The sequence below is a fragment of the Brassica napus genome, chromosome A1, assembly GCF_020379485.1.
Source record: "Brassica napus cultivar Da-Ae chromosome A1, Da-Ae, whole genome shotgun sequence".
In the NCBI taxonomy this organism is placed as follows: Eukaryota; Viridiplantae; Streptophyta; class Magnoliopsida; order Brassicales; family Brassicaceae; genus Brassica; species Brassica napus.
In genome coordinates, this window is record NC_063434.1 from 14,858,591 (window position 1) to 14,927,248 (window position 68,658).

The 68,658-nt window shown below is 37.7% G+C and overlaps 11 protein-coding genes and 1 pseudogene across 23 annotated transcripts; 9 read left to right on the plus strand and 3 right to left on the minus strand.

Moving 5' to 3' along the window:
* Positions 1 to 1,466: 1,466 nt before the first annotated feature.
* On the plus strand, positions 1,467 to 3,491 carry LOC106413125 (AAA-ATPase ASD, mitochondrial-like). The gene has a single exon (XM_013853955.3). It carries the CDS (start codon positions 1,842 to 1,844, stop codon positions 3,348 to 3,350), a length of 1,509 nt encoding a protein of 502 aa, XP_013709409.2. The 5' UTR covers positions 1,467 to 1,841; the 3' UTR covers positions 3,351 to 3,491.
* Positions 3,492 to 12,094: 8,603 nt separating this feature from the next.
* LOC106415329 (protein TOC75-3, chloroplastic-like) lies at positions 12,095 to 15,238 on the plus strand. Its single transcript, XM_048765532.1, has 6 exons — positions 12,095 to 13,347; positions 13,451 to 13,672; positions 13,768 to 13,875; positions 13,967 to 14,158; positions 14,241 to 14,744; positions 14,824 to 15,238. Exons 1-6 carry the CDS (start codon positions 12,181 to 12,183, stop codon positions 15,061 to 15,063), a joined length of 2,433 nt encoding a protein of 810 aa, XP_048621489.1. The 5' UTR covers positions 12,095 to 12,180; the 3' UTR covers positions 15,064 to 15,238.
* Positions 15,239 to 15,467: 229 nt separating this feature from the next.
* On the plus strand, positions 15,468 to 17,890 carry LOC106415330 (annotated as a pseudogene).
* A 1,676-nt stretch (positions 17,891 to 19,566) lies between these two features.
* Positions 19,567 to 24,516, plus strand: LOC106414213 (putative disease resistance RPP13-like protein 3). The gene is made up of 2 exons (XM_013854903.3): positions 19,567 to 24,259; positions 24,364 to 24,516. Exon 1 carries the CDS (start codon positions 20,834 to 20,836, stop codon positions 23,411 to 23,413), a length of 2,580 nt encoding a protein of 859 aa, XP_013710357.2. The 5' UTR covers positions 19,567 to 20,833; the 3' UTR covers positions 23,414 to 24,259; positions 24,364 to 24,516.
* Positions 24,517 to 30,708: 6,192 nt separating this feature from the next.
* LOC106413127 (transcription factor LUX-like) lies at positions 30,709 to 32,994 on the minus strand. Its single transcript, XM_048739922.1, has one exon. The coding sequence runs from the start codon at positions 31,186 to 31,188 to the stop codon at positions 30,709 to 30,711; it is 480 nt and encodes a 159-aa protein (XP_048595879.1). The 5' UTR covers positions 31,189 to 32,994.
* A 2,022-nt stretch (positions 32,995 to 35,016) lies between these two features.
* Positions 35,017 to 39,070, plus strand: LOC106415450 (UDP-glycosyltransferase 76E4). The gene is made up of 3 exons (XM_013856165.3): positions 35,017 to 36,440; positions 36,517 to 37,037; positions 38,376 to 39,070. Exons 1-3 carry the CDS (start codon positions 35,963 to 35,965, stop codon positions 38,727 to 38,729), a joined length of 1,353 nt encoding a protein of 450 aa, XP_013711619.2. The 5' UTR covers positions 35,017 to 35,962; the 3' UTR covers positions 38,730 to 39,070.
* Positions 37,336 to 42,964, minus strand: LOC106415449 (transcription factor LUX). Of its 2 annotated transcripts, XR_001282999.3 has the most exons (4): positions 41,968 to 42,964; positions 41,250 to 41,415; positions 37,899 to 37,943; positions 37,336 to 37,764 (listed from the first exon to the last, which is right to left on the minus strand). XR_001282999.3 is itself a non-coding variant. In XM_013856162.3 (2 exons), the coding sequence occupies exon 1, from the start codon at positions 42,840 to 42,842 to the stop codon at positions 41,982 to 41,984; it is 861 nt and encodes a 286-aa protein (XP_013711616.1). In that variant the 5' UTR covers positions 42,843 to 42,964; the 3' UTR covers positions 41,076 to 41,415; positions 41,968 to 41,981. The 2 variants fall into 2 exon arrangements, 1 of the variants encoding a protein (XP_013711616.1); XM_013856162.3 differs by lacking the exons at positions 37,336 to 37,764; positions 37,899 to 37,943 and having other exon boundaries at positions 41,076 to 41,415.
* Positions 39,131 to 40,756, plus strand: LOC106415448 (UDP-glycosyltransferase 76E11). The gene is made up of 2 exons (XM_013856161.3): positions 39,131 to 39,660; positions 39,742 to 40,756. The coding sequence occupies exons 1-2, from the start codon at positions 39,183 to 39,185 to the stop codon at positions 40,623 to 40,625; spliced, it is 1,362 nt and encodes a 453-aa protein (XP_013711615.2). The 5' UTR covers positions 39,131 to 39,182; the 3' UTR covers positions 40,626 to 40,756.
* A 131-nt stretch (positions 42,965 to 43,095) lies between the features above and the next one.
* Positions 43,096 to 45,851, plus strand: LOC111200395. 2 transcript variants are annotated; one of them, XM_022691421.2, is made up of 3 exons: positions 43,096 to 43,732; positions 44,007 to 44,857; positions 44,935 to 45,851. In XM_022691421.2, the coding sequence occupies exons 2-3, from the start codon at positions 44,009 to 44,011 to the stop codon at positions 45,652 to 45,654; spliced, it is 1,569 nt and encodes a 522-aa protein (XP_022547142.1). In that variant the 5' UTR covers positions 43,096 to 43,732; positions 44,007 to 44,008; the 3' UTR covers positions 45,655 to 45,851. The 2 variants fall into 2 exon arrangements, with proteins under 2 accessions (XP_022547142.1, XP_048601796.1); XM_048745839.1 differs by having other exon boundaries at positions 43,096 to 44,857.
* Positions 45,797 to 47,127, plus strand: LOC106413129. The gene is made up of 4 exons (XM_022693275.2): positions 45,797 to 45,820; positions 45,890 to 46,230; positions 46,297 to 46,378; positions 46,444 to 47,127. The coding sequence occupies exons 1-4, from the start codon at positions 45,797 to 45,799 to the stop codon at positions 47,125 to 47,127; spliced, it is 1,131 nt and encodes a 376-aa protein (XP_022548996.1).
* Positions 47,128 to 47,820: 693 nt separating this feature from the next.
* On the plus strand, positions 47,821 to 48,254 carry LOC106413130 (uncharacterized protein At4g04775-like). Its single transcript, XM_013853961.1, has 2 exons — positions 47,821 to 47,940; positions 48,030 to 48,254. Exons 1-2 carry the CDS (start codon positions 47,821 to 47,823, stop codon positions 48,252 to 48,254), a joined length of 345 nt encoding a protein of 114 aa, XP_013709415.1.
* Positions 48,255 to 48,456: 202 nt separating this feature from the next.
* LOC106415833 lies at positions 48,457 to 58,803 on the minus strand. 11 transcript variants are annotated; one of them, XM_048745789.1, is made up of 9 exons: positions 57,493 to 58,803; positions 56,971 to 57,231; positions 56,762 to 56,820; positions 56,639 to 56,665; positions 56,356 to 56,550; positions 56,202 to 56,267; positions 55,713 to 56,109; positions 55,462 to 55,518; positions 48,457 to 55,367 (listed from the first exon to the last, which is right to left on the minus strand). In XM_048745789.1, exon 9 carries the CDS (start codon positions 50,724 to 50,726, stop codon positions 48,501 to 48,503), a length of 2,226 nt encoding a protein of 741 aa, XP_048601746.1. In that variant the 5' UTR covers positions 50,727 to 55,367; positions 55,462 to 55,518; positions 55,713 to 56,109; positions 56,202 to 56,267; positions 56,356 to 56,550; positions 56,639 to 56,665; positions 56,762 to 56,820; positions 56,971 to 57,231; positions 57,493 to 58,803; the 3' UTR covers positions 48,457 to 48,500. The 11 variants fall into 11 exon arrangements, with proteins under 11 accessions (XP_048601746.1, XP_048601694.1, XP_048601632.1 ...); XM_048745737.1 differs by having other exon boundaries at positions 56,356 to 56,556; positions 56,762 to 56,775; positions 57,493 to 58,800; XM_048745675.1 differs by having other exon boundaries at positions 56,356 to 56,556; positions 57,493 to 58,799.
* Between the last annotated feature and the right edge of the window lie 9,855 nt (positions 58,804 to 68,658).

The following is a 68,658-nucleotide window of genomic DNA, read 5'->3' on the forward strand; positions in this document are numbered from 1 at the left end:
GCTAGACGGAAATAATTTTTTGAAAAATTACAACTTTGAGAAATTTCTCATGTGTTTTTAATAGGGTTTCTAACTTTTTCTGGCATCGAATTTTTTTAGTTCCACAAACAAATTATCACAAATCATTGTTTTAAAGAAATTTCAAGATTCCGAACATGATGTTCTTAGGATATTATAACTAAAAACGTTTAACAAATATTTTTCTAAGTTTAATATTGTCAATTTTATTTATTTATACATTAATAAGACAATTTTTTTTTTAAGTACTGGATGCCATAATTAATGGTTGGGTGGCTGGCTATTCCTCTGGGGGCGGCTCTAACTAATCTTACATGTGTCATGGTAGTCTTCGTGTCTAAGATTTTATTTCATCATTCTTCTGTTTTCTTAGTTGATAAGTTTATATTTTAAAAATTATTTTTATCATCTACCAAGTGTTCTCAAATGGTCATCCAACAGGTCATCACATATGTAATGGACGGGGATAGACATTTTGACAATTTCATGGTAGTTTCTTAATGGAAATTTGCAATAGATGTCAAAATTATGGAAGGTAATTGGATATATGGTAAAGAGACTGTGTAATTTGTGGTAATACCTAAAGTGTCCTTATTACTCAACACGTTTACAGGTAAATCTGAATCTCCACCGTCCGATAATACATTCATCTTCCTCTTTCTTCTACTTGCTACCACCACATTCTCAGATCTCAGACAAAGAAAAAAAAAACTCTTTCTAACCAAAATGGTGGAAGCTCAATCATGGACGACGCGGCGGATGAGCAATCCGAAATTCAACGCCGCCGCCACCACCACACCAACAGTCATCGACATCCCCGGAAAACCTCCACACTCCTCCGCCTCCTCCAATGGAAAACCCTTCTTCCTCTCCTCCCCCACGGTATCTCCCTCCGTTCTCACGGCGGCGTCGCCGCCTGGTTCGGTTCCAACATAGGAGTCCTTCTCCTGAACAAGTACCTCCTCTTCTACTACGGCTTCCGCTACCCGATCTTCTTGACCATGACGCACACGCTCTCCTGCGCCCCTACAGCTCCGCCGTGATCAACATCGCCGGAATCGGACCCCATCAGCACATCCTCTCCCGCCGTCAGTTTTTGAAGATTCTTGCACTCTCGGCGATCTTCTGCCTCTCCGTCGTGTGCGGCAACACTTCGCTCTGTAACATTCCTGTTTTTTTTAATCAAGCGATCGGCCTAACAATTTGTAAAATATCTCACAACTCTTCTCTCTTCAATTATTTAGAGTTACATCCGGTTGCAATATTTTATATCATAATTTTAAATGAATGTATCCGGTTTTACAACGTGTATTGCGTTTACAATAAAAATTAATTTTTTTGCCAGCAGCGGTTTCGCCAAGTGTATTGCATTTTGAATACAAATTATATTATTTTCGAGCAACCCCGGTAGCAGGTAACGAGGAAGGTGTGGATAAAGGAGAGAATTGGCAACTCATGTTAAAATTGATATGGTTCACCAATTATTAAAAAGTTTGCATAGATCTGCAATTACCACGATGAATTTTGATTTCTAGCTAAATAGGCCTTTCTTAATTATATTTTATCAGAATTGTGTGGTACATACATATCTAAAAACCCTCTCTCTTTCTATATACATAAAAGTCAAGAGTTGTGGTGAATCAAACTCAATTAAGTTTTTCAGTAAGCTCACCATTTCCTCTCTGATATAGAGGTTCACGACAAATCCAGCTTTGAAACCTTTCTTGCCTCCCAAGAAACCTTTCTTGCCTCCCAAGAAACCTTTCTTGGTTCCCAAGAAACCTAAATCAAAATCATTTTTTTCTGAAACAGAGCTGCAAAAAATGGCAATAATGGGTGAAGTATGGACTAACATAGGGTCTGCTGTCGCAAGCCTCGTGTTCATATACACGATCTTCGAAAGATTCTTCCCTTATCATCTCCGTGAAAATCTCGAGCCCTTAGTGCAAAGGTTCATCAATCTTTTCTACCCGTACATACAGATAAAGTTCTTTGAATATAGCGGCGAACGGTTCGAGCGAAACGATGATTATGCAACGATCCAGAACTATCTCAGTAAAGACTCTTCTTCTCGAGCAAAGAAACTAAGGGCCAACACAAGCAAAGGAAGTAAATCTATTGTCCTTAGCATGGACGACCATGAAGAGATCACTGATGAGTTTAAAGGAGTCAAGGTTTGGTGGCAATCAAAGAAGCACCAAACCGATAGCCGGTCTATTTCCTATTTCCCTAAAACCGAGGAATCGAGATTCTACATCCTCAAGTTCCATGTACGTGACAGGCACGTAATTACAAACAGGTATCTTGATCATATTAGAAAAGAAGGGAAGAAGATGGAGGTGAAGAACAGAGAGAGGAAGCTTTATTCGAACAATCCAAGCCAGAACTGGTCTGGCTATAATCAGACGAAATGGAGCCATGTCACTTTCGAGCATCCCGCGACTTTTGATACTCTTGCTATGGAAAATGAGAAGAAAGAAGAGATCAAGAACGATCTTACGAAGTTTAGTAATAGCCAAGATTACTACAAGAGAATTGGGAAAGCTTGGAAGAGAGGATATCTCTTGCACGGTCCACCGGGAACTGGAAAATCAACTATGGTAGCTGCAATGGCCAATTTCTTGGATTATGATGTCTATGATCTTGAATTGACAACGGTTAAGGATAACACAGAGCTAAGGAGGCTATTGATTGAGACTTCAGGGAAGTCGATAATTGTTATCGAAGATATTGATTGTTCTCTTGATCTAGCTGGTCAGAGAAAGCAGAAGAAGGAGGAGGAGGAGGAAGACGACGAAGATGAGATTAGCCCAATTGAGAAGCAAATGAAGAAAGAAAAAGGTGAGAATACAGGAAGCAAAGTGACATTATCAGGGTTATTGAATTTCATAGATGGGTTATGGTCAGCTTGTGGTGGTGAGAGGATCATTGTGTTCACTACTAATTTCATAGATAAATTAGATCCGGCTTTGATTCGAAAAGGAAGAATGGATAAGCATATAGAAATGTCTTATTGTGGGTTTGAAGCGTTTAAAGTGTTGGCAAGGAATTATTTGTATGCTGAGGAAGAAGGTGAGCTGTTTCAAGAGATTAAGAGGTTGCTTGAGGTAGAAAAAATCAAGATGACTCCAGCCGATGTGGGAGAGAATCTGTTGATGAAAACAGAACATGAAGCTAAAGAGACTTGTCTGAAGCGATTGATCGTGGCGTTGAAGGAAGAGAAAGAAGAAGCAAAGAAGAGGGTTGAGGAAGAGGAGAAGAAGAAAGAAAAAGAGAAGGATATTAAGAGGAAGAGGAGAGATGATCAGAGGGAAAAGAAAGAAGATATATGAATTGCATATCCAGTGTTTTTGGGGTGTGTAACTTTGAATATGCACAGTTCTTACGTCCTCTGTCTTAAATTATAATTCTATGTATTTAAGTGATCACTTGATTAATAATGATCTTTCGACTTTCTGATTCAATTTGTAATTAATCATATGGAAAGTAGTCCCTGATCAGTCCTTAACATCCTTACTTCCTTAGTTATCCCCTGTTTCAGTATTCTTCTGTTTTGTTTCTTAACACTTGACGCTATTTACTTTTGTGATTTAACTTAAAACTGTGATGAGCAAATATATAGATTACTTCTACGACTAGGAACATAACTATAGCTACATATAGGTGAATCATCTTAAAATATATTTGCTAGACCAAGAGGGCAATGAAGAAGTTAAGATGAATCATCTTAAGATAAATTATTGAATAATCTGGAAGTTGGAAGATTTCTCCTCACGATCTTTCCAGCCACTAAGGGTTTGACTAGTTTTTTCTCTAACATCCGCAAACGAATTTTTCACAGACGGTAACAGTTATTGGTGTTTTAAAACAATAAAAAAACACTATAAATCGTTTCAAATCTCTCTAAACTTTTTAAAATTATTTTTTTCTCCAGTAATGTTTATGGTTGTGAAAGGCTGCGGATAGAGAAATAAATGTAAAAATTCCGTTCACAACATGTTATCAGCACGATATTTCTCTTTTTACATTTATTTCTCAAATAAGTTTGATTCAATAAGTTTCGCTATACATCTTAGATATGACACTTATTCAATGTTCACAGTTATTTGAGAAGTCCGATAAACAATATTTTCAAAGTGAAATATATTTTATAACAATATGCAATTTATTCAGTTCTCACAATTGAGAGAATTTGCACTAAATAACTATAGAAAGAAATAATGATGATACCACAACAAGTTCGGGCCAGCAATAATGATGTAAACCAAGTCTTAAGCTTGGGTAATATCTGCTTGCTAGATGGATCTTGGACAGCTTCTGATCGTTTTAGTGGATGTGGATGGGTCTGGATGGATAGTAGGGAGGACATACAACTTATGGAAACACGAAACTTCACTCGATGTGAATCAGCGTTGCATTCGGAGGTAGAAGCGCTGCGATGGGCGATGGAGAACATGCTTCAACACTCGCCGTGCCAGAGCTTTGGAACGGACTGCAAAGAGCTGATCGCAATGATAAATGAACCCCAGAAGTTGCCAAGATTTGCGACAGAGCTGGAGAAGATAGAGACGCTGCAGATTTGTTTTCCGGACTTCAAAATCACCCATGTACCACGTCTACGCAATCAGTTTCCTGACTTTTTAGCTAAGACTGCTAGGAGCTTTCATAGGGAGTTACTTTTCATTGGTTGTTCTATTCCGGTCTGGTTACCCAGGCCACCTCAAGCTTGAGTAATAGAATGGCCGTTTGACGTCAAAAAAAAAAAAACTATAGAAAGAAATTTAATTAGGTATATGGAAAAGCACAGAGCCATGTATCTCTTTCACTCTTTTTTTTTTCTATTTCTCTTTCTTTGGTCTCTCTTCTTGATCGTGGAATTCTCTACCTCTTCCATTGATAAATAACTATTATTTATTTCTTTTTTCCTCGTCTCTTTTCTTCATCATTGGTCATGCATGTTTCTTGGATAAATAATTATTTTTTTCTAGAGATCTCATTCAATTTACCCTAACTTTTTCAATTGGCATTCAAAGTACAAATATAAAAAAAAAAATTACTAGAATGTATAAGAAAAGTTGGTTTATTACTAGAATCAGAATGTTATACATCTTTTAAAAATTATTAGAATGTTTGGATATCCCTAGTAAATGATAATAATGGCCTTTGGTTAGTTTTTTTAATTGAAATTATTTTTAAACATTAAATCCACATCACTAATTAAGTATCCACATCAGTAATAGAGAACAATCAACCATCTGTTTAATTACATAACGTTAAAAAAAAACATAACAACACAGCACAACTTCGTCGAAGAACTAAATGAACCCTAACCGCCTCTTCCCTGAAATCGTCATCAACATTGTGTTTACTTCGTCTTCCTCGAACTAACTTTCTGTCTTGTCTTCTCCGATATCGTCTTCCCCGAAATCGTCGTCTCCAATCATTTTTATGAAATATTTTTCACTGTAATCTCCCGAAATCATCTTCTCTGCTGCATTTTTCGAGTTTGTGGCTGAGTTTTAATTTATGTTGTGGCTGAGTTACTTTTCTTTTACGGTTGGTTTATATATGCAGTTTTGTTTATATATGCAGTTGTGGCTGAGTTACTTTTCGCCAATCTCCGAAAACCAAGCTATAAGAAGTGTGCATTCCGAGGAGAAAAGACAAATACATTCCCAAAAACACCCAGATCGACAATTGTGGGATGTATTTAATTAAGTTTGTTTGTGCTTTCATACCCATATTTGGATAATCTATTTTTTTTTCAGATCTGAGTGAAAGAGAAAATTAAACAAAAAGAAAATGAAGGAGATGAAAAGAAGCGACAGATTCTGCAGAGACGACACAGAAGAGTTCATTGAAGCTTGGATACATGGACGAATACCGGAATGGTGCAGAAAACCTGTATTTTTGATTTTATGTGTAAAAAACATAACTCACCCATGTATTGTGTGTTTGATTTATGCTATGTTTACACTACTCAGCCGTGTCGTTTATATATCTCAGCCGTATCGTTTACATAACTCAGTCATACCTCAAACATACCTTAAGATCAAAAAATGTTTAGATAACTCCGACGTATCGTTTGGATAACTCAGCCGTATCGTTTAGATAACTCAGCCGTATCGTTTATATAAATCAACAATACCTCAAACATATCCTAAAATCGGAAAACTAAATTCAAGTACTTTAAGAAGTTATATTGTAGATATCAATATCAAGTGAATATAAATCAACTGAATGTGTATAGTTTCTTAAACTTCAAGTTGAGACTTCAACTTGATCTTGAGATATATGTTCTCTTACAATCACTTATACAATTCTTGCTTACAAGACTCTAATTTTAATCTTTCTTAAATATAAACCTCAAATCATAAACTTTAGAATTATAAAGTTATATTAAATTAAAGTTTATCTTTGAACATTAAATCCAATATTTTTATTATTATTTAAAGTTTAAGGTTTAGGTTTAAAGTGTACGTTTATAGTTTAGAGTTAAACTCAAATTTTAATCATTTAAAAAAATAGTATTTAATTTAAAGTTCCATTTTAAATTTTGATTTAAACTCGTAGCTACATTTTTTTAAATTTAAGAAATTTTTTAAAAAAAATTGAAAAAAACTAAAATTACAAATTATATTGCTTTTTTTCATGACCATTGATTGATTTTAGTCTAAGGGTTCAATATTTTCAATATAGAATTATAATATTTTATAATGTTTTAAAATTTAAACTACAAATATTAAATAAGATTATTATGTTAAATATTTTCAAAACATTATCTCAAACCATATCTATTTCGAACCTTTAACCCTAAACCCTGAACCACATACTTTGACCTATACCATAAAACATTAAATTTTAAACTTTTTAAAAAAATTAATTAATCATCTATCATAAATTCTAACTACAAATATTAAAACTCTAATATTTTTGTTATTTAAAAATATAATCTTAAATATTAAATCGAAACCCAAAACACTATATACCAAACCCTAAACTCACTCAGTTATATACCCTAAACTTTAAACTTCATATTTAAACCATACATCAAAAAATCAACATATAATCATAAAATCCAAGTTTTAAAATTTAAAGCTTTATCAAAAAATACACTTTAATATAAAATATAATTTTAACCATCAAAATTAAAACATTAACCATTGACTGTTTTAATCTAAAGGCTACAAATCCATCTAGTGGTTATCTTCTAACTTCTTTCTCATTGGTTAGATTTTTTAGTACAAGGATTACAATTCCTGACCATTGATTAGTTTTGATCTAATGGTTTAAAATGCATTTTTTTCTTCACTTTCTCTCTTCTATTTGACATCTCCTTCTCCTCTTCTCTTTCCTTCAGGAGTTCTTTACAGTTCCAGATCTTCTTCATCTCTCTCACTTTCTGCCTTGTAAACAAGAGAGATTCATACATTATCAATCATTTCTTATGCCTTAGTATATTTGGTTTGTAAATCTTAGAAGTGAGAGAAGAAGAAATGTCAAAGAAGAAAAGAAGATTGTCGGAGAAAAAGAAAAAGTGTCGAAGAAGACTGGGCTTCGCCGTTGTCACGGATATTGAGCTCGTCGCCATCTATACTTGCCGACGTCATCCTTGTTTCTGTTTCTCAGATCCATTTTTGCCGGTCTCCATCTTCACCGTAGTCGCCACTACCACCGCTTATCACCACACTGGTCACCTCTCTCTCTTTCAATCTCACTGCGGTGGCAAAGGAAGAAGACAATAATGACCTCCCGGCTCTTGTGATATGGAAGAAACCTGCGGTGGTTTAGTTAGGTTTAGATTTTGTCGACACGGCTGCAAGCTTTTTTTTGTTTCTAGGTTGTAGATTAGGGTTGGTTTATAATTAAACTCAGCCGTAACGTATGCATAACTTAGCTGTAAGTGTGCATAATTCAGCCGTAACGTATATGAATGGTATAAACCAGTCATAACGTTCCTATAACTGAGCCGTTAAGTGTAATATGTTTCGCGACGTTTCGTATTTTGGGCGGGAAAAAATATTTTGGACGGGAAGAAATCTTTCTTTTAACTCTGAACACAATATTAAAACTTTAATATTTTCTTAAATTTAAACTTCAAACCCTAAACTATAGAACTATAAAGTTAGAAAAATTATAAAGTTTATCTTTTGAACACAATATTAAAACTTTAATATTTTCTTAAATTTGAACCTCAAACCCAAAACTATATAACTATAAAGTTATAAAAATTATTAACTCAGTCGTAATGTATGCATAACTCAGGTATAATTTGATTATAACTTAGCCGTAACGTATGCATAACTCAGTTGTAAAATATGCATAACTCAGCCGTAACGTATCTGAATGGTATAAGCCAGCCGTTCTATAACTCAGCCGTCAAGTGTAATTTGTCTCGCGACGTTTCACATTTTGGGCAGGAACAAACTCATTCCTTCAACTCTACAATATTAAAACTTTAATATTTTCTTAAATTTGAACCTCAAACTCTAAACTATAGAATTATAAAGTTATAAAAATTATATAGTTAATCATTTGAAAACAATATTAAAACTTTAATCTTTTCTTAAATTTGAACTTCAAACCCTAAAACTATAAAGTTATAAAAATTATAAACTCAACCGTAACGTATGCATAACTCAGCCGTAACATAAGCATAATTCAGCCATAACATATGTGTCGGAGACTTAATGTATGAACTAAAGTTATCATATTCAGATGACGCACCATCTGAGTCATCAAACATATAAATTCAGCTTTCAAATTCATCATTTTCTTCGTCTTCTCTCATTTTCTTTTTTTTGTTCAACTCTTTTCTTTTCTTACAATTTACGGGACTTAGCTTCTTCATCTCTCTTTGAGTCTTTTTCTTCTGCAAGACGACGAATCCAATGAGAGAGGGAGCAGCAGGATATAGGACCGCCATACATGAAACTGGAGGAGAGGAAGCTTCTTCTTTAACCGATCATCATCGAAAACGACGACGATTGTAGTAGATCTGTCTCAGATTTCCAATTTTAAAAAATCTATGTTTTCAGACCCAGTTGCAGAAACAATAATTACCAGAACCAAAAGATCTAAGAGAAAAATAAAGAATAAGTTGAAGAAGATAGATAAAGAAGATGAAGAATAACATAGACCCTTATTTTATTGTTGTAACATTATTGATGACATGACAAATCTGAATTGATGACATGGCGGATGACATGGAAAATCGGTTAGTCAGCCGCCAAATGAATATATAACGCAGCCTAAATAAATCAGCCCTCATGTACAATATAAGTCAGCCGAAACGTGGATACTATTTCAGTAATTAATCTTTCGCTAATAAATCAGTTGTAATTAGGATGACAAATCTTAAGTCAGCCATATCGTCAAATAAATTAGCCGTCAAACAAATGATATTCTAGTAATTAATCTTTTGCTAATAAGTCAGCCGTAAATAAGCTGAGTTTACTATTAATCCATCCAATGACGGCTGATTAAATATAACTCAGCCGTAACAACATCTCATAAGTCGGCCGTAAATTCAATAACTCAGCCAGTCGATGTTCATTTACTCCGCCGTGGAAACATAACTCAACCGTATCTTAACTACAACTCATCCAAATTTTACAGAAATCAAATCGCCGATGTATAAGTCAGCCGTAACTTGTGTACGTAAGTCAACCGTTATCCCATAAATCAGCCAGATTTCTGTAAATCAGCCGTAACTAACGGCTGATTTATGTTCTTAAGTCAGCCATTTTCTCTTAACTCAGCCGTGTTGTTTAATTCAGCCGCAACATAGCAATAACTCAGCCGTAACGACGTATATAACTCTTTACGACCAACTTAATGAAAACACATAACCGAATTTCTACGTGGCGCCGGGTTTTTGATTACGTGGCAATAAAAAGTAATGACATTCTTGTAAATATGTTTTTTCTCATAACTTAAAAAAAAGGGCACGCTTGGTATTTAGAAAATGTCAGTAATAAAAAAAATGTATGGTTCTAGTCAATTGTCCTAAAATATTGTATATTTGAGTAAATTTCCCATATAAAATTAAACTTAAGTGGATTTTATTATCACAAGCCAGATTAGCTATGTTTCGAGACCCAACTTGTGATAGTTTTGTTTTTATTTTTCTGCTGATAAAAGATATTTTCCTGAATTGTTTTCATCGTGAAAATCAGGAAAATCTGAACAATAAAAAAAAATTGCAATTCATATACATCATCTTCCTCATCGTATTTTCACCTTCTTTTCATTATGGGAAATTAGGTAACATATACATAACAATTATGAAATTAACTATATAACCATAGCAATCTTTAGGCTATGATATTTATGTATTATTTTCTATATTGTCCTTTTTCACTTTCACCTTTTCTTTTTTATATAACTTTATAAGTTTAAAAAATACCTATTTGAATTTTTTAAATACCTATTAAAAACATAGATTTTTTTTTGTATATGAAATGTTTTGGATTTTGTAAAACTAACATATATTTATAAATTGAATATATATAGTTATAATAAGATTTTTTTCTATTCTATTTACGAAACATAGAATAGATTGCACTTATACAATCTCTCTTTGTGCAATCTCTCCTTCTATCTATCTTCTCTATCACCATCTTTGTCTCTCTCCATCTTTTCAACTCTGTATGTATCTCTTTTTTTCTTTCATTTTCTCTTTTATTTCTTTCTCCAATATATAATGTTCAAATAATGTGTTGTTATATTCTATACTATTTACAAAATATGGAACAGAATTCTAAATATACTCTCTCTCTTTCTCTCTCTCTCTCTCTCTCTCTCTCTCTCTCTCTCTCTCTCTCTCTCTCTCTCTCTCTCTCTCTCTCTCTCTCTCTCTCTCTCTCTCTCTCTCTCCCTCCCTCCTCCTCCTCCTTCCTCCTCTTCCTTCCTTGCTGCTCCTCCTCCTCCTCTACAAATGCATGCTACTTTTGAATATTTTTGTGTATTTTTCTATACTATTTACTTAATATACATAGTACGGTATAATATGTTTATTATGTTAGATGTACGTGACACACGCTCTTAAGGAGAATAAAATCAAAAATGTGCCAAATTGTCCCATCAAATAGTGATTACTGTAGTATGGCTATATTCTTTAGTTTATGTTCTCTTATGTATATACACCAAATTCTCCCTTTCATTATTACCTTCTATGTTGTAGTGGAGTTTTATGTAATTTTACATATCCTCCTTGCATGATTCTGCAAATATTTTTGAAAAACAACCATCTACCTAATTACCACTCTATCTATGTGTAAACACCCAAATGACTCTACAATTTATTCAATACTCATAGTTATTTGTTTTCAAACAATTTTTTTCTTTTTGCTTAGAATTTTCAAACAATATTTCAATTTATCCAGTGCTTACAATTGCCTTACAATTTCAAACAACAATTTATTCAGTGCTCACAGTATTTGTTTGAACAGAAAACCAGAAGCAATCATTTATCGGATTTCTCAAATAAGTTTTGTTATCCATTCATTTTTTTTTTTGTTAAAGGATCCTTTAGAACTTTTGTCTTGTTTTAAGAGTGACTTTAATTTACAAAAATGAAAATTGTAAAATAATTGTAACAAATATAATATAATATATTTTATTATTTTCTTAAATGCAAAGAAAAGTATTTAAAGTGGTTAATATAAGGTATGAGCTTTGATTTTTTTTAAATAAGAAAATGCTAATAATAATAATAATTTATTGTAAAAATAGTAATATGAAATATAAACGTTGTAAAATGATGTTCGAATAAGACACATAACAAATACTGTTATACAATTATACGATATATATAACATCAAATATCCAGAAAATGACAAAAATCCGTATCAGTCAAATTCAAGTTTACCTTTATTATGCCCTTTTACAAAAACAAGTTTTACCTTAATGGTTCCTAACTCTAAACACACGAGCGAAATGCGTCGATCACACATGCACAAACGTGTCTCTCAGCGGCTTTGTATCATCTTGGTGAACATGCGTGCTATTTCCATGCACGAAAAACGTCACGATGTTTGTCTGTAAATACCAAAAGGAAAATGACGTGTAAAGAAACTTGCGCAAAACCCAAACATAGCTTTTGCCGAAACCTCGGCATCTTCTCTCTGAAACCTTATCTTCGCTCTCCTCTTTCACGCCATGGCCGCCTTCTCCGTCAACGGCCAGCTTATCCCGGGCACCTCAAGCTCCACTTCTATCTGTACCCGTCGGAAGCTCTTATCTCTCCCCTCTTCTGGCCTCCCCCGTATCTCCTCGCCGTCTCCTCGCGTCCCATCCATAAAATGCAGTAGTAGCCGAGATACAGAAGCCCCTCCAAAGGACCTCCTCCTTAAAAACCTAGCGAAGTCTCTCGCCGTAGCCTCTGTCTCCTCCGCTGCGTCCTTCTTCCTTTTCGGAATCTCGAATCTTCCGTCGTCGTTTCTAAGCAGCGGCGGAGGAGGAGGAGGAGGCAATGGAAATTTCGGCGGGGGAGGCGGCGGCGGTGGAGACGGTGGATTTTGGGGGAAATTGTTATCTCCAGCGCCTGCTGTTGCCGACGAGGAACAGTCACCGGATTGGGATTCTCACGGCTTACCGGCGAACATCGTAGTTCAATTAAACAAGCTAAGCGGGTTCAAGAAGTACAAGGTCTCCGACATTGTCTTCTTTGATCGGAGGAGACAATCCACGATCGGCACTGAGGACTCCTTCTTCGAGATGGTATCGATCCGGCCAGGTGGAGTCTACACCAAAGCTCAATTGCAGAAGGAGCTCGAAACCCTTGCTACTTGCGGTATGTTCGAGAAAGTCGACTTGGAAGGGAAGACCAAGCCCGACGGAACCTTAGGAGTCACCATCTCCTTCGCGGAGAGCACGTGGCAGTCCGCAGATAGGTTCAGGTGTATCAACGTGGGTCTAATGGTGCAGTCAAAGCCAATTGAGATGGATGCAGACATGACGGATAAAGAGAAGCTTGAGTATTACAGGAGCTTGGAGAAGGATTACAAGCGGAGGATGGATAGGGCCAGGCCGTGTTTGTTGCCTGCGCCTGTGCATGGCGAGGTGATGCAGATGTTGAGGGATCAAGGGAAAGTCAGTGCGAGGTTGTTGCAGAAGATTAGGGACCGTGTTCAGAAGTGGTACCAGGATGAAGGGTATGCTTGCGCTCAGGTTGTGAATTTCGGGAATTTGAACACTAAGGAGGTTGTCTGTGAAGTTGTGGAAGGAGACATCACTCAGGTGGTTATTCAGTTTCAAGACAAGCTTGGTAATGTCGTTGAAGGTAACACTCAGGTTCCTATCGTGCGCAGGGAGTTGCCCAAGCAGGTATCTGTCTCAACTCTCACAAAGCTTCCCATTTTGAGACATGTTATGGTTGATCTCATTTGTTATGTTAGTGTTGGTGATGGTATCTATGTTTTGTTGATAGCTTCGCCAAGGCTATGTTTTCAACATTGAAGATGGGAGACAAGCTCTGAGGAACATCAACTCGCTAGGGTTGTTCTCTAACATTGAAGTGAATCCACGCCAAGATGAGAAAAACGAAGGGGGCATTATCGTTGAGATCAAACTGAAAGAGCTCGAACAGAAGTCAGCTGAAGTCAGTACTGAATGGAGTATAGTTCCTGGACCTGGAGGCGCTCCCACTCTGGTATGAATCCTTCCTTACTGGAATAAGTACAGATTTGATTGGTTTTAATAAAACATTGTAATTGATTTTACTTTGTTATTGTTTATATGCATCAGGCCTCATTCCAGCCAGGTGGGTCTGTTACTTTCGAACATCGAAACATCCAGGGTCTTAACAGGTCTCTCATGGGGTCAGTGACCACTAGCAACTTCTTGAATCCTCAGGTACATTTTGGCATGCTTACATATTTTACTAATATCTTCCTTAGCTTTTTTTCTTGACACCATATCTATCACTGCTTCTGCGTGCCTGCAGGATGATCTTTCCTTTAAGCTCGATTATGTACATCCATATCTGGACGGTGTTTACAATCCTCGTAACCGTACATTCAAAACGAGCTGCTTCAACAGCCGCAAACTTAGCCCTGTGTTCACTGGAGGACCAGGTGTTGACGAAGTACCACCAATTTGGGTTGATCGAGCTGGAGTGAAAGCTAACATAACTGAGGTAAGCTTGCCAATACTCTGTGGCGTAGTCCTCGTGTTCTGTCCTACAGAATATTTTAAATCAAACATATTCTTTCTTGCAGAACTTCACCCGTCAGAGCAAGTTTACATATGGGCTTGTGATGGAGGAGATAACAACTCGAGATGAAAGCAGCCACATCGCTGCAAATGGTCAGAGACTACTACCTAGTGGAGGAATCAGTGCTGATGGACCTCCGACAACTCTCAGCGGTACCGGTATTGACCGGATGGCCTTTCTACAAGCCAACATCACCCGTGACAACACCAAGTTTGTCAACGGGGCTGTTGTTGGGGAGAGGAACGTGTTCCAGGTGGATCAAGGATTGGGTATTGGAAGCAAATTCCCCTTCTTCAACCGTCACCAATTGACGTTGACAAGATTCATTCAGCTTCAGCAGGTGGAAGAAGGCGCTGGGAAGCCACCGCCACCGGTTCTAGTCCTTCATGGACACTATGGTGGTTGTGTTGGCGATCTTCCAGGCTACGAAGCCTTTGTTCTTGGAGGTCCTTATTCTGTCCGTGGCTACAACATGGGGGAGCTCGGTGCGGCCAGAAACATCCTCGAGGTAAAACAGCAAACACCACGAAACTAAAACACTCGACAAAAACATAAGTCTCTGATTTTGTTTGTTTCATGGATTGCAGCTTGGTGCTGAGATTAGAGTACCTGTGAAGAACACGCATGTGTATGCATTTGCTGAGCATGGGAACGATTTGGGAAGCTCCAAGGACGTGAAAGGGAACCCAACAGCAGTGTATAGGAGAATGGGACAAGGTTCATCATACGGTGTAGGAGTGAAGTTAGGTCTGGTACGAGCTGAGTATGCTGTAGATCACAACAATGGAACTGGTGCTTTGTTTTTCCGGTTTGGAGAGAGGTATTAAGGTAACGAGAAGTAAGTTCGTGTAACTCACTTTAGGCTTTGCCATTTTTCTCTTTTAGGATTTGTTCAAGCCCTTGTGCATTTTTTTTCTCTTTCTTTTGCGGATTCTAAATCTCCTTTTGTTGGTTCCCTTTCAAATAATTGTTTAATGTTAAGAGTTTTACTTGTGTTGTTAAGTTATGCTGAGAAGTTTCTTCATCCTTATTGTTTAAGGTTTGAAGTGCAAGTGAGGGAATACGTTGAGCTTCTTAATACTAATTTTTGAGAAGAAAATTTTATAATTTGATTATAAGTTTAATCCGCGCTTTACTTTTCTAGTAGTTGACAAATGAGAATCTATATGGGTACTATATCACGTCTGCTTGGCTTTATCATATAAAATTACCAGCAGGAGATGGTGGGTCATAGAATAGTAGGAGGCAACAAAATTTGATCAAGTGTCAATACAAACATCCACAAAGTCGGCTTCATGGCTAGCAAGGTTGACCACAAAAGAAACAAAGAATATCTTATTTGGAGATCTTTCAATTCGATTTGAGATGGTTGATGCGATCACTGGATTCATTGTCGGAAAGATGGGCGACTATCTCATCAAAGAAGCGTCGATGTTGATGACAGTCAAAGATGATCAGGAAGAGCCTGTCGTTGGTTTTGAAGATGATTTTAAGCTTCGTTTGGCAAAGCTTCTTGATGATGAGGGTGATGGGGGCAAGCGATATATTATCTCGATATTTGGCATGGGAGGTATCGGGAATACTGCTCTTGCTAGGAAGCTCTACAACTTGGGGGATATAAAGAGAAGATTTGAGTATCGCGTCTGGACCTATGTCTCTCAAGATTATAATACACGAGATATGCTTTTAAGAATCATAAGATCTCTAGGAGTTGCTTCTGGGGAAGAGCTTGAAAGGATCAAGATGTTTACAGAGGAGGAGGAGCTAGAAGCTTACCTTCATGATCTTCTAGACGGAAGAAGGTACTTGGTGGTGGTAGATGATATATGGAAGCAGGACGCGTGGGAGAGCCTTACCGTGCAATCATGGATGGGAGAGTCCATGTTCATAAGTTAAGGTTTTTGACGTTTGAAGAAAGCTGGAAACTGTTTGATCTGAAAGCATTCATGAATATGCAATGGGTCGTCGATGAGGATCTGCATAGAATTGGCAAAGAAATGGTTCAAAAATGCGATGGTTTACCTCTTGCTATTGTCGTTCTTGTTGGGCTATTGTCTAAGAAGAGGCCAAACGAGGGGCATGAGGTGTATGCCAGTGTCTGGCGATTCCTAAAGGATGACTATATTCACATATCCACTGTATTTTATTTAAGTTTCAACGAGCTGCATCATGAGTTGAAACTCTGCTTTCTTTATCTTAGCGTCTTCCCTGAGGACTATGAGATTGATGTGGAGAAATTAATACATTTACTTGTCGCTGAAGGGTTTATACAAGAGGATGGAGAAATGATGATGGAAGACGTGGCTCGGCATTACATGGAAGAGCTGATAGACAGAAGGTTAGTGGAAGCTGTGAGGAGAGCAAGAGGAAAAGTGGTGTTTTGTAGAATCCATTATCTTCTTAGAGACGTGGCTATCAAGAAAGCAAAAGAGATCAACTTTGTAAATGTTGTTTATAACGAGCATCATTCTTCAACTACTTGCAGAAGAGAAGTGGTTCACCATCTTATGGACAACAACTACTTGTGTGACAGACGTGTGAACAAACGGATGCGGTCTTTCTTGTTCATTGGAGAGCAGAAGCGAATGCTGGGAAGTTATGTTAAGACCACAAACTTGAAACTGAAGCTACTTAGAGTGCTTAATCTCAGAGGGCTTCTGTTTGATTGTGAAGGATACATCCCATTTATGAGTTTACCAGATGTGATATGCGAGTTAATACACTTGAGGTATCTTGGTGTAGCTGATACTGGTCTTAGACATTTACCATCTTTGATCTCCAACTTACAGTTTCTACAGACACTAGATGCATCAGGCAACCGGTTTGAGGGAATGACTGATCTACGTAGGCTCACGTCACTAAGGCACCTCATGGGAAGATTACTAATAGGAGATGCGGTTAACCTTCAGACTTTAAGGTGTATCTCCTCCTATAGCTCGAGTAAACTACAACATAAGTCATTCAAAAACCTTCGAGACTTGGAGATATATGATTCCGGGTATGTAGAGCTGAGAAGAGTTCGTTTGGACTTGAGTTCCTTCTCTATACTGAAAAATCTTCCTGCCTTAACTCTTGAGAGTACCGACCTTCAGAATATCATCAGAAGCAGTTGTGTTCCACATGGATGTGTTCTTTCCCAGTCTTGAGTCTGTAACATTTTCCGGAACAAATCTCGAGGAAGACCCAATGCCTGCTTTGCAGAAAACTGCCCAGACTGGAAGATTGTGATTGCTCGGGAGTAAAGATGAGCATCAGTGCACAAGGTTTTGCTCGGCTGAGGAAGCTTGCATTGTTCAGGGTAAGATTAGATGCATTGTGGATAGAAGAAGCAGCCATGCCTAGTTTGGTCCATCTGAATCTGATCAACAGATTAGGACCAAGAACAAAGCTGATGATTCCAGATCGATTCTTGGCACTTGTTCGAGGCTACTAGATTATAAGCTTATGATTCCATATCTAACTTTTGGGCCCTGCTACATAATTTCAAGAATGTGATAAGCTTTTGGAAGAAGAAAAAACTACTCATGGGGTTGAATCACTGCCACGCACACACACGTCATGTCATCACACTAGGCTAGAATATCATGGTTTCTTCTTAAAAGAAAATGTAATTACAAGAGCTTTTCTGAAGAAAAATTGCACTGTAACCATCAATAATTGCTTAATGTTATTGTTCTGCTTGGGTTGTTTGAGTTGTGCTGAGAATCGGGAAAGAGTTTTCTTCTTTGAGATCCCCTAAACTTTTTGTTTTATTTTTTAAATAACAAAAATGTGAGCCAAAAGTTTGATACGTATTTTATTGGGAAATTGGGTTGTATAACCATCAAACAGATTATAATTCAATGGCTAACCAAAAAACCTACATCACCTATACACTTTCCTTCTTATACATAATATTACCATATTACCCTCAGATACAACCGGTTGAAACCTGCAAGAAAAAATAAAGAAAAGTTAATAATAATAATAATACTCAAATGTAACGTGTGGCCCTTGAAAATCACACATTCTCTCACATGTGCTTTATTTTGGTAACTTTACAGTAGATGAAATTCTTCTTCCCAGATTTTTTCTTGAATTGATTTCTTCTCACGAGAAGAACAATCAACTGTGGTAAAAAAGAGGCAACGATGAAGGCGTTGACGGTGAGAACACACACACCAACTCTTTAATTTTTTCTCCCATCTCTTAACTCACTGATTCTTACAATCATGCTTTTGTTTTCATATTGTTTACGTTTTTAAATCTTGCAAATGCGATGGGATTATCGCATCAGAGTTAGATCCATGATAGATATCCACTGATGAAGAATAATGACGGCAGATCTGTAAAGTGTTGCTGTGTCAGAAAAAAAGGAGTAGATGAAGACGATCTCTATATGGTAGTAAAGAATAATGAAAGTGAGCCAATGAATGCGTATCAGTATGTCTAAGAATGAAGAATTGAATAGTATAGTATATATTCTTTAGGGTAGCTATTTGTGTAAAGATACCATACTATTTGAGACGAAATGCTATACTATTCCTTAAAATGTAATAATATGCCATGTTTTCAATTTCGATAGTTATTTTCACTGTCATTTTTTGTGATTGATTGTAATATGAAATTCATTTTTAAATGTTACACAAATTTAATTATTTGGAATCTTCACTATTACCAATTCTAGTTTAGAAATCTAAATTCTATTATTTAGAGGAATGGTGGTGAAGTTGAGATTTGCATTAGATTTTGAGATTTGGGTTTACAGTTTAGGGTTTTGGGTTTATATTTAGGTTTAGGATTTAGTAATTAGTGTTTAGGATTTAGTAATTTCGTTCTTAAACTTGGTCATTTGGAAAATGTAAATGGAGTAGACCAGTACATCTATACTATTGATATGTGTTCCATACTATATCGTCTACATTGAGAAAATTGACAACATATTATATAGATTTTGTTTGGGTTTATATTTTAATTATTTGGGTTTAGATTTAGTAACTAGGGGTTTGTCTAGGGTTTTAGTTTTTAGGGTTTATATTTGGGTTTAGGGTTTAGTGATTAGGGTTTAGGGTTTATATTTGGGTTTAGGGTTTAGTGAATAGGGTTTAAGGTTTATATTTGGGTTTAGGGTTTCGCGATTAGGGTTTAGGGTTTAGTGATTAGTGTTTAGGGTTTATATCTATGTTTAGGGTTTAGTGATTAGGGTTTAGGGTTTATATTTGGGTTTAGGGTTTAGTGATTAGGATTTAGGGTTTAGTGATTAGTGTTTAGGGTCTATTTCTAGATTTAGGGTTTAGTGATTAGTGTTTAGGGTCTATTTCTGGATTTAGGGTTTAGTGATTAGGGTTTATATTTGAGTTTATGGTTTAGTGATTAGGGTTTAGGGTTTGGTAATTTTCTTTTCAAACTAGAGTTTAGGGTTTAGGGTTTATATGTATTGTCTTCAAATTTGATATTTCTCTTTTATGCCATTTTGTATGATTGCTCGTAATATTAAAGTAGTTTCATTCAAATGTTTGACAATGTTAAGGTCATGTCTAGTTCAAGAACGTCTTTTTCATCAACAAGTACTTTTATTTCTTCTTCTACTATTTTACATATGATTCCCAACTAACATAAATAGAACAAATATTTGTATATTATTTAATACAATGTTCCATACTATGTATGTATAGTACTTGAAAATATTATAAAATATTATATATTTCGGATTTTGAATTTCTTTTAAATATATATTATAGCTTAGATTTGAGTTTAAGATTTAATGGCCATGATTTAGAGTTTAGTATTTAGGGGTTGGGTTTAGAGTTTAGTATGATATTTTCCATCTTTATATACTATAGTTTAATATCACAAAATATTATATATATTTTCAGATTTTAATTTTATTTAAAATTATAAATATATAATATAGTTTACATTTGAGTTTGGGTTTAGTGGTCCATTTAGGCTTTAATATTTAAAAGTTGGAGTTAATGAAATGTTTGTGGTGATATGAAGTAAAATTAATGAAATGTTTGTGGTTATGTATATGTGATGTGGCTATGTTATATTCCTTTTGTTGGTGACAGTTTGCATTAATTATTGGCCACACTTAGATTTTGTCAAAGTCATCTCCACATCTTGAAGCCACCGGCAACTTGTATGAATCAAGGGTAAAACCGGTGGAAATAAAACACAATTGATAGATACTCTGCACTTAATTTCTTTTCCAAACTTGGTCATTTCACAAATTCACCCAATTTTATTTGACACAACATTTTTATAATTGTCAAAAAGAATTTTTTTTGGTAAACTTCTAATTGTCAAACTTTGGGGATTAAATACGACATTTCAGAATATATACGACTAGTTCCAACATATATTGCAAAACTGAAACTTTCAAAAATCGTAAGAAAGGTTGACTTATGTGAATTTATATTGGTCTCACGTCTACTTCTAACTTTAATATATATATTTACAAACAGGGCATAATAATGCCTCTAAAAGATTACGAGGGGATTAAATTTGATCAAGTACTAAAAACAAACAACAGCAAAGTCAAGTGTCACAAGAGATTAAACATATCTTCATCAATCTTGTTTATATTTTCCTTGGATTCAACTCCATCTTGTTGAGATGGTAGATGCCATAACAGGTTTTGTGGTGGGAAAGATGGGTAACTATCTCATCGAAGAAGCGTCCATTTTGATGGGAATCAAAGACGAACTAGAGGAGCTGAAGGCGGAGTTGACCTGCATCCGAGGCTATCTAAAAGATGTTGAAGCTCGAGAAAGAGAAGATGAAGTTTCAAAAGAATGGACAAAACTGGTTTTAGACATAGCTTATGATGTCGAAGATGTTCTGGACAGCTATAACCTGAAAGTAGAACAAAGATCACAAAGGCAAGGCTTGATGAGATTGACCAACAAAATAGGAGAGAAGATTGATGCGTACAATATAGTTAGTGATATCAAAACCCTGAAGATAAGAGTCTTGGATGTTACTCGCAAGAGGGAGACTTATGGGATAGGCAACTTCAATGAGTCTCGAACAGGAGAAGGTACTTCAACTTTTCTCACCATGAGGCAGCTTCGACGTGCTCGATCCGTTGATCAGGAAGAGATTGTCGTTGGTTTGGAAGATGATTTTAAGTTTCTCTTGGCAAAGCTTCTTGAAGATAATGGGGATCAGAATAGATATATGATCTCCATATTTGGCATGGGAGGTCTTGGAAAGACTGCTCTAGCCAGAAAGCTTTACAACGCTGACAATGTGAAGACAAGGTTTGCTTACCGCGCGTGGACCTCTGTTTCCCAAGTATATAAGACTAGAGAGATGCTTCTGAGAATCATAAGATCTTTAGGAGTGGCTTCTAGTGAAGAGATGGAAAGGATCAAGATTCTTGCGGAGGAGGAGTTAGAAGTTTACCTTCACGGTCTTCTACAAGGGAAAAGATATCTGGTGGTAGTAGATGATATTTGGGAGAGAGAAGCGTGGGAGAGCCTGAAGAGAGCGCTACCTAGCAACCATAAAGGAAATAGAGTTATCATTACCACGCGTATCAGAGCTGTTGCTGAAGGCGTGGACCAGAGAGTCTATGCCCATGAGCTAAGATTCTTGACATTTAATGAAAGCTGGGAATTGTTTGAGCAGAAAGCATTCAGGAATATGCAACGGGTCGATGAAGATCTTCAGAAAGTCGGAAAACAAATGATTAAGAAATGCCACGGATTACCACTTGCTATAGTTGTTCTTGCTGGCCTTATGTCTAGGAAGAGGCCAAACGAGTGGAATGATGTGTGTGCCAGTTTCTGGAGACGCCTAAAGGATGACTCCATCCGCGTCTCCACTGTGTTTGACCTAAGTTTCAAGGAGCTGCGACACGAGTTGAAACTCTGCTTTCTTTACCTTAGCGTCTTCCCAGAGGACTATGAGATCGATGTAGAGAAGTTGATACACTTACTTGTAGCAGAAGGGTTTGTACAAGAGGATGGAGAGATGATGATGGAAGATGTGGCTCGGTATTGTATCGAAGAGCTGATAGACAGAAGCCTAGTGGAGGCAGTAAGAACAGAAAGAGGAAAAGTGAAGTCTTGTAGAATCCATGATCTTCTGAGAGACGTGGCTATCAAGAAAGCCAATGAGGTCAACTTTGTACATATTTATAACGACCAACTGTTGTCTACTACTTGTAGAAGGGAAGTCGTTCACCATCATATGGACTCTTACTCGTGCGAGAGACGTGTGAACAAAAGGATGCGATCCTTCTTGTTCTTCGGAGAAAGAAACAGAACACTATGGGGTTCTGTCAAACCCATTACCTTGAAACTAGAGCTACTTCGAGTGCTTCATCTCGAAGGGCTTCATTTACCAGATGTTATCGGAGAGTTAATCCACTTGAGATACCTTGGGATCGCTGACACTTTTATCAGGAAATTACCAGCTTTTATCTCCAACTTGCGGTTTCTACAAACTCTTGATGCATCGGGAAATGACTCCTTCAGGAAAGTCACTGATCTCCGTAGGCTCACATCACTGAGGCATCTCATGGGAAGATTCGTTGGAGATTTGCTAATAGGCGATGCAGTTAACCTTCAGACATTGAGGTCTATCTCTTCCTACAGCTGGATCAAACTGAAACAAGAGTTGCTCACAAATCTTCGGGAGTTGGAGATCTACGACTCCGTGTGGGTGGATCAGATAAGAGTTCCTTTGGACTTGTCTGCCTTCTCTAAATTAACAAAACTTCGTGTCTTAACGCTGAAGGTACCCACCTTCAAGTTATCGTCTGAATCAGAGGAAGCAGTTCGGATCAAAACACTAGTTAAGCTGACACTGCGTTGCCACATAAGGAGACTTCCCGAAGACATGGATTTTATATTTCCTAGTCTTGAGTCTCTGAAGCTTGTCGGTTTACATCTCGAGGAAGACCCAATGCCTGCGCTAAAGAAATTGCAGAGACTGGAAGATGTTATCTTGGATTCTTGTTATTTCTCAGGCGAAAAGATGAGGATCAGCGAACAAGGTTTTGGTCGGCTAAGGAAACTTGTGTTTTACATTGACGGATTAGATGAGTTACAGATAGATGACGAGGCTATGCCCAGTTTAATGGAGCTGAAACTAAGAACCAGAGGACGGCAGATGAAGCTGATGATCCCAGATCGCTTGCGGGCAGTTCTTGATCCTCCGTACATCAAATTATCCCCGAGTGTATAGATGCCAAGATGTTGTGATTGATTAATTGATCCATTTGCAAAATGAAAGATGGACTATAGAATATGGAGCAACGAGTTTTATCTTTGAACGGTATGTGTGTCATTCTAAAGTGTGTGTTTATGTATGAGAAGAGGAGTCTTGATCATTTGACATCCCAAAATATCAAAAAATAAATAAATAACAAACTCATTTCTTTCTCTTCTATAAATATTTTTGGCTTATTTTTGTAGAGAAATTTACTAATGAGAAGCTGGTTAGTAAATTTGTATCAGTTTCTTAGTGGGTGTTATTGAATTAGTGCATTCAATGGAAATTAATAGAATTCAAATCTTAAGGGAAATCCACTGTTATTGGATTGAGTACTTGTTAGAGAGAATTCAAATCACCTGTTATTCAATCTTCATGAGATTTTATTGGAATTTAGTTTTAATGGAATTGAATGTAAAATTGTATGAAAGATAAGAGTAAACAAAATCCGACACTTATTGCTTGGATTTTGAGTTTCATCACGTTCAACTTGGCAAAGTAATTAGAAAGCAAACCTGTTTGGGTTAGGTTTTAATCTGACCCAAATAAATGAAGATGCAGACAAATTCTGAACGGCGAAATCAGTTCTCCGGTAATCCTCAGACTGATGTCTCTCGTCTCGCTTCTTCTGCCCTAAATTCAACCTCAAAGCCATTTTCAAGCTAATCCTCAAACTGATGTTCTCTCCGAGTAACATCATCATTGTGCAAGCTGTGGCAAAGCTTGGGATTTTCGCTTGTGGATTTGAAGCCAGAGTTCAAGCCATTCTCGACGCTACCTTTATCTGCTTCGTCTCCTTACTAATTCTAACGAAAAGATGTATGAACTTTGAATTACGGATGAAAAGTTTCACCTTTGATTTAAAGCATTGGCCTTTATGTACTTTTGTTGTTCTCATATGCTCTGTTGTAAATGCTCTTTAGGTAGTAGATGGGGGAATCGTTCACTTAGATGTTTGGTGAAACGTCCTGCACTCAAATTCAAATGAACATGACGTCTCTTTTCTCTAGATTAGATTAAAATATCATGTTATGCTTCCTTTGGTTCAGTTATTATATGATCCATCTTCCTCTGTCCAGGTACTCCGTTGCGTTAACTTGTCTTATTTCTTTGTTTTAGTACCCAATGTGATTTTGTCTTCAGGTCGAGTGCAAGTGATATGCATTGTAATTGTAATGAAAGATTGTCAATGCAAGGACTAAGTGTTCGATACGACCTGTCTGCTCTCTCTCTTGAAGAAAATGAGATCACAATTATGTTGTAACTATAATAATGTCAACAGTTCAAAGAAGTCAGATGTAACTAAACATGTTCAATATTTTCAACTTGCTTTTTCCTTTTGTTCTATTTGGTATACAAACAAAAGTAAACTAATGTGACCGGCAGTAAAGTTTAGCTTCCTTGAATGCTTGAGCTTATTTTAGGAGGTCAAATGCAGACTACACGAAGCCATGCAAGCGAGCTATATAGAGATGCTATTTTGTAATCTTGTAACCGATAACTGAAGATTCACAGGGGATATGGTGTTGTTTATTTGGATACAGATGGAAGAAAAATTCAGGGAGGCTGTTGGATCAAGCAACTAAATCTTGCAGAGAAAAATAAAAAAAAACGGTTGAACTTAAAACGTTTGAAACTGAATTTATTTTCCATTTGACTTACGATAAACTCCACTAAAATTCATCTTTATCTTGTAAAGAATCCAATCAAATCCACTGAAAGACTCCTAATTACAGTTACATTGAATTCTATTGAATTCTTGCATGTATTAGTGTTCGATGAAATTCCCTAGTGACAATAGACCAGTGGATCGTCATAATTGGAGAATGATATGTGTTTCTCAGTGCAGTGTTATAAAACGCCACTTAGGGGACCGTTTAGATGACGCCGGGGTATTATAGAGTGGTGAGACACTATTTTTATACTATGCGGTAATTTAGGTAGTTCGTATAAATGCGGGAGCCTACACCTTTTAAGCTGTAACTTAACGCACTATGTATTTGGTACAGTTTTGGATCTTAACTCTTAAGAAAACTTATTTCCTAGAGCTTGCCACGAAGACGTATATTCTGTAGCACTTCATGAAATACTACAGTAGGTAATACATGCATGTGTCATGAAGAAGGATTCGGTTGGAGTTCGTGTTGTGTGATGTATGTGAGCTTGTTAAGCTTGGAGAAGAATATTTATTGGGAGATTTACTTTAAATGTAAAAGATATTATTTGAAGAGAAATATGCAAGAGAGTTATTCCTTAGAAATAAAGAAAAGTTGCTTAAGTTGCTTTTGGAAAAACTTGAGAAGCAAGTTATGGTTATGTATACATGGAGGACGTGCCTCTATGAAGAGAGTTGTCTCTGTAAAAAGAAGAAAAGTCGAGAGCCTTTGGTGCCACTGCTCTTCGTTAGGTACTAACGTAGTTGGTGAAGTACTTGTTGGAAGATTAATGTCTAGATTAGGGGGAGTTTAGCTTGGGATTAGGTAATCCTCATAAATAAAAATCTAGATTCTAGGATGAGTTTTAGCTTACGATTGGAATAATCCTAAAGGATTCTTGTAATAGAAAAGATTGGTGTAAAACTTTCTTTTTTTAGTGAATTCGAAAAGAGAATATCGTGTGTCTTTTTCATTTCTGCATTTTACTCTGATCTCACTACATTAACATGCCATGGGAAAAGTAAGGAACACATAACAACATCAAATCAGACTCCAGCCAGAGGCGAAGCCAGACTTTATTTTCCATGGGTGCATACAATAATACAAGTTAAAATAACTAATAAATATAGTGAATGACAAGGGCATCGAAACTCAGGTTCTTGGAAGATGAGGGTGCACTTTAACCAAATAGGCTATATGAACCTTAAATGTCGAATGTAAAATCTTGTAAAATCAAAATAATAGGGGGTGCACGTGCACCCTTACTCTTCCACCTAGGTTCACCCCTGACTCCAGCTTGATAGTGGGCCATTTTGTCAAGCTACTGTGGTTAGAACTGATCCAAGCGAACAACATATTTGTTTTCATGCGAAAATAGGACTTAAATGGAGCTTGTCAGAGTCGTTTAACAACCACCAACACAGATTACAATTTTGAGGATCTACAAAAAGCGAACCAGAGTTGTCGAAAGGATAAGTGCTCGTACGTACTCAGCCACGGTATATCTTAGTTTTCAATGATTTACCTTATGGTGTTGGTGATGGATTTCAAATCCACTAAAACAATAATGGTTACAGTTTACACTAACGTCTCAAAGAAGTAACTTGTAAAAGAATATACATATATTGATGATTTTGGTATGAAAATGTGTATGTTATTGATCTTATGAGTTTATACAACTGTGTTGAATAAAAGGTATAAGCATACAATTGAGATTGAGAGTAATTTAAGTATAGGCTTCATAGGAAGATGTTTGGATCTCCTTCTCATTGTTCTTTGCCGTCCTTGTATAGCTGTTAGGAGGAGAATCGTAACAGTGGTGTGGTCTCCTGCGAGTATCCGGTGTCTTGAAGACCGTTTTTAATGCCTTGAATTTTTTATGTTTTGTGTTGACCTAGTTAGCTTGGTGTTGACCCTACCCTGAACTCCGGATGGGTCTTCGTTATTTATGGGCATGTTGACATCTTATCGAGCAAATCAAGGAATTTGATTTTTCCTCTTTGGAGAGTGAATCACCTTCGTATTGCAATCATTTATTTTTGCGGATTCCGAGTTTCAAGATATAAGCTCTCTATCTTCCCTTGTTGCTCTCCACTCTTGCCATTCGAAAATGTATAAGGTTATTCCCTCTCTCTCTCTCTCTATTTTCCTTTGTATCTTAGTTTAGTTGTGTAATATGATTGTTTTCTCTTTATTTGGACTTATTTGTATCTTATTCATTTTTGTATTTGGACTTTTCTCTTTCATCTGTCTAATCGTCGTCTGAACTTTTTTTTTTGCTAAAGGGTAAATATCATTAGAAGATAATGAAAATCCGGTTACAAGTTATAGAACATTGAAACCAAGAGATGCTTTTCAGCTTATCAGGTTTATGGAACCGCAAAAAGTTTAAAAAAGCCCCATAGAACCTACAAAGATTAACACCAAGCAACCCAAACAATGGCTTACTTAGGTTAATATTACATTGAAGCACAAAGACAGCATTTTAAACTCCCATACCAAAGCGCTTCCTGTTCTACTGGTTTGAAACACAGAGCAGGAGAATAACCTGAAGACGAGTTCGATCGAGCCTCATCGAAGTGGCTCCTAGCAGGCATCGACGGAAGCGCCTGGCTCACGCCCCGGAGCTCCGCTGGAGGAGGACGTCGACAAACAAGCCCAAGTTAACACAGAGGATGACGATAGTGTAAACCCGCTGCTACACCACTGAAGATGAAGATCGCGGTCAAGCGCAGTCGGTCGTTTTGGCCCCTCATTCCGCTGCGCGACACAGAAGATGCGGCGGAGACAGCAGAGTTACATATCGCAATCGACCGGGAGCTTTGGAATGGGAAATGAAGCACAGAGGGAGCACGGAACTCCTTGAAGCAGGTGACCTGAAGGCGAAAGAAAACATCGCTCTTTCCGCAAGAGACGTCGACGTCGAGGGTTGTCCTCAAGACCCTAGTAGAAGACGATGAGAGCAGGAAAGGGGAGCTAACCATTCGCTGAGGAACACCATGGAAGCTGTCGTTTGAGCTATAGAAACAGAGGTCCTCGGTGGTGCGCCTCACAACCACCTTTCACTCAGAGAGAGGAGGAGCTCTACGCAAACCCTGGAGCTAACTGCTAGAATAGACCGACTGGGGCGAGACGGCGGAGCAGAGGCGTGGACGGCAGTGACGCGTCGAAGCTTCTGGCGAATCTCGGATCTCAGATCTGACCCAGATCCAAGCGCAATCAGCGACTAAGAGTAGATCCAGGGCTCCCAGAGCCATCACCGACTCGTCTCGCCTCGCTGGTGGTCCAGAGGAATCAAAGACCCTTCGATTCCAGTTAGATCCGGCGGAAAAATCTCATCGGACCCAGACACACTGAGCAAAGAGGAGAGACAAAAGAAGAGATAGCAGAGGGCGGAAGGCGATGAGAAACGGCTGGAGAGGGAGACCAACGGCGAGAGGTGCCGTCGGCCGCCTGAAAACGCAGAAAATGAGCGGCGGCTTAGGGTTTACGGTGGAAGGGGGAGAGACAAAAGAGAGAGTTTCACTTCTCTCTCCTCTCTCTTGTTTTTTTTCTGTTGTTTTGAATGACAAAAGAAGAGAAAAATGGATCCCATCGTCGTCTGAACTTTACTTATTCATTTTTTTGTTCCTCTCAATTGTTGGTTTTGTGGAACCGTCGTTGGTTTCTTCATTAGGGCTTGGAGTCACGAGAGTTTCATCATTAGGATTTTATAGAATAGATTGGATTTTGGTAGTGGCATGCACATTGTTCTTTTAGTGGGATTTCGTTCTGATATTATATGTTGGGTGGTTTTTCCTTTCGTCGCCCTTTTAGCTGATTTTTCTCTTACCTGCATGAAGCAAAGAGTATCATCATGGAACGTTGATAATGGCATACGTCAAGTGGAAAAGTGTAAAGTTTAAACCAATGTCGGCAGTAGCCAATCTCTGGGAAGAGAAATACAATATCAAAATAAGTCAAAACAATTTTCGGGTTCAAAAAAAAAAAAAAAAAAGACACCTACGTTCATATCTGACAAAAGATCGTACAACTTTTGGATTAATATTCTACAAAAGGTTGTACAACTTCTAGGGTTTAAAACAACAAAGAAGACTTCTCTTCCAAGGCACAAAAATACCCGAGAACCCCTGGGTTCTTAAGGGTAAAATCTACTAATCTTTCATGATCTAACCTACGATTCCTTTCGACTTATGTGCCCTAAGGACATGATCTACAGATCCATTGGGACCAAAGCCATGCTTCATTTCTACCTCCAGGTTCCAAAGAAGATTTGATAGTAGCCTTTAGCTTATACACGACAATGGGCCAAATCACGTCCTGATTAGATTTGTTGAAATATAATAGGCTTTGATCCATGAGGTATTAGACTAAGAAAAGGTTATGGGCCTTAGTGCGGCCTTTATCAAGCATGTAGTGCCTTTGGACAAGCATGGACGACCAGTGAGCCACCTCCTTCATCAACCAAATAGGACCCAAGTGTGAGAACCAAAATTCACACCGTTGATTTCCGTAACTGGACGAAGAAAGCTAAGAAACCCTAACTTTCCTTGAGGTCCCGGATTTCTGCGAAGAGAGATGATAACTTGAATAAAACGAAAAGAGAGCAAAGAAGATCTTATTTTGAATTTTCGTATGAGCGTTTACAACAGGTAAAGCCTCGGCCATAAGAGCTGTTGGCGAGTTCCTAGTTCTAACCACCTAAGACTTGAAAACCTAGTTGAGTCGCAGCTCGATAACAAAAATGGAAAATTACGTAAATCGCTCTAAGTGCTAAGTTTGCTGTGAGTAAAGATTCTTTCTTATGCCTCTCGCCTTTGCATCCCTTATATACTCCTCTTAGGTCGGTTTTTTCCTTTTCTGCCCCTAGGTCGAGTTTATTGTCTCGCAGAAATATTCTATTTTTCTCGATCTTCATGTTATCCCTTGAAACTTGACATCTATCTTCTTTTGCGAATATTCAATAAACCGTCATGGTGACTTTGGGCCGAATCTCGTAAAAAAGTTGTTAGTGGCCCTTTGCCGCGTTTTGGACTTTTTCGGCCGTATTCGACTAAAATGTTTTTGTGATTTCTTCCGGAGAAACCGTCTTTTGCACGATGTCGGTTTTACGAAATAGTGGAAACCAATCGTATCGTCTAGATAACTATGGTACTTAGTTAACAGTTATCGTTTTATACGATTGAATCGAATTCATATGAGAAAATAAGTCTTTCTCATTTTTATCGTAAATTTCAACAGTAACTATGATCGAGATGAAACACGAGACAGTTTGATCGAGACTCGTCATTGCGCGAGTTGGAATGGTCGATCCAAATCGCCATTGGCTTTAAGAACAGTTTATACTTCCCAAAGATAAACCGACTCTGTTCTGAATTATATTAAGTCTCAAACTCCCATGAGAGCAGGTTTTCGACTTAGTTGATGTTAGTTATGGCAAAATTAAAATGCAGAGAACAAGTCGACTGAAAAAGACCAAAGACTTTATTGTATTACCATTTATATATATATAGCAAAGACAGAAGAAACTTGATTAGTTTCAAACTTTCAGAATATTAACTTTACTTAAAAGACAGAAACTTGTAAACACAAAGCTGACCTATTCAATTCATTTTAATTCTCATTAGCGCTTCCACCTCCGACAGGAGGATAAGACGCCATGGATCCGAACTTGTTCTGCTGCTTCATATATGGATTTGCAGGTCCACCACTTCCGCGATGATGGTTCTGATGATAAGGATCATGAGTGTGATTCTGGTGATGATATCCCTGCATACCCATATGGTGCGCATAGACTGGCATCTGCATCATCGACGGCGCTCCCACATGTCCGGCAGATCCACTCCCTTGGTCTTGGAAGCTCTGTGGAGGCACATGGGTTGAGGAGAAGAGCTTATCTGAAGAAGAGGGACCTTCCGAATTCAATCCCTGCATCCTTTTGAGGTACAGCCTGTACTTCTGGATGTGGGACGCGACGTTCTCTCGAGTCAATCCTTCGACGTTCAGCTGCATGATCGTCTTCGGCACTGCGTTTTTAATGCCTAAGTGAGCCACAACATCCATGAATCTCTTGTGCAGCTGCGGGTTCTGCATAGCTTCAGTTTGTTTGATACATAGATCCTCGTACGCCTTCTTCACACGACCTGGTAGATCATCATACAAGTATCTATTTACCCCCTCATCTCAGACTTGAGCGACTTTAGTTTCTCATGGAATCTACGAAGAGCCGGTCTAGAGTGGAACAGCGGTGAAGTTACGTTCCAGACCTGAGAGATCACTTCAAGAAACCTTGGGTGATTGGTGACATGGTTGAAGAACTTAACTGTTGGGTTTATTATCTTGGATCCTTCACATGATTGATCTAGAAACGTGATCATAGGATAGTCGACAACCGCAAGAGTGGGTTTGGCTCCTTATAAGCTAGGTTGATAAATATAACGAGAGTTGGTTTAGATAATTTAGTGAACAAATCAAATTGGATTCTAATGACTGTCTGAACAATTTAATTCACATACAAGAGTTCGAATTCTGAGATTTACACACCTGATTAGACTCGTAGCGAGAGCTGGATATCTTACTCAATGAATTTGAGTTCGAGGAAGGTTCTTATTAAACCCTTAGCATCAATAAATTATAGCTCTCATTTCCTGTTTGAAATACCATAAGTCTAGCACTTTTTTCATATATCTCATAACCGATTTATTGTTTTATTTACTGCTTTTAATATTATTGTCTAGCTTAATCTTGATATATATACTCTATTGTATGATCTACACTCCACGTGGATTTGATTCTGAGTACTGCAATCGATTTCTTATTTGAGAGAATTGCTTTAGGGTAATTTGAACTTCATCAATGGAATGTTATTTTATTAAAACAAGTAAAACGATAAAAGATTTTGATATTTAATTCATGAATGAAGAACCTATCAACTCTTACATCAGCCAAAACAAAACGAACAAAAATAACACACATGGCTGTTCTTATTTTCAAATTGTGAAAATATCCTAATTACAATCATTCATTACAATCTTATTATTAATGACATGATATATTATTTAATTCCAAATATATTGAATCAGTTATTCAAACCCGAAAAATTGAACTGAATATGACCCAAATATACAAAAATTTAATCGAAGACGGTAAAATATACAAACGGGTCTAAAATTTTGGTACATGAAGAACCTAAACCAAACCTTGTTCAAAAACAAATATTTCGAATGCCCGAAAAATATTGAAATGACTTTATATGCTTAAATATATTAATTATGTTTATATTTAATATTCAAAAATATCTAAAACACTCCCAAATATTCAAAATTCTTAAAAATACTTGAAAATATCAAAAAAAATATGTAAAAGTAAATATCTGAAATAATCAAAAACATTTAAAACACTAGAAATACTCTAAATGCCTACCGGTTTGCCATCCAAATATTCATATAGAACTAATTTCATGTTAAGTTTAAGTATTTTGTTAAAACTATTCAAATTTCTATGTTGTATATTATTTTTACTTTAAATTTTAAATTATATTTAAAAAAATTATTTTGTTTACATAATCTAAACGGGTATATGTACCTGAATCATATCTGCAAAGATCCAAACTAAATCTGAACTAAAATTTATAAATACCTAAATGAAGATTACATCTCTAACTCCAAAAATTCAAAATCCGAGTAGTTCGAACGGGTGCCCAAACGCTCACCTTTAGCATGATGCATGTAGGAATTTGTCTCACGGTTTTTACTACACCTAAAATATACCTTAAACATATGACGTACATATATAAAAATTTTAAATCTATAAACTAGATTTTGACCCGTGCAACCGCACGGGTGTTTGTTTTCACTTTTCTATACATAAATTATTGTTTTAGAACATAAGTGGTATATATTTTTAATGTTAATCATATACTTAAATATTTATATAACTATTTCAAATACAATAATTTTATAATTTACATGTTATAATTAATTAATTGTTTAAACCTTATGTATTTGCCACTTCTTATTATATATTTATCTTATTGTATTTGCATTTAGTTATTAAGCAAATTAATATATTCATGAGAAAATATATTTAAAAAATATTTTGTATTTAATTTATGCTAAATTCTGACCCGTATTTCAAAACTGGATTTCTTTTTATCAATATTTTTATGCTTATTCATTTTAGATAATTTATTATTGTATATATAAAAGTATAAGATATGTTAATTTTTAGACATGTATTATATAGTTTGTTAATTTTAAGTCGTTCTATCATCATATTATATTTTAAATAAATAGTTTATATTTATGAAAATAAAATTTATAAATTTATCAATTGAATATAATTTTATCATATTTATTTTAGTATAATAATTATATTTTAACATGATCATGACTATAAAAGTAGATAAAATAGGATATAATTTATTTATTTTCATTTCTAAACGATAACTTAAAATACATTAAGTTATTGTTTAAATATTACACAGATTTATTAGAATTTTTAAAATATAATATATAAATATATATTATATTTAAAATGAAAATATATTATGATTAAAGTAGTTATAAAGATTTTATATTATTAACTTTAAAGAAATACATGTTAATTTTTATACATGTATTATATAGTTTGATAATGTTAACCCATCTTACCAACATATTAGATTTTATTTTTGAACATAAATATTTTATAATTACGAAAATAAAATATATAAATATATAAATTTAATAATTTAATACAATTTTATTATATTTAGCTTAATATAATAATTTTAATATAATATGATTGATTATGATTATATAATAACTAAAATATTATAGATTTTTTTATTTTTCATTTTATATAACTGAATATATTAATGTATAATAATATTTTAAGCTAATTTCGAAATTAGTGAAAAATTTAAATATAATTTCAAAAATGAAGATCTAGTAAAAATCTTTTTAAACAGATTTGTTAGAATTTTAAATTAAATATATTTTTATTTAAAATGAAAAGATATCAAAGGATACTATGATTAAAATATTTTAAAAATTATATTTATTATTAGTCTGAATTAAAATATAATATGAATTTCTATGAATAGGTTCATTAGGTCCATTTTTTAAAAAAATCACACATGAATCAAGGTTGTGACTTCTGTTTTAATATATAAGATTATATAAAAAAAATTATAACTTACTTAAATAATTTTGTTAATGGAAATGATCTGTACTTTAAATCCAGTGCTTTTAAATCAAGGATCAAAATCTAGTTAGAATTCTAATTTAAATTAATATTTTTAACTCTTGTTAGAGACTTGAGGACTCTCTAACCGTTAATTGTGGCCTTACATCACCGTATACAAAACGAATAAAAATAACACACACTAGATTTTGACCCGCACGGTTATTTATTTTTACACACATAATTATTTGTTTTACATGATTAATTGTAATATTTACCATATTATTAATTATTTAATATAACATTTTAAAACACAATAATTTTATAGTTCACATACAATAATTAAATTTATTTGTTTTAAATTTTCATATTTTAAATCATACAAAATTCCAAATTGAAAGTTTTTACTGGTGAAATCAAAAATTTATTGAAAAATATTATATTAAACTAATATCGCAGATTAATACAAAACTGTACATGTGTTTAGTTATAATTGAAAAATTAGTTAGATATTTTAAAATTTCGTTTTAGTTAAAATGAAATATAAATTTAATTTTAAAATAAACACGACATTAACTAAATATTTAAAAGTTTTGTTTAAGTGAAAAATGAATAGACATTTATGTTAAATAAACACGAAATTATTTAATTCTTTAAAAGTTTATTTTAATAAAAAAATAAATAAATATATATATATATATATATATATTGTAAATAAAAAGATATGAAAAGATTTTATTAAAATATAATTTTAGAGTAAATATAGGAATATCTATTTGATTTGTTTGTCTTAGAATAATTCAAATAATTTAAATATTTATACAAAAGTTAATTTTAATAACTTTCTAAAGGGTGGTCCAAATTAAAAAATCACACATGAACTAAGTCATGACTTCTCTTTTAATAGAATAGATAGATGGCTGATTCTGTAATTAATGTTATTTTCTTCCTTTTGTTATTCCATTAAGATAATATGGCAGGCATCATGTTAGATGATTGTGGAGTATTTTAATACAAACAGGATTTTAATAATTATAATGGATCATTAATTTAGAGATGTTGTCCAACGAGGGAGAGAGAGAGGTCACCAACTTCCCTGACTTTCCAGCATTGGGAAGGTTAATCATGAAGGAAGAACCTATCAACTCTTACATCAGGCAAAACAAAACTAAATTAATGGTAATGTGTTCCTTTTGTTATCCCATTAAGACATAGTAGTTGGCACATGAAAGGAACACTTACACAAATGCTTAAAATGACATCATTTTGATGATTGTGGAGTATTTTAATAGAAATAGGATTTTGATGCTTTTATGTCATTTTTATTTAAAGTTTTATGTATGTTTTTCTTTCATGTTATGAAATCCAAATCATTCAATTTCTGATAAAAAAAAAAAATTTAAGAACCTCAAGGGTTCTCCCTAGAAAAGGTTCTTTCATTGGACCATGAAAAAATTAATTACACTAACAAAGGTTCTAAATTTCTAAAATCACAAAATTAACTATTAAATTATTTATTAGAACTCTTAATAGGCTCTAACCATTGGAGTTGCTCTAAAGAATTATTTATTCCAACGAGGGATGAAAGGAGAGAGAAAGAAAGAGAGGTGTCACCAACTTCCTTGGTTTTCAGCACTGAGAAAGGCATCAGCCCCTGCTTTTTGGACTAGATATAGAACTATATCAACATAGAGTTTAAGAAATGGAGAAAAAGCAAGAAAAGAGAAGGATAGTGTTAGTTCCAGTTCCAGCACAAGGACATGTAACTCCCTTTATGCAGCTTGGGAAAGTCCTTAGTTTGAAGGGCTTCTTAATTACAGTAGCTCAGGGACAGTTCAATCGAATAAGCCCTTCACCGGACTTCCCTGGGTTTCAGTTTGTCACCATACCCGAAAGCTTACCCGAGTCTGAACTGAAGAGACTCGGGCCAATCGAGTTTGCGTTAAAGCACAACAAAACGAACGAGGCAAGCTTCAAGGATTGTATAGCTCAGTTGTTGCTTCAACACGGTAATGATATAGCATGTATCATCTATGACGAGTCCATGTACTCGTGTGAAGCTGCAGCTAGAGAGTTTAAGATTCCCTGTGTCATCTTCACCACTACAAGTGCTACAAATCATGCATCACGATGCGTTCTCAGCAAACTCAATGCCGAGAGGTTCTTCTCCGACATAGAAGGTGCCCTAAACTAAAAGCTTAATAACTCATCTATGATCAATCGTTTCACTAACAATGGTTTCTTTTTAATTTGCAGATCCAGAAGTGCAAGACAAGGTGGTTGAAAATTTGTATCCATTAAGATACAAACACCTACGACCTTCAGGACTTGGGCCATTAGAGCCACATCTGGAGATGCGTCGGGAAATACTCAACAAAAGAACAGCTTCCGCTTTCATCATAAACACGTCAAACTGTCTAGAGAGCTTGTCTCTGTCTTGGCTGCAACAAGAACTCAAAATTCCAGTGTACCCCTTAGGCCCTCTTCACATTACAGCTTCAGCGCCTTCCAGTTTATTGAAACAAGACAGGAGCTGCATTGAATGGCTGAACAAGCAGAAACCGAGGTCAGTCATATACATAAGCATGGGAAGCATGGCTCACATGGAAACCAAGGAAGTTGTGGAGACTGCGTGGGGGTTGTCTGATAGCAACCAACCATTCTTATGGGTCACCGGAAGCGGTTCTATCACTGGTCCGGATTGGATAGAGACATTTCCAGAGGAACTGCGAAAGACGGTGTCAGAAAGGGGATACATTGTGAAATGGGCACCGCCTGTGTTTAAAATGGCGCATGGCGCACCAAGGCGAGACGTGCCGAGCCTTGCGCCTCGCGCGCCATGGCGCAATATGGCGCTCGCCTTGAAGAACATTTACGTTACGTTATTTTAGTTAAAACTAATATTTTAGTTACATCCTGGTCCATATAGCCCAATTGATTGAATCATCTTGTCAAAACTAGGATAGTTGACTGCATTGAACGCAAGACCAGCATCCAAAAACCACCTAGTTATATCTCCACATACATTTTCCCTTGCCTCTTTATCACAAGCAGCTCCAAGAGTACTCTTTCTATCTTTCCTTCCTTGCAAAACATCAGGAGGAGGAACAATCACATACCTGTCCAGTGGACCTCTAACTCTCCTCTTCTTAGCATGGACAGACCGTCGCGGCTGACTTTCTTTCCCGCATTCTTCATCATACTCGTCAAGACCTTCTTCTTCTTCTTGGAGAGCCAAGTTACGAGCAGCTATCTCATCATCCTTCATCTGCTTGTGTTTGATTAACGCCTCTCTCACATGTGGTGGACATAAAGTACAAGCTTTGGCATTCCTATGATCCCCTCTCAAGTGTTGCTTGAGACGTGAAATTCCAGCGTTGAAGTTGTTCTTACAGAAGATACACTTCCAAGAGTTGGAATTGTTATTCAACATGATCCCATATTTTCTTCCTGGATCAACTTCACGACGTGTAGCACTACCCCCAGCCTCATCAGACATTAAAACTGTGATCAAAGTAAAAATAACCATACTGATCATAAGTTATTATCCATAACTAGACTGTGATCATTGACCAAAAATGAGACAGAATGAAGACAAAAAAAGAGAACAGAAAAAATGCAGAGAATAAAAGACTAACCGTGTGTGTTAAACTCCGACCAAAGCAACCGCAGTACGTTCTAATCTGTGACAAAGGAACACTAGAATCTATAAGAAGAATAAGCATAAACGAGATTCAAAAGAGTAGAGACTAGAGAGTTCTAACCTTAAGCAAAAAACCTTGAGATCTATGTTTATGTTTTACGTAACTTTTATTTTATAAAGCTAGGGTTCTCATTGTTTTTTAGACGTTTAGGTTATCCCGACGGTCAAGTTTTTTTTTTAAGTCTTAGAATTTAATTATTAATTAAGGCTTACATGGTTTAGATACGGTTTACGTAAATCTCGCCATGTCGCACGCCTTCGACTTGCTCGCCTTCTCGACAAGGCACCCATGGCGCGCGCCTTACGGAACCCACCCTCGCCTAGGTGGTACGTGGCGACAGAGCCATCGCTTGACTGCGCCTCGCGCCATGGCGGCAATGGCGAGCGCCATTTTAAACACAGGGCACCGCAGATAGAAGTACTTGCGCATCCTGCAGTGGGGGGATTCTGGAGCCACTGTGGATGGAACTCAACGCTCGAGAGCATTGCGGAAGGAGTTCCAATGATTTGCAGGCCTTTTCATGGCGAGCAGTTATTAAACGCTATGTATATAGAAAGCGTCTGGAGTGTAGGAATTAAGCTTGAAGGTGAAGTTGAAAGAGTAAAGGTCGAGAGAGCTGTGAAAAGGTTGATTGTGGATGAAGAAGGTGCATGCATGAGGGATAGAGCTCGTCTTCTAAAAGACAAGGTCAAAGCTAGTGTGAGAAACGGAGGCTCTTCATATAATGCATTGGATGAGCTCGTCAAGTACTTGGAGACTGACTAAGAAGCTGCACTTCATGTATGGATTACAATAGATCACTGAATGATTGGCTAATCAGAAAAAAAAAAAAATCAAATAAAATTCGTGAAGTACATGGTTTTCTTTTAAATCCAATTTTTTTTTTTTAAAAAAAAAAGCAATTCAAATCAAATATGAGTCTCTTTTGGCAGTTTGCCTATTATGGAATTGTTGCATTGAAGAAAAGTAAATAATTTTACATGAAGCCAAAGAAGACAAAGAGGACCAAGAAGGCAAGAAGCAACTTTGATTTTGTCTCTGATTTCTCTAACAAGATAAAGAGATGCAACCGCCTTATCGTACTGACATATACATCATACACCACATGCCTATAGAGCCCACAAGCCTGAAAATATGATGTTTACATGTAGAAGATACTTCTTTCATTAAAACTCGTAGGGGAGATTACTTTTTAGTTGTTCTTACAGGAAAAAAAAAATGGAGAAAAAGCGAGCGAGGAAAAGGCTAGTGTTGGTTCCAGTTCCAGCCCAAGGACATATATCTCCAATGATGCAACTTGCCAAAACTCTTCACTTGAAGGGTTTCTCAATCACCGTTGCTCAGACCAAATTCAATTACTTTAACCCTCCAGATGACTCCACTGACTTTCAGTTTGTCACCATTCCAGAAAGCTTACCGGAGTCTGATTTCAAGAATCTAGGGCCAATACGGTTTCTGCATAAGCTCAACAAAGAGTGTCAGGTGAGCTTCAAGGACTGTCTGGGTCAGTTGTTGATACAACAAAGTCATGAGATCGCATGTGTCATCTACGACGAGTTCATGTACTTTGCTGAAGCTGCAGCCAAAGAGTTTAACCTCTCAAACGTTATTTTCAGCACCACAAGTGCCACTGCTTTTGCTTGCCGATCTGTATTCGAAAAACTCTATGCAGAAAATGCCCTGGTTCCCTTCAATGGTATTCTAAAACTCCTCTGTTTCTATTTTCACTAGTGTGTATAATCTCTAACCGCATGGTTCTTGACCTTTTTTTTCGCAGAACCCAAAGAAGAACAGAACGAGCTAGTGCCAGAGTTCCATCCCCTGAGATACAAAGACTTTCCGGTGTCACGTTGGGCATCATTAGAAAGCATAATGGAGATCTATAGGAATACAGTTGATAAACGGACAGCTTCTTCTGTTATAATCAACACGACAAGCTGTCTAGAGAACTCATCTCTGTTGTGGCTGCAACAACGTCTAGAAATCCCAGTGTACCCTGTAGGCCCTCTTCACATGGTGGCCTCGGCTCCTACAAGTCTGCTTGAAGAGAACAAGAGCTGTATTGAATGGTTGAACAAACGAAGTCAAAACTCTGTGATATTTGTAAGCTTGGGAAGCTTAGCTTTGATGGAAATCAACGAAGTGATGGAAACAGCTTCGGGGTTAGATAGTAGCAACCAACACTTCTTGTGGGTGATTAGGCCAGGGTCAATACGTGGGTCGGAATGGATAGAGTCATTGCCTGAAGAGTTTAGTCAGATGGTTTCAGATCGAGGTTACATTGTGAAATGGGCACCGCAGAAGGAAGTACTTGCTCATCCTGCAGTAGGAGGGTTTTGGAGCCATTGTGGATGGAACTCGACACTAGAGAGCATCGGGGAAGGAGTTCCAATGATCTGCAAGCCGTTTTCTGGTGATCAAAAGGTGAATGCCAGGTACTTGGACTGTGTTTGGAAAATTGGGGTTCAAGTGGAGGGCGATTTAGACAGAGGAGCGGTGGAGCGAGCTGTGAAGAGGTTAATGGTGGGCGAGGAAGGAGAGAAGATGAGAAAGAGGGCCGTTAGTTTGAAGGAGAAACTAAGAGCCTCTGTCAGAAGTGGAGGTTCTTCACACAACTCGCTAGAGGAGTTTGTAAACTTCTTCAAGACTGAAACAAATTAGGAACTAGTATCTACATAACTCACCATGTATTGCCAGTGAAATGGACAGTTAAAAAAGCTTATGCTGAAGAAAGCAATGGATAAATAGTGACTTGTGTTGTTATTAAGAAATAAATGTACTTTTCTATTCTAGAAGAATCTTACTTTTCAACAATAAAATCAAACGGGGGACACTAGTGTAATGTGAGGATAAGGTTGTCACTGAATGTGTGATGTGCAGAGAATAGTATATTGCTGGAGATTAATGTTTCTTTATAAAAGTATGATCATCTATTGGAGAGGAAAAGGTAATTAGATTATTATCTAAATCTCAAAGTAGAACCATACGTAGCTAAAACCAATAAGATATGTTAGCCAGTAGACATGCTTTTGTTGTAATGTCACTTTCTCCCTATTGTTCGAAGTTAATTGGCTCTCTAATCCAATGAAAGGTTATTACTTGAGAAAATAATAGTCGTCTTAAACTGATATATATATATATATATCGAAGGTAGATAAACACAAAGACTGTGTCTGACGCCATCGCAAGAAGAAATAAACAGTTAACAATGCTGAGAAATACGACAGACGCTCTCTTGATTATCTTTTTAGGGTGTGACTACAAAGAGTAAGGAAAGAGACTTACCTCAAATTACAATAATAGAAATCAGTAGATGAAACTAGTCAGAGGTCTTCATGTATTCCAACAATAGTCATTGGTCTAGTTTCGACATGATGGGTTGTCTGAACAGCTGATCTCCTATGTATGATGCAATGATGACGATGGGCTTAGAAAAACTCGTAAAAAGAACCTGTAACAATAATCAAGAAAGATCAAGGCCTGTAAAGATGCAGGAGTATTCTAGAACGGTGTACCTAAATCTGACCATACTACCTTAAGACATGAACTTCGCTGAGAGGAACAAAAAATAGTGAAGATAAACTCACTCTTGAGTTATTATTACCAACTCTTTTGCAATTACAAATGATTTAGACGCAGGAATGGTTTAATTTACCAAAAGCATAGCGAAACTATAACTATTGTTACAATATCTATAATCAAACTAGAAGAGTACAGCACTTGTGCTACACAAACATATGGCTTTACGAACAGTTTATACTTCCCAAAGATGAACCGACTCTGTTCTGAATTATATATTAAGTCTCAAACTCCCATGAGAGCATGTTTTCGACTTAGTTGATGTTAGTTATGACAAAAATTAAAATGCAGAGAACAAGTCGACTGAAAAAGACCAAAGACTTTATTGTATTACCATTTATATATAGCAAAGACAGAAGAAACTTGATTAGTTTCAATATTAACTGTACTTAAAAAGACAGAAATTTGTAAACACAAAGCTGACCTATTCAATTCATTTTAATTCTCATTAGCGCTTCCACCCCCGACAGGAGGATAAGACGCCATGGATCCGAACTTGTTCTGCTGCATCATATACGGATTTGCAGGTGCGCCACTTCCGCGATGATGGTTCTGATGATAAGGATCATGAGCGTGATTCTGGTGATGATACCCTTGCATACCCATATGGTGCGCATAGACTGGCATCTGCATCATCGAGGGCGCTCCGGCAGATGCACTCCCTTGGTCTTGGAAGCTCTGTGGAGGCACAGGGGTTGAGGAGAAGAGCTTATCGGAAGAAGAGGGACCTTCCGAAGTGAATCCGTGCATCCGTTTGAGGTAGAGCCTGTACTTCTGGAGGTGGGACGCGACGTTCTCTCGAGTCAATCCTTGGACGTTCATCAGCTGCATGATCGTCTTCGGCACTGCGTTTTTAATGCCCAAGTGAGCCACGACATCCACGAATCTCTTGTGCAGCTGCGGCGTCCACACCAAACGCGCCCGTTTCAGTTCAGTTCCCGAATCTCCTTCCTCCTCCGATATCTTTTGTTTCTTGGAATCCGACCCGGGACTGCTCGATCCTACTCGATCTTCCTCCTCCTCCTCCTCCGCCGCCGCGACGCCGAGGTTGGTGGACGAAGAGGTGTTGGGACCGGGAGATCCGCCGCGCAGCGACGAGAAGGTCGTCTCCGAAGCACGATTCACGTCCTGGATGGTACGGCTCTTCTCCGGGGTTATGCTGAAAGCCATCGCGAGATTCGAAGGGACAAGAGAGTACGAGAGCGACGCCAAATCTTCGTCGCTTGGTAGCCCCTTCTCCCATTCCATTACCCTTTCTCCGTCGCCCGAAACTTCCTTCATCCTCACTTCCTCTCCCATCGATGAGATCTCGCAAGATTGAAATTTCAAAGGAGAGGAAATATATTTTTCCAGGAAAGAAAAAGACAAGAAAAGCAAAAGCAAAAAGATAAAAGAAAAGTACACTATCTATTTCCAGATGGGTTTTTATCTTAGTGCCAACGTGGACGAGTTAGCTAGATATTTTTGATCTTCTAAATATCTCCCACCGAACACGTCATGAGAGCAAGTTTTGTAACACTAGTCGCGACATAGGTGATTAAACACAAGACGAAACTACCAGATTAACACCCACGTGTATAAGAAGTTAAGCTAACTCCGTGGGCTTTAAAGTAATTTGCTATTTACATTCAAGTTGCCTTTGTGGGGCCCGGGAGAAAAAAGTGGGAATAGCCGGTGTGTTCGGCCAGCTGGAGAGGAAAAGGAGGAGAAAGATTCGGTGATTAGTGTTGACACGAAATAAGAAATCGTACCCGTTGGATCATGGTTTAGATATTTATAGAAGCGTCTAAGGATCAATCTAACGGCACAGACTAGCAACTACGTCATGATTTATTTTGGGAATTTTGCCGATATAGAACAAAAGAAGCATATCTTTGTCCCCTTACAATAAAAAACTCAATCTTTGTCCCTTTAGAACAAAAAAAAATGAAAAACCTGTTTTGTCCTTTTTAATAAAATAGGTTAAAAGTAATAAGTTAAAAATTCCTGGATTCAGTAAAAAAGACGCATCACTTTCTTTGTCTCCGACTCCCCTTTTCTAAAACTCAGAGGCGATTCCACCGTCGACTCTCTCTCTCTATTGTGTCCGTTTAAGTTCGTCGGAGACGACGAACGCGTCGTCACATCTCTCCGTCCTCCTCCTTCTGTCGTCTGTACTCTTTTGAACCATCGATTACAAGGAATTGAAGGTTAGGGTTTGGAAATCCCCTTTCTGTTTTTTTTTTCGTTTTCGTTTACGTGTATGTAGTATAAAGAGGTTGAATTGTTTAAAAATACAAATCGATTCGCGTTTATGGTTTTGATTTTCGTTTGTGGGTTGAGTTGATTGTGAGGTCATTGTAGTTCTTGTTCTATACGATTCTGAACTCTTTTTTTGTTTGGTATTGACTTTGCTTTGTGTTTTGAATTCGTAATGGACTTAAAAGGCTAATGAGTTGATGTTTTCTGTTTCATGTTTTATAGGAATGGATTACCAGTTTCCAAAACGCATTATTGAAGAAGGAGCTGAGACCAAGATTGATAAGATTAACAACACCTGTAGACGCACGATTCTGGGGACGCTGAAGGTGGTTCTCAGGGATGAGTATCAAGAAGTTTTGAAAGACCCTGTCTTTGGTCCGATTCTGGCAATAGTAGAGAACAAGCTTATTTACTCAGGGAAGGTTATTCACAGCTTCATATGCAAGCAGCTCAAGGTTTCCAAGCTTCACGAATTGTGGTTTCTATTTGCAAAGAGGCCTCTCAGGTTTTCTATGCAAGAGTTTTATGCTGTGACTGGATTGAAGTTCAAAGAAGAACCCGACGTAGACTTCAATAACTGGAAGAGTGATAAAGGGTTCTGGAGCACTGTGCTGAAGGAAAATAAGAAGATCAACTTGTTGGTTATAAGGGATGAGCTCCTTAAAGTCTGTAAGGAGTGGACGTATGTGGACAGGGTGCGACTAGTGTATCTGTGTATTATACATGGATTCCTCATTGCTAAGGATTTGAGAGTGTTTATCCCTCACGAGTTCATCCGTTTGGTGATGGATTTTGAGAAAATGAGGATGTATCCTTGGGGTCTTCGCGCGTATGATGAGCTGCTTGCATCAATATTCAAGGCAAGGGAAGATGTGCATCTGAAGAACAGCTATGTGTTGGATGGATTCTCATATGCGTTTCAGATATGGATTATGGAGGCAATCCCAGACATCGGTTCTATGGTGGGTAAAAAGATCAAAAACAATGTGACGAAAGTGAGATGTAGGAATTGGAAAGGAAGTGGAAAAGTATCATATCAAGATATCACCAGCCTAGAGTCCAACTTTGATAAGGTAGTTATATTTCTTATATTAATGTTGAGTTCTATAATCGAACAACTGAAGCTTACTGTTTCGTTTTTTATTCCCAGGGAGAGTTGTTCCCGTTTATATCATCTACTGGGAGCTTGGATGCAACTGATAATGCTGAGTTCTTTAGGGAAGATGAGAAGAATGACGAAAGAGTCAATCGCATTGTTGCTCTGATCAGTGCCAAACAAGACTGGAAGCAATTCACTTGGGAAGTTGAGACTCTGCCTCCAAATATAGAGTTATCTGACGCAGAAGAGGATGTTGAAGTTGAAAATGTCACAGAAACACCTGTGGAGGAACCGACTGTTGTTGAAGAGGAACCGGGTGTTGTTACAAAAAGGGGCAAGCGTAAGCTTATTGATCCTGGTGTCGAGTCTCGAAAGAAACAACTTCTTTGTAAAAGGGCGGCTGAACATAACAGTGTTGTCTCCGGTGATATGAAGACCTTCATTGAAGGTTTGTTCAACTCTTCTTTCAATTCTTTTAAGGAGCTGCTGCAGAAGGATATACAAGAGCGTTTTGACAAGGTCGACAATGAGATGGCTCAACTGAAGGCAACAGTGTCGCAGATTACGGGTCCTTCAGTTTTTGTGGGACGAGACCTAGCCTCTGAGATTCCCTGTCCTTCTGCAACACTTGGGAAAGAGCAAGAGAAATCATCACAGAGTCCGGGTCCTTCAGGAGCAAAGGGAAAAGGCAAAGGCAAGGCATCTGTGAGTGTTGATCCTCCTCCGCTTCGTCGTAGCCCTCGGCCAGTAAGAAAGGTAACCAAAACATGAAGCTTTGAATTAGGTAGGACGAATCATCTTCGGTTGTAAGTGTTTCTGTGGTTTGACTATTTTGTAATATCCTTGTATTGTGCTATGTTGCATATCGGCTTGTAATGTATCTTGTTGTTTGCTATGAAGTGAACTGATAACTATGACATGTTGGCTTGGCTATTTTGTAATGTAATTTTGTCACTATGTTGACTCTATTTGCTATTAATGTTGTTATGCTTGGCTTTATTTACAGGAATTTAAAACTGATGACGATGACATGTTTGATTTTTTGAAGAATTTGTCACAATCATCGAACTATGTAGATAAGGGGACGCAAGAATCTTTACAAGACGCCGTGGGAAACCTTTCTCAAGCATCACATGTTAAAGGCTTTGATCCCTCACAAAAAATCAAGGACGACGAACCAGCAGAATGGATTACTCCACTGTCTTCATTTAAGCCTCCGAATTGGAAACCACCAACTCTGAAAGATGAGGAATTACTTGAGGACCGGGTGCATGACATTGATCACTCACTAGTGTTTGTCCCTGAGGATGCATGGGCCAAAATAATTGAGTGGTCCTCAACTTCCAAGTAAGTTTATATTGTTTCTCAACACGTTAGATACTGTATCATTTTGAACTGACTTTTGCATTGCAGGGAACTGAAAATTGGACCTTCTATGTTAACAAGTGTGTTAGCAGCACGCGTCATGGGACCTACAGAATGGCTTTTGAATCACGTGAGTCTAAATTTGTTCCTTAATATTTTCATTACACGACTTACAATCTATTATAAAATTTTCAGGAAATTGATGCTATGATGTACTTATTCACTGAGAGGACTACTTTGCGACGATGGGAACCAACAAAAGTAGCATTCATGAGCTGCATGTTCAGTAATCAAATGAAGACCTCTTTCGAAGAGTTTCGGAAGGACAAGAAGAAATTCAAAGTATCAGAATTGCTTCACCGGTACGGCATTGGTGAACTTCCACCACACGGACGAACAGGACTGATGTGGGATCTTGACGTCACACGCATGTATGTGCCTCTTAATGTCGGTAAACACTGGATCTCTATGTGTGTCAACTTTGTTTCTCGGTCGATAGAGGTCTTTGACTGTGAGGGATTGAAATACAACAAGGAAGTAGAGCCATTTGCCATTCTCATCCCTAGAATTGTCAAATGTGTTCACTCTTCAAAGAGTCGGCAGCAACTCACGGTCAAGCAGTATACTGTCAGTTACGCCCCAATGCCCTACTTACTAAACAAGAGTAGCAGTGATTGTGGAGTATATGCCTTGAAGCACATTGAATGTCATCTTCTAGGCTTGGACTTCTCTCTGGTGAATGACAGCAACATTCGAGAAGCGCGCCAAAAGATTGTTTACGACCTATGGGAAGCTGCCAATGATCCTGAACTTATTTTGAGAATGGCACAATACATTCCACCGAAGTTGATCACAAATCCTCTAGTGGAACTTGATTGAAGTAGCTTTCGTTTATTACTTGTTAAGGAATAGATTGGTATTGGCTCTCTTATTTGACTCTTGACTTTGATTCTTGTAGTTACTCTTTAGTTTTTACTTTATTTGAAATATTTAGTTGCTTGATTTAACTGTTGTGACAAACCATTTGAACCCCTATCTATGCCCTAAAAATTCATATCAATTTCTAATCTCGAGATCGGACTATTGCTTGATTTTACTGTTGTGACAAACCATTTGAACCCCTATCTATGCCCTAAAAATTCATATCAATTTCTAACCTCGAGCATAACCCAATGAATCCACACAAACCTTATAAATCACAAAAAAATCTAATAATCAAGACAAATTTTATTTGAAACCTTATCGATGCCCTAAATGCCACTAAAGAATCACAAACCATTTGAACCCCTATCTATGCCCTAAATGCTACTAAAGTATGACAAACGAAGGTAACCCAATGAATCCACACAAACCTTATAAATCACAAATAATTCTTAATAATCACGAGAAATCTTATTACTCAAAACACGTTTTACGTTTACCCTAAAATCAAACCAGAGTGTAAGAACTTTTGACCTAAAAAAATCTTATATAAGACCATCAAATGGCCTGAAACCCTACATACTCCATCGTTTGTTTCTCCTACATCTCAAAAAAAAACTTCTCGTTCCTTCTGAACAAAGAATGTCGAACATGAATCACAGTGAAGGAATCCCTTCCAGATGCTGGTGTGGGAAGGGGATTGTCACATATGTTTCAAAAACCAAAGAGAACCCATACAGACGGTTCTTCAGATGCGAGATTGGTATACAGGTAAATCTTTAATTACTTATTCATCATTATTCAATATGATCGAAGAATAAACAGATGTGAGATTGACTTGTTTTTGTGTTTTCGAACAGAGAAAGAACGAAAACCATATTTTTAAGTGGGTAGACGAGGCTCTGTTAGATGAGATTCAGAGGATGGATGAGCATCAGACGAGAATTAGCGAGGAAATTGAAGATCTGAGAAGTTCCATGAAGAAGACAGTTGAGGAGGAAGTTATGAAACATAAGAATTCGATCGATGTAGGTTGTTTAGGATCCATTCTCACTATTTTATGTCTCTGGTCCAAACGTGATTGATAATGTAATGGTTCTCTGTTTCATTTTAAAATAAAACTTCTATTGAATTCTAATGGCAAAACCTATTGGATCATTTGACATGAACAAACTGAAACACAACTTCCAATCATCATCTGAAGAAGAAAACGCATAGTCTATTAAACATAAAATTCAACATGAAAATACTGAAACATAACTTGCATAAAACGAGATAAAAGGAAAAACACAGTCTCTGAAACATAACTTGCATTGAACGAATTGAGAATCCTATATTGCTCTATCACATGTTCTCCTATTGTGACCTTCAATCCCACATCGACTGCATTTCCGAACTGTAGAGCGTTGAGTTCCTTGTGACGAACGGATCTTGTCTTCGGCTGTCTCGTATCTGCGTTTCTTTCTCCTACCCGCAGCTCGTCTACTCTCTGGAGGAAGCATTTTCGACTTCTCCACATGAGATGGAACTTTCCATGTATCTTCAGGGACGCTAATAGGATTTATGCTTTCTTCATAAGCCGAGCGCCATGAGGCAGTAGTGTACATGTCGTCTGTGAGTGTGTGTGGTCTTATTCCAACACTGAAGCCTGCTTTTATGGCGTGCCTGCATGGGATTTTCATCAGATCGAATTTCCCACAAGAACACGTGCGTCTGACCAAGTCTACCGAGCAGTCGAAAGTGTCACCTTGAACTAAAAACCGATGATCGCTAACTGGAAACACCTTAAATGTTTTACCCTTCTCAATCCTTCTGTCAATCTTCTTCTCCACGGCAATGGTCAGTGGCTTCGAATGCTTAGAACTTAAAGTTCTACGCTTGAAAAACCATCGAGTCATCATTTCCCTAATGCTGTCCAACAAAGGTATCACTGGAAACTCTCTAGGCGTACGCAAAGCTGCATTTATCGACTCCGCAGGGTTAGTAGTCCTCATATCATATCTGTAACCCGGAAACTGACAACGAGCCCACTTCCTCACATCGGCATCTATGAGATACTGACCAATTTCAGGACTAATAGCAAAAATAGCAGTGAAGACCTTACGAAAATCAGCGGCTCGATAAGCTTTAGAAGCCTTTGCAACCAAACCAGCCACACCTTTTCCGCTGAAATATGTTACAACATTATTCAGCAAGTGGTGAATGCAAATTCCATGATGAGCTTGCGGATACACTCTCGCAATAGCTTTAGCAATTGAGGAATTCCTATCAGACACAAAAGCTAAAGAATGGTCGTCAGCAATGACCATATTAAGTTGTCTCATAAACCAGTTCCACGCGAGGTCATTCTCTGAGTCAACAATTCCAAAGGCAATAGGATATAAACTCGAGTTTCCATCTAATGCAGTAGCAACTAGTAAGACTCCTTTGAATTTGCTCTTCAAAAACGTCCCATCCACCACAATAACTTTTCGAATTGCAGCATAGAAACCGCGAACACTCTGACCAAACGAGATGAAGAGGAATTTGAATCTCCCTTTTGTATCCCTTTCATAAAACGTGTGTGAGCCTGGATTAGCTTCCTTCATCATATGCAAGTATTTAGGAATTTTTTCGTAACCTTTCTCTGGAATACCTTTCACTGCGTTGATTGCATATTCACGGGCATCCCATGCCAAAGAATAGGATATCTCAACTCCATGTACCATACGCATATACTGGATTATGTCATCCGATCTCGGTCCTTCTTTAGCAGTTTCATACTTATGCATAATCAAAGTGCCCACTGTTTTTGCAGAAACTGTCCTAACAGAACCCTTCCTATTGGATGCAGCACATGAATGATCAGGTACATACTTTTTGATGATAAAATACGATGAGCCTGTTAAGCCCTCTGCACGAACACGCCAGGTGCAATCATCATCTGAGCAACGAATATACCACACTTTTTTATCCGATCTGACAACCACGTAGTCGAAATTATTTTTCATTGCACATATTTCGAATGTTGCCTTCAAAAGTGTTTTGGAAGTAAAAGATTGACCCTTCTTCACAACATCCACCAAAGAAAAGCGAACACCATCTTCATTGATCTTCTCTTTGTCACACTCTTTGTCATCTTCAGTGTCAGGTACCTCAACATCTTCTTCTGAATCCATATCACTTGAATCGTCGGACTCCATTGGCGCTTCCTCTCTATTATGCGACTCCGTACCTCCTTCCGCTATGTTAGAGGCTTGAGTACTCACACACAACTGCGTCGAAGCTTTGTTCTTTACATATGTCAGAAAATTTTGAACTTGTCTTTCACTGGTGATGATAACAGGGGGTGAGTAGATGCTATTGATCAAATCAGAAGGTAAATAACTCAGCTCGATATTGACCATGTTAATATCAATTCCAAAGTCTTCACACACCATAACCTTTAGGTTTTCAAAGCTTGAACTTGTGTCCAAAGTAAGTAACCTGCCTCCTTTTGCTTCATCGACAAGAAATCCCCATCCATTGTTCAGAGACGATTTCCACAACCCACATGAAGCATATACGTTAATCTTCATATTTTAGAATGACAAAAGTTTGAAAGAACTAAAAAATGAAGAAAACTTCCACGTTGAATTTTAGAAATCGTGGTATGTTGAAGAAGATGACAAGATTTTAGGAAAAAAAATTAAAAAAGGAAATTAAAAACATTTAAAAGATTTTCTGTATATTTCCTAACCGTTTTTGGCTAGATTTTCGGATTTTGTAATTTTATTAGGTAGAATTTGCATTCTGTCTACTTAGAAATTAGAAGGCCCGGTAGAATATTGTATACCACCGGTGTAGACAAAAATACAATCCGAATAATGCATTTCCTACCTTAGTAGGTTAATTTGTTTTTGTAGTGCATCAAATCTACCAGTTACGTAGAGCATAAAGGAAACGAGGAATTTATATTCTTCCCTAGTAGTTATTTATGTTTTCGGTGTATTGCGCATGCTACGACAGGTAGATCACTATGTCTTTGTTAGATTATATATTCTAAACCTCCGTAGATGGTAGATCTGCATTTCTAACCCATTTACCCCATTTTTGAAATTATTATTCAAACATTTTTTGAATACAAATTTATTTTTCTTCTATGCAGTTGCTTATCTACATCAAATATACAATTTTCCAGAATTTTTTGCTTTCTAAAAAAATTGATATGAATTTTTATATACAAAAAGGGTAGTGAATGTCCAAAAGTGACAAAAAATGATTTTGTTCTAAGGGGACAATACTTTACTTTACTTGTTCTATATTCCCAATTTTCCCATTTATTTTTCCGGTTAAATTTGGAACTCTACACATGAGTTGATAAAATACTCTAATTAACATTACTAGAGATTTTACCCGGACTACGCCCAGATTTATTCAAATAATATTGTATTTAATATCTATATTACAATATATTACATATATGTTATAAAATATAAATAATAAACTGAATTATAATCAGTAAAACTTACAATTTTTCCACTGTCTAAAATATGTATGGGATAGGGAACAAATGTGAAATGAATAATTTTTTTTGCTAAACCTTAGTAATTCTCCAAAATATATTTTATTACATATTTAGGTTATTAAGAAAATATATTTTTAATCTCCACATCACATATTTCTTTGTTATATGTATTATTTATATCATAATTATGTTTTTATTTATATGCAATTTAATCTTTTAAAATATATTTTCTTACGATTATAATCAAATTTTTTACAATTATAATACATAAGGCTAATTTAAATACTCATTGCTTTAAATTAAAAAACTTTTAAAAATGTTGTATGTCTTAAATACACTGAAAATTCTATAAAATATTATTATTACTATTTTTTGTCAGGAATTATTATTACTATATTATTGTATTAGTTATAAACAAAAATATCTTAAAATCTAGCTATAGTTAAAATATTATTCTGGATTAAAATTCAGTGTAAAATGATAATCAAACTATTCTAAATATATCACTATTTATTTAAATTTTATTATTATATATTAGTTTGTTTTAAAATTACTATTTTTTAAACTACAATCATGTTAATGCTGTTATTAAAAATGAATTGTATATACTAATTAGGGGAATTTTGAATATATTTTCAGTCCAAAACTATGATCCAAAAACATTATTATCTTATTATTTTTTTCATGTCCAGTAAAAACATTCAACAATCTTGTACTAATATCGCAAATTAAAAATAAAAATGATTTCTAATTCGATATAGCCTTATTATTTTAATTTCCATTTAAATTTTTTTGTGATTTAGACGATTAGTTTTTTTCTTACTTCGAGTCTTTAATATTTGTTTTCGTAAACACCATATACTATTTTGATTTTTAATCTTTATTTATTCTTTTGTGAACAGAAATTTTAAAACGTTTGTTGGTCGTTATTGTTTAATGTGGTATTAGTTTGTCTTCTTTGATGGTTTTGTCAAATTTCCTTAATCCTATACAAATCTTATTTGCCTTTTCCAAGAAAGATGGAGCTCTATCAACAATTTCCAAAGCAAGTAAAACTGGTCTTACAAAGACGGTTAATCTTGTAGGTGTATTTAAAGAGAAGGCCAAAGCTCATTAACTGATTTTTCCTTTTTTTATCTTGTGTGGTTCATCTCTTCATTCTACTTCTCTTTGTTAAAGTCTAAGTCTTTCTTTTGTTAGTTTCTTTCCGATTGTTTAAATACCTAAATTAAAGATTGTACATTTAGATCAAAGATGTAATTCCGGTTAAAGGCCAAGTAATGTAAAGAGTACAAAGAACACTGCAATAAACTAACATGGTGGAACTGAGACAAAACACAAGTACATAATTTCTCACGATAATAATACGATCATGTTCTGCATATTACAATTCCAAACTATATCACAAGTAATTTTTCGGCATGATTTACTCACTGAGCTAGTTTGTGTCTCTTTGTCCTCTCTAGCGCACCCAAAGCCTTGGCTACCATTTTCAACATTTTCTTTTGCTTCTTTACCGTCGTCTTCTCTCTTTCTGGCACATCCTCCAAACGCAGCATCATGGACTTCTTAATGAGCAATCACTACTTTGTCTTCTTCAACAAATTCACTATCACGCTTCATCGTATGTTTTATTCTCTAATGAATTCAAAATTGTTTGTAATCATGGAATCACCAGTATCTCTAAATAAGCTCTTACATCGTGTGTGTCTATTCTTTTACCTGCTTCATATGATGTTGTTGGTAGATGTTTGATGGTAGATACGGGTTTCAAGCATTTCCGCTTTCTTGAGCAAGCATCGAATGCAACCAAGCTGGACCAGCCACATCAATGTAGGAGTGATGCCCTATTCTCGCATGTAACACTGTATATTCCTCCTTGGAATAACATGTTCAATACTCCAAGACTCCAACCATAGTAATCTTGAAAATATATCATTAGTTATGTCCTGAAACCAAGGGAAAATGCGAGGATTTAACATGACCTCTCTTGACTGGATCATATGAGATTCAAAATAAGATTTGCTATAATACTTAAAAGTGACACTAAAACTGTTACAATGTATTGTAAAATTATAATATAGTTTAATAGTCTTCCAAATGTATGTCATCTAATACGTGTCATCTTAAAAAAAATCATATTTTGTGCTTATAGCTTTCACTCTAAATATGGAAAAGCATTCATAAACCTAAATAATCTTAAGATCAACATTTGACAACTATTTCTATAAATCTCAATTATTTATTATATTTCATTATTTTTACGTGTTTTTAGCATTGTTGTGATTGATGAACTTTTTATGTAGACTTTTCTGGAGTTTAAGTTAAGAAAATAATATCCTAGGTGTGTATTTTGTTATTAAATTGGGTTGTATTCTTATGTTGGGGTTATACTGTGATCCGTTTTTATATTCATGTCAAGATTGTATCTTTTTGCATTGACAAAAAAATGTCATGTAGTTTCTACACATTGCTCTGCACATTTATGGAGATTACATCTCTCTCTATCCATTTTTTATGACTTTTAAGCATTTAGTTCAAAATAGCGTTTTCTCATTTTTTTTTCATACAATTTTTTTCATATGTTCTTTGTTACCGCAACTGAGTACGCATGATTGTTAATATATATGGAAGGAGACGTTATTATAGCAAACATTTTTAAATAAATATTGTAAGATTTTACAAATTTTAAGTTAATATGTAATTTAGTGATTACTTTTGTTCCTTAAGCTTCTTTATATCTATGTTTCTACAAATTTGATGTGAAACTTTTTTTCATTTAATCAAAATCTATTTATTTTTCGCTTCAGGTATGTTTATATATATATATATATATATATATATATTAATTATGCATATAGAGGCAAAACATGAATCTTTGTATTGATATCCAGTGACTCCTTCCATGTCTTAATTTTTAGATATTCAACCAAACTTACATAACTTGTGGTACGATTTTATTGACAAACTCCGTTTTTTTTTAAGAATTTTTAACAATAGCACCATTCATAAATTTTTAACTTCTTCCTAATTAAAGTTAGGATATGATTTCCAAACAACATTTTAACACATAAAAATAAATAAATTGATTAATGTAAGAAATCTAATTTAGATATTCCCTTTTTATTTTTTACCACTATGACAGTTACAAAATCGTTTAAATTTGAATATATTATTACTAATCCATTCTTAACCAATTGTGGTAACTGAAAATGAGAGAAGGTTGATCACTTTAACTTACTGTGTGACTACTAAATGTACATTTTACGTTAAAAACAGATCATAATCAACAAATTTCACACCACATCAGCTTTTTGCACCTGAAGAAATCTAATGTTTCTATTTGAATAGAGAAGTTTGTTTTTGTATAAGACCAGACAGTACGTTTAATTTGCTGCAAAAAATTTCAAATATGCAAATCTGAAATGTTATATATTATTCCATTGTGATCTGAGTGACATTAGAAACTGAACCTCAAGCTAACAATAAGCAAATGTACTTCCACACAAAATGTAAAAAAAAAAGAAGAGAAATATTCAATCACGTGTATAGAACCAAAACACATTTTATTTGGCTCAACACACATAATATCTCATAAGTAAAGACTGGCACACTCAAGTCTGTCAAAATATTATTCAACTCCTAAAACAGATGAAGAAAAAAAACAAAACCCTAAGCAAAGTTAATATGCCAAACTCTCTCAGGCTCTCACCTGTATTTAGATAAGCAAAATTGTAAATTCTGAAACAAATCATTATTCTAGTTTACTTTCTATTTGTTTGTAAGAGAGAACTTAGTTAAAGTACCTTAATTTGTTATAGGACCTCATCAAAAAGGATTGACTCTCGCAAAAAGGATTGTGCCTGCAGACAACAACACCAAGTCCAAACAAACTGTTAGAGATTCTAGAAGTTGTGTTATCTCGATAAAGAAAAGTGATTTGTCGAGTATTTGATTCCTTATTGAGAAACAATTTTCAGTAGATGAACTGTATAGTAAGTGGAAACAAATCCTCACGTATTTAACTCCAAACAAACACATCAACAAATGAGTTTACCTTATACAAATTCCATTAGCCCCTTCTCTACTGTTGTTTAAAAAAATCTAATCTCCAGACAGGCAAACAAAATAAACATATTTAATTCTGCCCACCCTGAAAGTGGAAGGGGAAAAATATATTCGCAGAAAATAAATAAAACTTGGTTTGTCTTGTTCCTTTTTTATATATGCAAATTTTGCAGAGAATGGGATAGGAATGGAACAATCATTCATCCCTATCAATCGTCTTTGTTTCCGGTGAGAACGAAAGAGAAATGAGCGTAGAATTTGTTCTGAAACTCCACCAAGTGGAGACGCAGTGCGCGAAGGAACGTGCTCAGTGTCTCTATAACCAGCAGCAATCCCACAATATGAAAACAATGATCCCAACGATCAGGATCAACACATTGTTGTACCTGTTTATTTTAATAAAAAAACAAAGATCGATTAGTTGATTTGATAATATTAGTTAGACTAAGAGAGAGAGAGAATGAGAGGATGCGCATACCCCAAGCGAGAAGGGCGACCTTCTCATAGTCTCATAGAAGACTGACGATATCTCCGAGTGTGAAGACTGCAATACACACAAAGGATGATTGATATAATTAAGCCATGAGTAATATATATAATAGCTTCCTACTACTCCATGATTAGATAGATACCTGAGAGCCCATATACGCAGGTAAGAAGAGGTGTTGGAAACAGCTCTAAGCAAAAAATTCTATGGTGTGAAAAAACCGATGCACAAAGATCTCGCTGAATTCAAACTCCCCATGCCCATGTGATCGTCCACTTGTCGCTACATGAAGACTCTCATCCATCTCTTCATTAGGTGCGTAAGACTGACCTTGTTGCTTCTGGAGCTGGATAAGGAAACCATTTAGAATGACCAGCAATAGAAAAAGAAAGACCATTATATAGGAACTAAAAGGGAAAGAATCTCACAGCTTCATGTTGTTTCTTCAAGATGAACTGCTTTGAAAGCAACATACACAGAACATAGAAAATAACCAGAAAGAGAAGCACAAGCTGGAAAAATGAGAAGACTATATTGCAAATCACACAAACCTGAAACTGATGAACTGGAAGAGCATCATAGAACTCATGAGCTATGATTATTGTTGGTACTTCCAAGGCAAGCAAAAGAGAACAATAGATACAATGAGGAACGATGCAGATCATCATATTTTTCATTGCTTACGACGTTGACTGTTGCTATATTAAGCCAAGAGCCTCATAAGAGATTCTCAATAAGTAAATGTAACAAACATGCATACCTCCTGATGGTACCTCTTCAAGAGTAGCGTGCCAGTGCACAGGTGTCCCAGCTAGTGAACTTATAGCTTTCTTCTCCAAACTACTTTCTTCTGTGCACTTCAGGTTCTGGTGCTGAAGTTTCTGCAACGCGGGACTGCACTCCACCAAGTGTATATGCAATGACTCCGTCAAATTTCTAAACTTTGATGTACCCTAAACGTGGACAGTCCCCAACAAAGACACCAGTGAGATAGTTATCACGGTGGCTGGCATGAGTACCGCTGAAAACGCTTTAAAAAAACAAATAAATAACCAGATTCAAGACAATAAGATCAGATACATACATGTGCTAACATTGGTAAAGATATAGTAAATATATATATATATATATATATATATATATATGCTTAGTGATGTCTTCAATAAGAAGAAAAAGATTCATCATTTATGACATAATTTAACAAAGGATCCGTAAGATCAAGAAAACATATGGACACAGGAAGTAGAAGTAGATTTGCAGGAATGAACAAATAAGAACGTACCGAGATAAAAGGAATTTGGGAGATCCACTGCTATAATTGGCTAATCAGAAGATACTTCTGAATGCTAAGGGTGGCGAAGATGATTGATGATTGATGGAGATTGAATTAATAAGTGATGAAGTTCAGAGGTCGTAGCTGGACGGAGATGGTGTCGACGAATCTACGGTGAGGGATGGCGGTTCTCTCTCGTTTGTTTCTCTTCGGTCCAGCTTATTCCCCGCCGTCTTGGGAGTGCGTCTGCTTGTGATTCTCAGACCTAAGCGACGATTGGAGGCTTGAGCAGATCCGTGAAGCTAGGGTTTCGGAGTTGGTCTCTGTTTCAGAGCCACCGTTTAAGGCCGCGGGACAACTCCGTAGGCGGCGGATCTGGCGGTAACAGGTGATGGATCCAACGCCGATCTTGGACACACCGGCATGGCGAAATCCCGACATCATGCCCTTGAAATCGATAGCTGGACGGAGAAAGTGATAAAGATCCATTAGTGAGATTTAAAGTTCAGTAGAGTGGGGATAAAATTGATCGTCCACGATAAAGATTTGTGAAACGTAATAAACGGAGAAGAGGAAGAAAAAGGGAATCGACGGAACAGGAAGACAAAGGGGATCGAAGATCGCACAGAAGACTTCACCGATACATGGACTCTCCGGGCTTTCGGATTTCAAACACTATCGGGCCGATTTGATGTGAGGCCCAAATGCAATGCGCGCTGCATCTGACGTGGCTGATCAGTGGTTTCCTATTGGCTGATTATTTGTGATGACGTGGAAGCATGAGGGGAGCCCTTATTCCCCTTTTAGTATTGTATTGATTTGATAATTGATTTGCTATGTGTCATTATCACATTAATTTCAAAAAAAATGATAAAATGACATACTAATATGTATTCCATCGGTTTCTGAAAGTAAGATTTTCTAAAGTGTCACGTTTATTAAAAAATTCAATAAATGTTTATAATTTAAGACCACCATCGTGTTCCCCTCGCCGAGACGAAGCCGTAGCCACCAACCACGCCGCAATCGGAGTTCGGACAAAACTGTACGCGCCGTCCAAAGTTTCGACGTCCGCGCACGTGTCGTCCACGCGCCGCCACCGGGAATCGTCTCTGACCACCGTTCGCCGGAGCCTCCGTGACCGGCCACCGTCTGTTCGCCGCCGAAAAGGTGCTGCCGCGTTGCCGCCTCTCCGCCGTCGCCGCCGTTGATTTTCCGGTAAGTCGCCGCCACCCTCCGCCGTCTCGGCCCGGTGAGTCAACTCGGTAACTCGGTCAACCGGTTGGTTTGACTGGTTTAAATTGATTTAGGGTTTGTTAGGTTAAACCGCTGGTTAAAATCAATTGGATTTCGGTTATGATAAACCGGTTAGATAGATTAATTAATTAGTTAATCAATTGATGGTTAAGATAACCGGATGGTCCAATTGGAATTGATTTTGATTGAGCAAAACCGGTTGGTTTAAATCAATTCCAATCTGGTCAAGGGTTGACCGGCTTGGGTCAGAGTTGACCGGATTGACCTTTGACCAGCATGTTGACTTTTCTGTAAACCTTGACTAAATCCGTTTTAAACCGTCCGAAAACCGTTCTGAGTCGAATGTCGCTCTGATTTCAGATTTGGAGTCTATTTGAGCAGCTGGAGTTCATAGATACCATTTTTCTTAATTGCTAAGGGGAGGGTCTATTTTCGAACTTCTCGTACACGGCTTAGGACTTCGAATAAGTATAACTTATTTCTAATATGTTTCGTCTGCTTGAAATCGAGTCTGTCATTACTTGTTTAGTTATAAGGTTCTTTGCTTTAACCGGAATTAGGTTGTTAGAGGATTCAACATTGATTGTTTCACTTAATGAAAATGCTTAGCTAGGATTGTTTTTGTGTGGAGACGGATACAGAGACGGACTTCTGTATGCCGGATTGTGTGAGGTTATGGCCAACTATAGTCGACCGTTTGAGCTGTAGCCTGGAAGTGTCGATAAATCGTCCACGGGCGGTGTCCGAGTACTATCTCGAGCTGAGTTATGTTTTTGGCATTATAGTGGGCGGCGAGTGCGCGGCTCGCTAGGATCATTGCTTGTTGCTTGGGTACTTTAGGTGCCGTGTTTGACATGTATTAGAATTAAATTATATTTATAAGGAGTGTTATGTCCAGGCCCACGGACTTCGGGGTAGCATCCTATACCTCATTGAGTGATTCCCTTGTCGCTCATCCCTCACTCTCCCCCTTTCAGGTGAGACCAACGAGCAGGAGTGATTATCGGACATGTGCTATTGGGCTTTTGGGCTTTTATTGATTTTATCGCTTTTATCGTTATCAGGCCTTTAGGCCTTTGGACTTTTATCGTTTATGTTATATCCTATTTCAGACTTTCGGATTTATGTTGTAGTTTATTTCGGATTTATGTTGTTACCGGTATTTGCGGTTTGGACCTTATGGTATTGTAATTGATCCGATATTATTATATGGAGTTTATTATTATTATTATTTTTTTTTTATTGATCCGTTATTATTGGAGTCTATTGTAATTGATCAATTCCATCCGCTCAGGAGGCTGCACGAGTAGCTGCTCAGGAGGTTGCTCGTCAGATGGCTGCAGTTCAGCAGGCTCCTCAGGTTCAGGTGCAGCAGGGTCCGCAGATTCGGGTTCAGCAAGTTCCACTGGTTCAGGTCCAGCAGGATCAGCAGATTCCTGCTCAGCATGATCATCAGGATCCCATTCAGCAGGTTCCCCTTCCTCAGGTTCCACTGCAGCAGGGTCCAGCTCAACAGTTTGCTCATGGTGTTCAGGATCTACCACCACCACCACCGCGACCTCATGTTTACCCGGTTTATGATGAGATGTTCTACAGGCTGACGTGTCAGATGAGGAACATGAATATGGAATATTTTAGTGAGACAGTGGATGTTGTAGTTGCACATGATTGGAAGTTAGCCTTGCAGCGGAAGCTGGAGATTATTGAGTGTCCACCAGACTTGTCACTCAGATTGACTGGCAGTACCTTCGTGGGGATGCTCTTATATGGTGGGAGGGAATACGATTGAGTCATTTTGGGCCAGAGAGGCTTACCTTCGCTGACTTCATTCGAGAGTTTGATAGGAAAGTATGGATATGAAGAAATGCGAGTTCGAGCATGTAATCCAGGGAGAGATGTCTATCAGGGAGTATGAGGTTGTGTTTAACCAACTTCGCAGATTTGCTGGAGTGGGCATTTCAGAGGAAGACTTGATCAGGAAGTTTTTGAGTGGGATGTGAGTGGAGATTCGCAACAGGTGTCGTGTAGTCACTTACCACAGATTGGGAGATTTGGTGGAGAAAGCTGCCGAGCAGGAGGCAGGCTTGGCGGAGGAGCAGAAACTTGCCAAAGCAGTTCAGGTTAAGTCTGGAAAAACTCCAGAGTCTCAGAGGAGAGCAGGGGACCCGTCGAGATTACCGATATGTCCTCGTTGCCATCGCAGTCACAGTGGGCAGTGTATGAGGTGTCTTATTTGTGGTATGATGGGACACATTGCAAAGTTTTGTCGGGTTAAGCCATTGGATACGCCACCAGTCAGACAGATTGCAGCACCAACAACACCAGGTGCGGCACATGTCTGCTTTGGCTGTGGTCAGCCAGGTCACTTCATCAGAGATTATCCGAGGAGGGGCAATGCGACACTTCCACCACCACCGAAGCGTCTAGCCATCGCTCCACGTATGTTTGCGGTTGGAGATCCTCAGGGAGCTGAGCCAATAGCAGGTATGAGACTTTTCCATACTTGTTTGTGTTTAAATATTTTGGTTCGTGGTTGTCATATGTAGTTAGTAAAAACCTCATGTAGGATCGGTTTCGGTTGGAGGAGAGTCAGCTTATACCTTATTCAACACGGGAGCTTCTCATAGTTTTGTGAGTCCACGCTTAGTCCAGTCTTGATCTTTTCGCGGTGTCTTCGAACCAAAGGCTAAGCAGATACAGACTGCCGCCACAGAGAAGTTGTGAGCAGTTTGCATTCATCACAATGTACCAATTATTCTTGGAGGAGTTGAGTTGCTCGGAGATTTGACGGAGTTGGAGATGAGCTTCTACGATGTGATACTTGGGATAGATTGCTTGTCGCGACATCGAGTAGTCTTGGATTGTCCGAAGGCAAAAGTAAATATCCCTAGAGAAGAAGGAAGATCATTTACTAGGGCATTCAGACACACCAGGAAATTCATATCGTCTCCATGTTGCGTGCAGAAGAATTATTGGAGGGTGGAGCAGAGGGATTTTTCACAACCATTTCGATGGTTAAGGAGGACGATCAGCATCTGCATGATATTCCAGTGGTCGCCGAGTATGAGGATGTTTTTGAGGCTTTACAAGGGCCACCACCAGCTAGAGCGGACATTCTTATGATAGAAGTAGAGCCAGGAGCAGCACCAGTTTCACGAGCTCCATACCGTCTCGCACCAACTGGGATGATAGAGTTAAAGAAGTAGTTTGAGGAGCTAGCTGATAAGGGGTTTATCAGACTGAGTACGTCACCGTGGGGAGCACCAGTGTTGTTTGTGAAGAAGAAAGATGGGAGTTTTAGTAAATCGATCATATCTTCCTAACCGTTGGGAATTTCGTGCATGCAAGACCACCATCGTGTTCCTCTCACCGAGACGAAGCCGTAGCCACCAACCACGCCGCAATCGGAGTCCAGACAAAACCGTACGTGATGTGCCTCAGTCCGAGGAACTCGACCATCAGGAAGATCAGGACATTCCAACCGAGGTTCATCGCCCCAACCAAGGCCGAGCTGTGTACCGGATCGATCCACGGATGGACGGGAAGGGGCTTAGACTGGATCCTCGACCTATCAGCCAAACTGACCGTACCGGATCGTCTATCTCTCGGACAACTCGCTAATCTCAGACTGACGGTCAAGCCAGAAGCAACTTAGGCCGAGCCAAACAAGGAACTGGACGCGACTTCTCTCTTCTCGCACGTTTGGAACGTACCGACCGTATTAACGAACTGATCGATCCATTTGATCAGTTCATGCACTTTGATCATCCGAATCTCTCTAAGGCACAGATTCTTCATCTTTCAGAAGACTTAGGACGATTATGGTCGAAGATGGTTCAGGAGACGGACAAGACGGAACAGACGGACCGGCCCGCAACCGTCCTGCTCCTGGCCGCGGTTCAACCAGCCGAACACAAGCCAGCCGAAGGGTCACTTTGACCAGTCCGCAAATTGAAGAGTCTTTCTTCTTTGTCTTTCAAAATTCTAGTCAAATGTCTTTAATTTTATTTGTCTTTCAAACTTCTGGTCAAGTAGCCCCTTTATCTCCTACTTGTACTATAAATAAGTGTTTCATTTCATTAATAAAATCAGATCATTTTGGATTAAATTTCTGAGTTTAAACTCTCTGTTCTCTTTAGAACTTGTTTTCGATTGTCTTGGTGAGTCATATCCGAGCAATTCACTTCTCAACTAGTTGGTCTTGTGAGTCATATCAAGCAACCAGTTCGAGATCTTCCTTGGCGGACTTGTGAGTCATATCAAGCGCCATTGAAGTCGGGAATATCAAGGGAACATCCGCAACCCTTGTGCGACCCAACCTTCCATCAGTTCTCCTTTCCGGAGTTCATATCCAAACGAATCCAGTCGAGGGCAATCCGATCTTAGGGTCCTTCAAGTGGTATCAGAGCCACTCTTCTGGTATTCTCTATCTCGATCCATCTTCTCATCTTCCATTTCTTCTAAACACTTTTTCATCTGTCTATCTTTAATCCGGGCCCCTCATTACCATCCACTTCTTAAAAAAAAAAAAAAAAGAAAGAAAAAAAGAAAAAGCAAAGAAACAAGCAAGATCCATATTTAAAAAAAAAAAGAAAAAAAGAAAAGAGTTTACTTTGTGGATTGGTGGTGGAAGAGGAAGCCTGCTGGCTAAGGAGAAATCCAGCCTTTGAGGAGGTTAAAACGGATTCTTTTAAAAACAAATCTCTTATCTTTCTATCTTTTAAAGTTCCCGTGTTTTTTGCTTGAGTTTGGCCATCCAGATTCCGAGATCTGTTCTTCATAGAACTTTGAGTGGAAACTTGAGTGATCACTTTAAAATCGAGAGAAACACGTGTGTGGGTGAGGAACAAACACTTGAGAGTGTGAGGTTTTAATCCTAACGTTTTGTGTTTAAGAAATTTCAGGAACCATGAGTAGCCATGAAGATCAAAACCGTCCCGGAAATTCAGTTGCTGGACTGTCTAATCTTCAGATGCGAGCTTTGAATGATTCTTTTTCTAACCTTATAAACACAGGTCTAGAGCAGATCCATCAAAGGCTTGACGAACTTCAAGTAAGCCAGTCCCATCCTAGATCAGGAACAAGAACCAATCAGCCGCGAAGAAACACTCGGTCAGATGATGAGTTTCCTGATGAGGACGCCCAAGAGGACGAGGTCAGATCCGCTTACTGGCCAAGAAGAGGTCATAGAACTCGAAACCCAGGTGATGTCAATCCATTTGCTAGAAACAATCGTACTGATGATAGCTTGAACGGATTGAAATTGAAAATTCCACCTTTTGATGGTAAAAACGACCCTGATGCTTTTCTAGAGTGGGAAAGAAAAATTGAGCATGTCTTTGATTGTCAAAACTATTCTGAACTTAGAAAAGTAAGGCTTGCGGCCACTGAATTCTCTGGCTATGCTATTAACTGGTATGATCAAGTGTTGACCCACAGGAAGAGAACAGGTGAACGGCCGATTGAGACATGGGATGAGCTTACCTTGTTGATGAGGAAACGATTCGTGCCAACCCATTATCACCGCGACCTCCACCAGAAGCTAAGACGTTTGCTTCAAGGAACCAAATCTGTGGAAGACTATTATCAAGAGATGGAAGTTTTGATGACCAAAACGGACACAGATGAACCTTTGGACGCCACTATGGCTCGCTTTCTTTCAGGCCTTAACCGTGACATCCAAGATCGTATGGAGCTTCAAGAGTATGGAAGTGTGGAACAGATGCTACACAAAGCCATCTTGATCGAGCAACAACTCAAGAGAAGGAGTTTCTCAAAACCGACCACTACTTCTAAACCGGCCTATGCTCCTAAGCCAAGTTATCAAGACAAAGGTAAGTCGCCTATCACAACACATACTGCCTTTAAAACGTATGTTTCCACTCGTGATGACAAAGGAAAAGCAGTAGACGCCTCAAGCCGAGCAAGAGACATTAGATGTTTCAAATGTCAAGAGCTAGGACATTATGCCAAGAACTGTCCAAACCAGCGTGTGATGATTCTCTTGGAAAATGGTGAAGTTGAGTCCGAGGATGAACAAGAAGGCAAGGAGGATCTTGGTCCTATCTTTGATGAGAAAGAGGAGTCCTTTGACTACCCACATCACGGACCATTGCTTGTTACTAGGAAGGCTTGGAACGATCCCATCTTCGATAAGACGGACGGCCACACGGACGGCCACACGGACAACGACCATGACCAGACCTTTGATCCGAATTCTGAGCCGATCTTTGATGATGAAGATAGCTTTGACTATCCAGCTCATGGACCACTACTGGTCACTAGATGTTCCTTGAGTGTTTAGCCCAAAACCAATGAAAAGGAACAAAGGGAGAATCTCTTTCATTCTCGTTGTTTAATCTCTGAAAAAGTTTGTTCTTTGATCATTGATGGTGGGAGTTGTACTAATGTTGCTAGTGATACTCTTGTCAGGAAATTAGGTCTAGCTACTCGACCTATTTCTCGTCCTTTCAGGTTGGAATGGCTCAATGAAACCGGTGAACAGTATGTTAAGGAGCAAGTCACGATCCCTCTCACCATTGGCCGTTATGAACGAGATTGTGTGCAACGTTCTTCCCATGGATGCTTGTCATGTTCTGTTGGGACGTCCATGGCAGTTTGATAAAAGAACCGTCCATGATGGTTACACAAACCGGCACTCCTTTGACCATAAAGGAAAGAAGATCACGCTTGTACCACTCTCGCCCTTGGAGGTCCATCAAGACCAGCTCCAACTCAAAAAGAACCGTGAACAAGAGTCCAAACTGGACAAACCTGAGTCCTCAATCCGGAACTCCAACTTCTTTATCAAACAAAGTCAGGTTAAGAAGTCTCTTTACTCTCAAAAGCCCTTTCTTTTACTTACGTACAAAGAATCTCTGATGGCTTCTACTTCTTCTAACCTTGCACCGGAAGTTCCGAGTGATTTGCTAGATGTTTTGCAGGAATTTTCAGATGTCTTTCCAGATGAGAACCCAAAGGGTTTACCGCCAGTACGAGGGATTGAACATCAGATTGACTTTGTTCCGGGTGCGTCTCTACCTAACCGGCCAGCTTACAGAACCAATCCGGTGGAGACCAAGGAACTTGAGAAACAAATTGGAGACCTTATGGAGAAAGGTTACATCAGGGAAAGCCTCAGTCCTTGTGCCGTCCCAGTTCTACTTGTCCCCAAAAAGTAAGGATCATGGCGCATGTGTGTGGACTGCCGTGCCATCAACAACATTACGGTAAAGTATAGGCATCCCATTCCTAGACTAGACGACATGCTTGATGAACTTCACGGCTCATGTGTTTTCTCTAAGATAGATTTGAAAAGTGGCTATCACCAAATCCGAATGAAAGAAGGTGATGAATGGAAAACTGCATTTAAAACCAAGCTAGGATTGTATGAATGGTTAGTCATGCCATTTGGTCTTACTAATGCACCTAGCACTTTCATGCGATTGATGAACCATATCTTGAGAGCATTCATTGGTCATTTTGTGGTAGTTTACTTTGATGATATTCTTGTCTACAGCAAGAACATGGATGAACATAAGAAACACTTGAAATCTGTCCTTGAAGTTCTTAGAAAGGAACATTTGTTTGCTAACCTTGGAAAGTGTTCTTTTGGCACAGATCATGTGGTCTTCTTAGGTTTTGTTGTAGGTGCTGAAGGACTTAGAGTGGACGAGGAGAAAATCAAAGCCATCCGAGACTGGCCAAGTCCAACGAACGTGAGTGAAGTAAGGAGCTTCCACGGTCTTGCCGGGTTCTATCGATGGTTCGTCCAAGATTTCAGTACCATAGCGGCCCCATTGACCGAAGTCATTAAAAAGAATGTTGGGTTCAAATGGGAACAAGCTCAAAAAGAAGCCTTCCAAATCCTTAAAGGGAAGTTGACTAATGCCTCTTTACTTGTTCTTCCTGATTTTTCTAGAACGTTTGAGATCGAATGTGATGCTTCGGGTGTTGGTATTGGTGCAGTTTTGATGCAGGATAAAAAGCCTATTGCTTACTTCAGTGAGAAGCTTGGAGGCGCCACACTCAACTACCCAACTTATGATCAAGAGTTGTATGCTTTGGTGAGAGCTCTTCAAACGTGGCAACACTATCTTTGGCCTAAGGAGTTTGTTATCCACACGGATCATCAGACCCTGAAACACCTTAAGGGCCACCAGAAGCTGAACAAGAGGCATGCCCGCTGGGTTGAGTTCATTGAGACATTTCCTTATATCATCAAATACAAGCAAGGTAAGGAAAACGTTGTGGCTGATGCTTTGTCCCAAAGGTATACTCTTCTTTCAGCCCTCGAAACAAAACTTCTTGGTTTTGAATTTATCAAAGACTTGTATGCTTCTGATCCGGATTTTAAAGAAATATTCAACAAGTGTTCCAGAGTGGCTTATGGCAAGTACTATCGGAACTCGGGTTTTCTTTTCTATGATAACCGTTTGTGTGTGCTCCAATGTTCTTTGAGGGAGTTGTTTCTCAGGGAATCTCATGGAGGAGGTCTTATGGGACACTTTGGAACCAAGAAGACATACAAGTCCGTGTATGATCATTTCTATTGGCCTAGGTTGATGAAGGACGTTGAGAGAATTTGTGGCTGATGTGTGGTGTGCAAGAAGTCCAAAGCCAAGGCATCCAATCACGGTTTGTATTCGGCCTTACCCATTCCTTCTCATCCTTGGATTGATATTTCTATGGATTTTGTTCTTGGATTGCCTAGAACTAAGAATGGCCGAGACTCTATCTTTGTGGTTGTCGATAGATTTTCGAAAATGGCTCACTTTATTCCTTGCCATAAAACTGATGATGCTGTACAAGTTGCTGATCTGTTCTTTAGAGAAATTGTGAGATTGCATGGAATGCCTAAGACCATTGTTTCTGATCGTGATGCTAAGTTTCTTAGTTATTTTTGGAAAACTTTGTGGTCTAAGTTAGGAACGAGATTGATGTTTTCCACAACTTGTCATCCGCAAACTGATGGTCAAACTGAAGTTGTTAATCGAACTTTGTCTGCTTTGCTTAGATCTTTGGTCAAGAAAAATCTTAAGTCTTGGGAAGATTGCTTGCCGCATGTTGAGTTTGCTTATAATCATGCTATGCATTCAGCTACAAAGTTCTCTCCTTTTGAAGTTGTTTATGGTTTTAACCCCTTATCTCCACTTGATCTTTTACCTTTGCCTTTGAGTGAAAGAGTTAGTACAGATGGTAAAAGAAGGGCGGACACCATCAAAAAGCTTCATGAACAAGTTCGAGTCAACATTGAAACCAAAACCGAGAGTTACAAAAGATATGCCAACAAGAAGCGAAAGGAGTTGGTTTTCCAAGAAGGTGACTTGGTTTGGGTTCATTTGAGGAATGAACGATTCCTGGAAGAAATGAAGTCTAAACTTATGCCTCGAGTCGACGGTCCATTCCGGATTCTTAGAAGGATCAATGATAATGCTTACCAGCTTGACTTGGAAGGTAAGTATGAAATCTCTTCAAGTTTTAATGTTTCTGATCTATCTCCTTTTCTTGCAGATGATCCAGATATGTGGACAAATCCTTTTGAAGAGGGAGGGAATGATGTGCCTCAGTTCGAGGAACTCGACCATCAGGAAGATCAGGACATTCCAACCGAGGTTCATCGCCCCAACCAAGGCCGAGCTGTGTACCGGATCGATCCATGGATGGACGGGAAGGGGCTTAGACTGGATCCTCGACCTATCAGCCAAACTGACCGTACCGGATCGTCTATCTCTCGGACAACTCACCAATCTCAGACTGACGGTCAAGCCAGAAGCAACTTAGGCCGAGCCGAACAAGGAACTGGACGCGACTTCTCTCTTCTCGCACGTTTGGAACGTACCGACCGTATTGACGTACTGATCGATCCATTTGATCAGTTCATGCACTTTGATCATCCGAATCTCTCTAAGGCACAGA

What these genes read in the sequence shown, in the direction of transcription:
- LOC111200395 (XM_048745839.1), top strand. Translation starts at nt 43,982, where the DNA reads ATGTTTTCTGTTTCATGTTTTATAGGAATGGATTACCAGTTTCCAAAA. An exon ending in TAGAGTCCAACTTTGATAAG is followed by an intron (nt 44,858 to 44,934) that starts GTAGTTATATTT and finishes TTTTATTCCCAG; the next exon opens with GGAGAGTTGTTCCCGTTTAT.
- LOC106413125 (XM_013853955.3), top strand. Translation starts at nt 1,842, where the DNA reads ATGGCAATAATGGGTGAAGTATGGACTAACATAGGGTCTGCTGTCGCA.
- LOC106415449 (XM_013856162.3), bottom strand. Translation starts at nt 42,842, where the DNA reads ATGGGAGAGGAAGTGAGGATGAAGGAAGTTTCGGGCGACGGAGAAAGG.
- LOC106415450 (XM_013856165.3), top strand. Translation starts at nt 35,963, where the DNA reads ATGGAGAAAAAGCAAGAAAAGAGAAGGATAGTGTTAGTTCCAGTTCCA. An exon ending in GTTCTTCTCCGACATAGAAG is followed by an intron (nt 36,441 to 36,516) that starts GTGCCCTAAACT and finishes TTTAATTTGCAG; the next exon opens with ATCCAGAAGTGCAAGACAAG. An exon ending in TTGTGAAATGGGCACCGCCT is followed by an intron (nt 37,038 to 38,375) that starts GTGTTTAAAATG and finishes AGGGCACCGCAG; the next exon opens with ATAGAAGTACTTGCGCATCC.
- LOC106414213 (XM_013854903.3), top strand. Translation starts at nt 20,834, where the DNA reads ATGGTAGATGCCATAACAGGTTTTGTGGTGGGAAAGATGGGTAACTAT.
- LOC106413127 (XM_048739922.1), bottom strand. Translation starts at nt 31,188, where the DNA reads ATGCAGAACCCGCAGCTGCACAAGAGATTCATGGATGTTGTGGCTCAC.
- LOC106415448 (XM_013856161.3), top strand. Translation starts at nt 39,183, where the DNA reads ATGGAGAAAAAGCGAGCGAGGAAAAGGCTAGTGTTGGTTCCAGTTCCA. An exon ending in TGCCCTGGTTCCCTTCAATG is followed by an intron (nt 39,661 to 39,741) that starts GTATTCTAAAAC and finishes TTTTTTTCGCAG; the next exon opens with AACCCAAAGAAGAACAGAAC.
- LOC106413129 (XM_022693275.2), top strand. Translation starts at nt 45,797, where the DNA reads ATGACATGTTGGCTTGGCTATTTT. An exon ending in GAGTGGTCCTCAACTTCCAA is followed by an intron (nt 46,231 to 46,296) that starts GTAAGTTTATAT and finishes TTTGCATTGCAG; the next exon opens with GGAACTGAAAATTGGACCTT. An exon ending in CAGAATGGCTTTTGAATCAC is followed by an intron (nt 46,379 to 46,443) that starts GTGAGTCTAAAT and finishes TAAAATTTTCAG; the next exon opens with GAAATTGATGCTATGATGTA.
- LOC106415833 (XM_048745789.1), bottom strand. Translation starts at nt 50,726, where the DNA reads ATGAAGATTAACGTATATGCTTCATGTGGGTTGTGGAAATCGTCTCTG.
- LOC106413130 (XM_013853961.1), top strand. Translation starts at nt 47,821, where the DNA reads ATGAATCACAGTGAAGGAATCCCTTCCAGATGCTGGTGTGGGAAGGGG. An exon ending in GATGCGAGATTGGTATACAG is followed by an intron (nt 47,941 to 48,029) that starts GTAAATCTTTAA and finishes GTTTTCGAACAG; the next exon opens with AGAAAGAACGAAAACCATAT.
- LOC106415329 (XM_048765532.1), top strand. Translation starts at nt 12,181, where the DNA reads ATGGCCGCCTTCTCCGTCAACGGCCAGCTTATCCCGGGCACCTCAAGC. An exon ending in GCAACTTCTTGAATCCTCAG is followed by an intron (nt 13,876 to 13,966) that starts GTACATTTTGGC and finishes GCGTGCCTGCAG; the next exon opens with GATGATCTTTCCTTTAAGCT. An exon ending in TGAAAGCTAACATAACTGAG is followed by an intron (nt 14,159 to 14,240) that starts GTAAGCTTGCCA and finishes TCTTTCTTGCAG; the next exon opens with AACTTCACCCGTCAGAGCAA.